Raw genomic sequence first — 72,089 nt, 5'->3', positions numbered from 1 at the left:
GGTGGTGGTGGTTACCGAGATGTTGTATGCCGGAATTGCCAGCAATTGGGTCACATGAGTCGGGACTGCATGGGACCTCTGATGATTTGTCACAATTGTGGAGGTCGTGGTCACCTGGCATATGAGTGCCCTTCAGGTCGATTTGTGGATCGTTATCCCAGGCGGTACTGATGGTCATGGATGACACTTTAAGGTTTACGTTTGTGTTTTTTCCTCTGTTTTCCCCGTTGGAGAGATGCGGTTATAATGCCATTATTTGCATTTCAGAGTTGTGACTGCTTGCTTTAGGAATAATTATTCAGTACCTGTAAGAGATTTCTTATTGTATGAATCGTGTTCCATGATGAGGGTGTTTACGGTTAATCCGGTACAAGTTTTTGTGGTTGTTGGCTGGAGATTGAATGATGCACTAGTTTTTGTACCCAAAAAACAATTATGTACTAGTTTTTAACTAAAATTAAAACCTCGTGTGAATGTCATTATTGTCTAAAATGTTACCGTTCATGTATTTGTATAATTCTTTTTAAAGAAAAAAAATAGGGTTTATAATTAAATTTGTCTCTGAAAGATGATTCATTCTATAAATTGGTTTTTATGATTTTTTTATTCATATTAGTTCTTGAAAGATAAAACGTAAGTTAAATTAGTCTTTTTGTTAGTTAGATGATAATATGCTACATTAACTGATTAACTGTTATGTGAAATGATAACGAGGTTAATGCAACGTGTTTTGACTTGCAATAAATTTATTTACATTTAAAATAGTCTCTGAAAATATACATGAAAGTTATTTATATCTTTAAAATTTTAAAATTTGATCAAATTAGTCTTTATATAAATTTGTCTTATTTTTTTAATGATATTAAATTTTAAATATTTTTTATACTATTAATCTTAATATTATTTTTTAAATCTTAATAAACAAAATTCTCTTTATATAAAATAATAAAAATAATTAAATTATTTTATTATTTGTATTTTAAAATTTTACATTTTTAAATTGTAGTTTTCTACTTTTCTGTAATAAATTTTTGTTATTTGAATGAGTTTATCAAATTATTATTGATTATATATTTAAAAATTTAATATTTTAAGTTTCGTTAAATAATATAGTGGTTATTTTAAAATTAAATTTTTTAGATTTTTAAAATTATAATTTTTGTTATTGTTTAATTTATATGGTATAACTCAATAATTAAAAAATTGATTTGTAGGATCATTCATTGAATTTTAATATTTTAATATAATTTTTTTAAAATAACTATTATATTTATTTAATAAGATCCAAAAGATTAAACACTTAAAATAATTACTATATTTATTTAATGAGAAACAAAAGATTAAGCCTTTTAGTATATAATTAATAATATTTAATAAATTATTTATATAAAAAAATTTTACTTAAAAAAATTAGAATTTAAAAATCAAAAATCTAAAAATACAAATGAGAAGATAACTTTGTAACAATTTGATTATTTTTATTATTTTGTTTGAAAAATATTTTATTTATTAAGGTGTGAAAAACATAAGATTAAAATGAGTAGGACTAAGAAAGATTAAAAATTTAATATTATAAAAATAAAAAAAATTTATATAGGACTAATTTGATTATTTTTTGAAACTTTGAGAATGAAAATGACTTAAGTGTGTATTTTCAAAGACTAATTTGGTTACAAATAAATTTATGATATGTCAAATGACACGTGGCATGCTAGATGTCACTGACACGTCAACCAATTATCTTATGACACGTGGCATTAACCCAACACATTATAATGTCGCGTGGTACTTAACGTGACACATCATCATCTAATTAACGGAAGAACTAATTTGACTTACATTTTATCTTTTTGGGACTAATATGACTAAAAATTATTTGAAGACCAATATGAAGAATGAGTGATCTTTCAAGGACAAATTTGACTATTAACTCAAAAAAATAAGTATTTTTTGAACATGTGAGTAAAAATTTTTAAAATGTTACGTTCATGTGATTATTATGTAGGGTAAAATACTATTTTAGTTCTCAATGTTTAGGCCGAATCCTAATTTAATCCCTAATATTTTAAACGTCATATTTCATTCCAAACAATTTTCAAATGTCTTATTTCAATCCTTAAAAAACTTAAGTGGGTTCAATGTTATCTCACCATTAAATTTGACAAACAATTCGCATATTAAAGATCCAATAGTATTCGATTTCAGTATGTAAGTAAAATCGATCCACCAACAATGACTAATGTAATAAGTTATTATTTTTTTTATTTTGAAGAAGTGATGATTGTTTGTTACGATTTGGAGTTTTGTACAAAAAGAAAATTGAGGAAAAGTATTACAAGAAGATTTTAGTTATATTTTTTTTTAACACATGGAAAAATATATGACTTAACTAGTAACATTAACGTTCATGTCACTTATTCCATTAACTATTAATATCAAATTTAATAGTAGGACCACATTAAACTTGTTTAAAATTTTTTGAAACAAAAATAAAACGTTTAAAATGTTGAAGACCAATTAGATTTTGATCCAAATATTAGAGACAAAAATAGTACTTTATCTTTATTATGTACTAATTAACATTTATTTTAGAACACGAGTAAAAATTTTTAAATATTTTTCTTTAATAAATTCATAACAAATACGTCCATAATTTAAATTTTGTATATTCTATAATTTTGTATAATTGACAATCTTAACCGTTAAATCCAAAAAGAATTAGTTTTTTTTTTTGGTAACATAAATAAGAATAGTGACAATTTTTTTTTAAATATTTGTATTATGTTTAGAGGTTACTCTTTCTTGTTTAATTTATAAGAGTAGCAATTATTTATTTATATATTCGTATTCATAATTTCTATGCAATATTTAGCTGGAAGCCAAAATCATTCAAGGAAACAAAAATGCTTATTATATTTAGCTACTCGACTTATTAATAATCTTTGTTTATACTTGGGCCTATTAAGTTAGTCCACATTCTCATTAGTAGTCAAGTTATATTTGAAATTATGCCACACAAATTCGACCCAATAGTAGTAAAATCAATCTATATGACCTTATCCATATAGGTAGACTGACTTAAATATGGGTCTTTATAACTCATGTTTGACCCCACTTAAAAAATAAGTTGGATGTTTCTCCCACTATTTTGTGATCATCATCTAGATGATAAGCATCCAAAACAAGAGGCTAACTTTTCACTTTGTAAGAGAATTCATCTATGATTATTTAAAGTCATTTTTAAATGACCAAGCCACATTTATAACTCTAACAAAATATTAATATTTAGGTATTTTTTTTAACCCAATCACACATAAAATTTGTTTAAATAGTTATTGATTTGGGCATCAGAATCTTTGCAGGTATCCTCTATCACCATCTAGATGTGAACGTCGGAACAATCACCATTCTGGTGAACAAGTCAAAATCTTCATCTTTAGACATTTGGACCTCACATTTATAACAACCAAACTTTCGACATGTCCAGACAACTACCAATCATCAAGCATTACCATTTAGTCGACCTATGAGACTCTAGACTTTGTATTGCATATATAGATATGAACCTGTTACACTATCGGAGTCATGTAAGTTAACTAAGTTAATGTTTTCGAAGTTGAATATAAAATAAGACAGATATCATACACAGGTTGCCTCAAAGGCTTAGTTTGTACATCAATAAAAAACATATAATTCATAACAGATACTCCAAACCAGATATATAATATAGAAGTTAGTATATAATAGACTTATATATATAGTTTGGTATATATAGTAGAACTTATATATAGTAGACTTATATACCCCAGAACTTGGCCACACAGGAGCCCTTAGTTTGGTACCTAAGATAACTTTGAGATAGTAAAATCCTACCCTTCAAAAAATACTAACAAAAGAAAGGCAAACAAAATTTAGTGTCTAAAGATGCTTTCATTCATAAGTGTCTTCAAACGAAAACTCAAGCTACTGTCATCATCTTAGGAACATTGCATACAACCTCCAACTCACCTCCTATAGCTCCACTCCTCGAGAAAGAATCGGAAGTCTCCTTTGCTGTTATTTGAGTCTCCCATGCAGGGTCCTCTTTAGGATCTTCTTCTTACTATGAACTGATCAAAGGTTCGTTGGCCATTGTCGGAACAAGTACCTCTCTCAGGAGGTCAAACTGTGCTGCCAACAGATCAATAGGATGGGGATCCGATTGAAACTCTGGTGGTGCATCAGGATGATGATCTAAATGAGGTCTTGCAGGATGGAACTCCTCCTGATAGTAATGTAGAGGGAAGGCATGATGAGTGCCTCCAAGATGCAGGGTAGAAAGTGAAAATGTCGTAGAGCAGTATTAGATTGAAGTTCAAACTATACAGGGGGTAAGAGAACGGATGATCACAAAAAATATACATCCAGGTATGAGGCTTTTCGTAGATGATGGTGCTCTCCAAAAATACTGGGTCCTCACAAGTGAATACAATCGGCATCTCAATGAACAGGACTCTGGAGTCAGCGATTATCATTGTTCCCTCCATCTATAGGAAAGTCTAGTCTTCACTCATTTATCATAGTCCAAGTCTTTCGACAACTATACCCTAGTTTATGTTAGTATATAAGAAGCATTAATACTAAGCAAGTATAGACAATTCACAAAGCACAAAAAATAGAGAACAAATATGTAACACAATCACAGAGAAAACGCATAGTGTGCAATCACAGAGAAAATGCTGCAACCAATTTGATGCATGTCTGTCCTAGGCGGGACATGAATTCATGCGTCGATTGACTACCCACAACCTGATGTTTTCTGGGACTAATCCCGGATATGACTTCTCAACTGTGTACACTTAACATATGTGTCTCATGGATAAAATCATGTAGATTTGGACATTCAGCGATCGTTACAAAATTTGATACCATAATATGTTTCTAGTTGAGAAATAGTTTTCAAACATAAGGTGGACATTCCCACATCATTGTACTGAGCAAGTGGAATTGTACCTCTATCTTGCTAGACATATACTCAGAATAGGGTGTACCATTCCAAAAACTTAAAGTTAACTCACCCTTTCTACCAAAATTATAGCTTTATAATTTATAGAGAATTATAACTTTACCTTGATCTTTTATCTTAATTACCAATTTGTCCCCAAATTTTTTCTTATAGGACTTTTATGTCCCTCTTTTCCTTAATTATCTTTTTGTCTTTACTACTTTATAATATGACCATTTTATCCTTTAACATTTAATTTTTACCATATTAACCTCATGCTCTTTCAAAGTGATAATTCTACCCTCTAGTATTTTCACTTTTGCTATTATAATCTTATATTTTACTAAATTTATCTCTAGGTGTCATAATTATTCAATTTTAACCTTATATTTTTTTCAAATGAATATTTTATCCCTTATATCTTCCAAGTTACTACTTTACCCTTAATCTTTACTTAAATGATCGTCTGACCCCTATACTTCCATGTTCACTTATCTTAACCTTATCTTTTTATCAAAATGACTATTTTTTTCCTTGGATCAAGATTCTCTAAAGTGAAAAATTGCTAAAGTGGTAAAATAAGGAGTTAATCATTCTTAAATTAAGATAGTGAGACACATTTCATGAAAGTTACAAAATCAATAGTGATTAGCCCCTAACTTTTATCATTTTACAAATTTTTTTCACTTTAGAAGATCCAAATTCTTGTCCCTTACATCTCTTAGGTTACTAATTTAACCCTATTCTTTTATCTAATGACTATTCTATCCTTTATTAGTTTAAATTACCATTTTACCTTTATTCTTTCATTCCTATCTTACTATATTATTATATTTGCAATTTTACCTCTATCTTTACTAAAATTATTATTATGCCCGTAATTTTGTCTTAATTATATTTTTGGTCCAAATCTATTATATAATTATATTTTAACCCTAAGTCTTCTATGTTTATTTTTTAAGTCTAATATTTTATTATTTACACTTTTATCCCACTGTTTACTCTAATTTACATATTAATCAATTTTGGTACACTACACATTTAATTCTTGAGTGTATGACTGATGCGTAGGCATCTTTAGTTAATTTTAGGTTTCTTTTTTAATTGTTTTCTCAAGTTTAAACCAAATTTCTTATGTTTTTCGTGAAGTTTTTATAACTAATAATATGTTTGGAATCGTTTTAGAATGATTGTATTTTTAGGATTTATTTTTAAATAATTAGGATAAAAAATTAAGAAAACACAAGTGCACTCCTAAGGGAAGAAATACAAAGCTGGTGCCAGGCTTCAAGAGGCCAAGTTTAGCGCCAGCATAGGGAAGCTCAACGGCAGGAACAGGCACACAACTCCAGAGCCTCCAAGACCGGCACATTGTCTCCCAAGCTCAACGCCCAATTGGGTGCCCAAACTTCATCATCTAATCCCGGTGCCTTCATGCCTTGGAAGGGTCAAAATGGGCTGGTGCCTAACTTTAAGAAGTAGCACCTAGCGCCACCCCCTCTTCCATACACTGGGCCCCCATCGCCCAAATTCGGAGCCTGACTTTAAGTGATTTTCCAACTCCTACGGATCCTGAATTTATTAAAGCTCAGCGCCAATCCATGAAGCCCAATGCCAAGTCCAATATCCACTCCCAGGGAGCTCTAAATTCAACTGAAAATTCAAGACTCAAATGATTAGTTAGCATTACCTTCTTCTAAAAAATAAGATTTTGTTATTAGAATTTATTTTTAGATTAGATTTGAATTATTATTTTGAATTTGAATAAGTTGTTATCTTATTGTTCAGAGATAAGAAGATAAAATTAGACTTTAGAATTCAAAAGTTAGGAAGCTAGGATATAAACAAGTGAACAAGGTTCATAGAGATGAGGATCGAGCAATCAAATTCGGGACCCTATAGCCATGCATCTCTCATCTCATTAGTTTAGGTTATTTTCTTCTCTAGCATGAGTAATTAAACCTCCTCTATTAAAATTTAGGAGCTCTGTTTGATTTTATGGATTAGTAATAAAAAGTATTTTCTTTATTTTGATTCATGCTTTTCTACTTTTTCAAGATTGAGTCTCGTTCTTTATCTTTAACGGTTAGAAGTATTGAAAAATATTCTAATTCTATCTTAGATTTTGTTATTACTTTGAAAATTTAATATCAAAATTAGCTTAATTTAATATCAAAATTAGCTTGAAACTCTTTCTCATAATCTTCAACTTGACTAGGAATAGTATTTTGAAAATCATGTGGCTTTAAATAAAAAACATGCTTAATCTCTTCTCTTAATTAGTTGACCAAGAAATTGATGATTAATTAAGTTAAGAAAAATTGAATTTTCAAGGAATTAGAATTTGGTTATTAATGATTCGCCGTGAAAAGATTTTTGCATGAGTCAAAGTAGGAAAACATAAGCATTACTTTTTCTAAAAGTTAAACATCTCCGAAGCCTTTAACATCTCATTCATTGACCACTTCCCCAAATTCATAAGTATTCCCTCACTCACAGAAAAACATCCTTCTTCACTGTTCTTTGCAATTTCAAGATTTTACTTCAAGATCCACAATCTTCTTGCTAAAGTTTGATTGAAATAATTAGAGATTCAATTAAATGTTGCTTGATTCAATCAATTATTCCTCGTGGGAGCGATATCCACTCACCGTGGTATTACTTGAAGCGATTTGATGTACTTGCCAATATACGAGCATATCAATTTTAGCTCATCAAGATTTTGGAGCTGTTGCTGTTGAATCACTAAATTAAATCTCGTTTTATTTTTATTTTATTCCACTTTTCATTATTCTATTTAATTCTTCTTTGCTTCTTTATTCTTCCTCTTTATTCCACGCAGTACGTTTGATTTTTGTTTTTGTTTTTCTGCATGCATGTATAAGAAGATTGTATTCTCTTTGTTCTTGAAATTGAGAAGATGCTTGCACAATTAAGGAAGAAGTCAAGGGCTAGGAGAGAAGAGGTGGAGAGAATGGCAGATGAGAACAATAATGTGAGAAGAACCCTTGGTGATTACACCACACCTACCACTGATAGCTGCAGAAGTAGTATAATGAGACCCACGGTTCAAGCAAATAACTTTAAACTAAAGCCATCACTAATCCAATTGGTACAGTGAGACCAATTTGGTGGTAGCCCTTAAGAGGATCCGAATATCCACATAGCCAATTTTTTGTAGTTATGTGACACAATGAAGAGTAACGGAGTTGGCTCTGAAGCCATCCAGCTAAGGCTATTTTTATCCTCTTCGAGAGATAGAATCACACAATGGCTCCAAGCACAACCTTTGGGCAACATCACCTCTTGGGAGGATTTAGTTAGCAAATTTCTAACTAAATATTTTTCACCCCAAAAGTTATCCCAGTTGAGGAATGACATCAATTCCTTTTCTCAAAAAGAGGGTGAATCGCTCTATAAATATTGGGAAAGGTACAAAGTGATGTTCAGAAAATGTCCACACCATGCCTTTTCCAAATGGCTTCAAATCCAGATTTTTTATGATGGCATCTCTCAAACCTCAAGAACGATAATCTACTCATCGGCTAGAGGGTCTTTACATAGAAAGACGCCTGAAGAAGCAGTGGAATTGATCAAAATAGTGGTGGCCAATAATTTCATGTATTCATCCGAAAGATCCACTAAAAATGGTGTGATGGCATTAGACACCATGGATGCAATTTTGGCTCGGAATAGAATCATGTACCAACAACTCTCCTCACTTACAAAATGATACAGAATTTATAAACAAAATCCACAAAACTACCGGTAAGTGCACCAAGTCGTATCAATTAATAAACTCACGGTGAGTGAGGTCGATCCCATGAGGATTAAATGATTAAGCAAGCAATAGTTGATTAATTAATCTAATTGGATGGTTATAATTGGGTGATAATCAAACAAAAAATGTAAATGACTTGAAATTAAATAAAAGCAATAAAGAACAAGAAAGTAAATGACATTAGTGTAAAGAACAAGAAAGTAAAGTGTCGGAAATTAAATTGCATGAATATAAAGAACGAAAGAGTAAATAGCAAGAATTAAGAATGAAAAGAATATTAGGATCAAGAGATATTGCATTATCAGGATCAATAGCTCTCATCTCATCTTCAATCATACAATTATTGATCTCTTGGCAAATCATAAGTGATTGAATTCCAATCTCTTGGTAATTCAATCTCTCTTGATCAGTTGCCAATCTCTTGATCTAATTGTTCATGAGAAGAGATGAAGAATGGTCTTTGATTTAGAACCACAGAATTTCATGAATCAAGTTTTGGGATGATTATATGTCACGTATCAATCCCAAATCCAATTTCATAACTATTGTGAGAAAGAACTTCAAGCATTAATTTTATGATCCTTTCTCAAGCTCACATAGAATTCAAGTTGGATTCAATTTCTTTCTCAAGATAATTGAATCCTTGGGATGAAGAACAAAGATTCTTTCTAAAGAAGCAATGAAAGAAGAATTGAAGATGAAGAATGAAAATAAATCAATCCATTAAATTACAATAGAGCTCTCTTTCCTAATAGAAAAGAGTTAGAAATTTATAACAAAATATTTACAAAAGTGGATGTTGAAGAAGGTGGAAGAAAGGAAGAGAATGAAGGTTCCCCAAGCTATAACTTTTAATTTCCTAATTTTGCCCACTTAGAAATTAATTTTTTCACTCGCAGTGTTGGATAGATTTAAGTTAGTACTGCCAATTAAATTACCAGTACGCGTTTTTACGCATATTTTCGCAGAAAATTAAATATTTTCACTCGAAAAGAATCACTGAATCTAATTATCATAGTTAAATTTTTGAATTTCTAAGTCTTGATTTTCAAATCCATCCAGGCACATTTTAACTATTTTAGGTTAATGATAAATTTTCCAATTTAATCCTTTTATAATTTTTCCGGGTCTTACAGCACGTAGTTTGGGTTAGAGACCATGATGAATGGCTAATCCGCTAAACCCACAACCTATGACGTCACTAGGGTACTCGGAGTACAGGGAAAGGATCCAGAATTTCTGGGTGTACTGGAAGAAACCTTTCTTCTACCCTGACCACGTAGGACCACGACCAATAGACTGATCCACCGGACTTCTACCCGTCTTCATGTCTAAAAAGAGTGAAACCAGCCGTAACACAGTGAATCATCATAATTCAGACAATTTCAAACAACTTCAGCAATAATATTCAGTAATTCAATTCAATAATCGAAACACTTTTCAAAGTTCAAACTCAATTCAATTAGTGTGCCTAAGATGATTTCAAAAGATTTATGAGTTAGAATAATGTCAATTTTTTTTACATTGAAAATTCATATAAAACCAATTCAATAATCAACAAAACCTCAGCATATTCATAATCAGCAAAATCAATGCATATTGAAATTCATAATCAAATTCATAAACCAATTCAATAGTTCAACCACTACCATATTCTAATCAGCATTATAAACTAATCAATAATAAAAATAAATAGCAATAACATCAATGAATCAACTATTTAAAATTAATATAGCATCTAAAATATTAGAATAACTGGAAAAAAAATTAAAATGGTTACCTGTTGTTGAAGAGGCAGAAATGCTTCTAGAAGGTGGATGACGCACGACAGTGTGCAAGCAACACAATCACGGAGGCACGAATGATGAAGGACGAGCAGTAACAACCACCCACAGAGATGGAAGAGAGGCGAATGGAGGTGCGGTGACACACGAGGAGGGAGAGAGGTGAAGCCAGCAGCGGTGGTAGTGGGTCTGTGGGGAGGCACGGCAGTTTCGAAGGTGAACAGTGAAGTGGCAAGGAGAGAAGAGGGAGAAGAAGAAGAATGGATGGGTGTCGGCAGTGGGTGGGTTGATGGTGATAGAAAGGGTGGTGTTGGGGATCGGAGAGGAAAACAGTGGTTGAGTGAGAGAGAGAGGATGAATCTCGAATGAGGGAGAAGAGGGTTCGCAATTTGAATTTACGACCTGTTACTGTCAAATTTTTTTGACGGTAAACCATTACGAGTCACCAAAATGCAGTGTTTCACTAATTGGTGTTATCGTCATATTTTTCCGACGGTAAATTCGACGGTAACGAACGCGCCAATTTAATTGTTTGTTCTACAAATATTATTGGCGGATTTATTATTGGAAACCAAAATCTATTGGTAATTACTTAACCTTATGAATTCAACATCATTACTGCCGGTAAATCTAACAGTAAATTCGCCACTACTCTGCGATGTTATATCCGACGTTAAATCCGATGGTACTCAGCATTTTTTTTGTAGTGTTTTAAGAAGAGAAGAAATATGAATCATATGGCATCCTCCTTGATCATATCTTAACCACATGTTTATTAACATAATTAACATGTGGTAAATTTGAGAGAAAGAAAGACAATTCAGTCATAAGGAAGGAGAGAGGTGTGAGAGTATTTTGATCATGTGGTTAAATACTTTGTGATCTAATGATGGTTACTTTAGGTTAATTGATCACATGGTGAATTAATATGTGGTGAATAATAATTTATGAAAGAGAATAAAGATAAAACTCGTGGCTAGGATTTATTCTTGAAGAATAATTACCAAAAAGTGGTAATTACCTGATCATTGATTTTTACTATAGCAGAGAAAATAGAGAAATATGCCCTTGGGGAATTTTTGGTATTTTACATTATTTTGATCCCAAAATATCTTTAAAATATTTTGGTGAAGCCAAATGATGAGCCACTATTTTATGGTTTATTTTGTACTAAATTGAGTGGAATTTATTCATTATTCTCACACTTCTTCATAGAATTCACATGTTTTATATTTTCCTTCCTAATTTTATGCTATGATTGAAAACATGCTTCTTTGGCCTTTAATTTGCTAATTTGAATCATCTCTTATTACCATTCAATGCCGTGATGTGTGTTAAGTGTTTTCAAGTTTTATAGGATAAGAATGGCTTAGAGGATGGAAAGGAAGCATGTAAAAGTGGAAGGAATACAAGAAATTGAAGTTTTGAGAAGCTGGCAGTGACGCGCACGCATGAGCGACTCGTACGCGTGACCAGTGCAGCAGACAAGCGACACGTACATGTGGATGACGCGTACGTGTGACCAAGAATTTGTTCAAGCGATGCGTACGCGTGACCAACGCATATGCGTGACAAAGCGTCACATGCTGCAATTACAGAAAATGCTGGGGGCAATTTCTGGGTTGCTTTTGGCTTAGTTTCAAGCCCGAAAATGAAAAATAGAGGCTGCAGAGTGGAGTTGGATGAGGGATCCATCATTCAAACTTTTATTGACACAATTTTAGGTTTTAGATATAGTTTTCTAGAGAGAGAAGCTTTCTCCTCTCTCTAGGTTTAAGGTTTCTTCTTTCAATTTCTCCTTAAGTTCAAGTTCAATTTTCCTTTAATTTAGTTTTGTTCTTACTTTTATTTGTTTAAGCACTTTAGTTCATCTTCTTCTCTTGTTAATTTCCCTTTTTTGCCTTTTTATGTTTACGAGCTCTTGTTACATTAGATTTCTTTTAATGCAATTTATGTTTTCCATACTTATTGTCACTATCTTTAATTGTTAGTCATTGATGCTTGCAATTGGTTGTTTAGATTTAATATTCCTTGTTAATATTCTATGTTCTTATTCTCTGCCTTCCAAGTGTTTAGATGAAATGCTTGGGTAGATTTTAATTTAGATTTTTATGCTCTTGACTTGGATTGATAATTTAAATACTCTTGAGTTATCAAAAGTCTTTTTGTTGATTGGTGATTGATGCGTGAACATCTTTCCTATCTTTTCCTAGTGAATTTGCATCTAATTTATTAAGTTTAATAAATAATCAATTATCTTTTAGCCAATATGGATGCTACTTTGAGTCTTTTGCAAATTTGTTTATTATAGAAAACATCCGGCTGGATTTGGTGGAGTTTCTGCAGCACAAGAATCAAAGGAGATGGCAGCGAGGAGCGACGCATACGCATGACTGACGTGTGCACGTGATTTGGAGCTTTCCATGGTGACGCGTACGCATGACTGACACGTACACGTGATTTGAAGATTTGCTCAGCGACGCGTACGCGTGACTGACGCGTGCGCGTGACACGCGAAGAAGAGCTAGCGACGCGTACGCGTGACTGACGCGTATGCGTGACATACGCCACGTGCAGAAAATGCAAAAAAAAATGGGGGTGATTTCTAGGTTGTTTTGACTCAGTTTTCAGTCTAGAAAACACAGATTAGAAGCTGCAGAATGGACAAAACGAGTGGTCCCCACCCATCAACTGAAGACTTGTTAATTAATTCTAATTTAAATTCAAATATCATTTTTAGGAAAAGATATTATTTTATTTTTAGAAGATAGATTTTAAATTTATTAGGATTATATATAAAAGGATATGCAACATTGAAATTTTCATTGAATTCCAGACTACCAAATACATTTTATCAGAATCCTTATTTTCTTCTCTGAACCATGAGCAACTAATCCTCCATTGTTAAGGTTAGGAGCTCTGTCTATTTGTATGGATTGATTTTATTACTTTTTCTATTTTAATTCATGTATGAATTTATAATTTAAGAATTATTTTCGCTCTTTATCTTATGAATTTGGGTGGAACGGAAGTATGACCCTCTTTCTATTTGAGTTCTTGTAAAACTTGAAAAAGCTGTTTACTTGAACAACAGTTTGAAAACATATTCTCCTAAATTTTAATTATCTGGATTTAATGGGATACGTGACATATAATCCTTTTATTTTTGGGTAATTAGAATTTTTGTGGCATATAAATTGGAATTAATTGACCAAGGAATTGGCAGTTAATGAATTTTAGAGGAGACTAGAAAGGTCTAAGGAATTAGGGTCTAGTCACATATAGTTTGCCATAAATTAAATCCTACATGATTAAAATAGTTAGTAAGAAAATTTAATCCGGAAGAATAGATAACTCTGAAATCTTAACTATTTTCTCCAATATTTTATTCCCAACTTATTCACATGCTGTCTTCAAACTCTTAATTTACTGTTTGATGCTCTTTGAACATCCAACACTCTTTTCTGCTTGCCTAACTAAGTAAGTCATTTAACTATTGTTGCTTGATCTATCAATCCTCGTGGGATCGACCATCACTCACCTGAGGTATTACTTGATACGACCCGGTGCACTTGTTGGTTAGTTTATGGGTTATAAATTACCACACCAAGTTTTTGGTGCCGTTGCCGGCGATTGATAGTGATTAACAAATATTAGTTGTTTGATTGCTTAGATTAGGCGTTTTATTTTTTATTTTATTAAAATCCAAGTTTTTTATATTTTCGGAAAAAATATTTTAATAGCACTAATATTTTTTAGTAATTTCTGAAATTAAGTTTGGTCTTTCCTAGTTCAGGTTACCTCACTGGGAATTCTCTATACTCTGACGTAGAGAGTTCCATTCTTTTCTTGTCTTTTGTTTGTTTATACGTAGGAACAGAGACAAAGAACATCTCTGAGACTTTGATTCCGAACCTGAAAGGACTTTCAGGCGACGTTTACAACAGGCAAGACTTTACAAGGCTGCAGAACCCACTATGGATTCTAATAATGCTAATAATGCCAATGTGGCGAATCCGAATGGGGATGAGCAACAAAGGAGAGTGCTTGGCTCTTATTCTGCTCCTACTGCAGATCTTTATGGAAAAAGCATTGTGGTGCCTCCTATAGCCGCAAACAACTTTGAGTTGAAGCCACAACTGGTCACCCTGGTGCAACAAAACTGCCAGTATCATGGTCTTCCCCACAAAGACCCAAATCAGTTTATCTCTAATTTTCTGCAGATTTGTGATACTGTAAAGACAAATGGAGTGAACCAAGAGGTATACAAACTCATGCTCTTCCCGTTTGCTCTAAGGGATGGAGTAAATCTATGGCTAGATTCCCAACCTAAGGAGAGTTTGGATACTTGGAACAAGGTTGTTACTGAGTTTCTTACTAAATTTTTTCCACCAAAGAAGCTGACTAAGCTTAGGGTGGAGGTTCAGACCTTCAAACAAAAGGATGGTGAAACTCTGTATGAATCTTGGGAGAGATACAAGCTACTGACTAGGCAATGCCCTCCGGACATGTTCTCCAAATGGACTCAACTAGATATCTTTTATGAAGGTTTGGGTGAAATGTCCAAGATGTGCTTAGACAATTCTGCAGGAGGTTCATTTCACAAGAAGAAGACACCAGAGGAGACTATTGAGCTTATTGAATTAGTTGTTAGCAACCAATATTTATACTCCTCTAATAGAAATCCTGTGAACTCTGAGGCTCCTCAGAAGAAGGGGTCATGGAAGTAGAACATCTTAATACTATTCTTGCTCAGAATAAGCTTATGTCTCAGTAAATAAGTCTACTTACTCAACACATGAGTGGTATGTAAGTCTCAGCTATCAACACCCAAAATCCACCTCAAGAGGTCTCCTATGACATGGCAGGAAATTTAGTGCAAAATGATAATTATGATTATGCTCAATCCTCTTATGAACAGGTCAATTACATGGGGAGTGGTTCTAGAAATCCCAATAATGACCTCTATTCTCAGACATACAATCAAGGATGGAGAAATCACCCAAATTTTGGGTGGAGAGACCAACCTCAGAGACCTTAGAATTTCAACAATAATTCTTAGGATGGCTTCCAATAGAACAATAACAATAACCGCCAATTTCAGTCTCAACAGCAACAACCACCTCAGCAGGCTAACTCTAAATCCCAAGAAGATTCTAATTGGGAGATGATGAGGAGTTTTATGTAGGAAACCAGAGCCTTCATTAGAAACTTGGAAGTGCAAATGGGCCAGCTGAGCAAGCAAATACCTGAGAGGTCTGCAAGTACATTACCAGGTGATACAGTGGTGAACCTAAGAGAAGATTGCAAGGTTATTCAGTTGAGAAGTGGTAAAGTAGCTGGCCCTGAGACCAAGGCCAATGAAGAACTAGTTGAAAATAAAGCTCTAGAGGAGAAGAAGGAAGAAGTAGAGCGCGCCCCTCCTAAGCGTGTAGACAACCCATTCCCTGATTCTGTTGACACTTATCCTACCTTGCCAAAGGCTCCTGAATACAAGCCAAAAATGCCATATCCTCAGAGGATTTAGAAGGCTTCCAAAGAAAAGCAGTTTTCTAAATTTTTAGATGTCTTCAAAAAGCTACAGACCAACATTCCTTTTGCAGAGGCTCTTGAGCAAATGCCTCTCTATGCTAAATTTATGAAAGAATTGTTGACCCACAAGAGGAATTGAAAGGAACAAGAAATAGTGGTGTTAACTAAAGAATGCAGTGCCATTATTCAACACAACCTTCCTGAGAAGATGCCAGATCCAGGGAACTTTATAATTCCTTGCACCATTGGAGATGTCACCATTTAGAGAGCTTTATGTGATCTTGGAGCTAGCATCAATCTAATGCCACTTTCAGTGATGAAAAAGCTTCAAATTAAGGAGGTAAAACCCACTCGTATTTCTCTTCAACTTGCTGATCTTTCTGTTAAATTACATGTGGGTGTTGTTGAGGATTTACTTGCAAAAGTATGACCATTTAATTTTCCTGTTGATTTTGTTATATTAGATATAGAAGAGGAGGTAAAATCTTCTATTATACTTGGTAGACCCTTTTTAGCTACAAGTAGAGCTCTGATTGATGTGCAAAAGGGTGAATTAACCCTAAGGGTCAATTAAGAACAGGCAGTCCTAAATGTTTTTGAGGCTCTCAAACACCCTAATGATTTTGAAGGGTACATGAAAATAGATGTTATTAAACCACTTGTTCAAGAGGTACTGAAAGCTGAGGTACTTGATGACATTCTGGATCCTATTTCTGAGTATGAATTAGTGGAAGTTAATGATTCACCACACCATAAAGCTGTGGTTCACACGCCTAAAGTAGAGGAGGAACCCCCTAAGCTTGAGCTGAAACCTTTACCTCCTTCTCTGAAATATGTGTTCTTGGGTGAAAATGATTCATATCCGGTGATTATTAGCTCTTCCCTAAAGCCTAAAGAGGAAGAGGCGCTTGTTTCAGTGCTCAAGAGCCATAGAACAGCTCTTGGGTGGACCATTAGTGACTTAAAGAGGATTAGTCCAACCAAGTGTATGCACAAGATCCTTCTTGAAGATGATGCTAAACCAGTTGCGCAACCACAAAGGAGACTCAATCCAACCATGAAAGAGGTGGTCCAAAAAGAGGTAATGAAATTATGAGAAGCAGGTATTATTTACCCTATTTCTGACAGTCCTTGGGTAAGTCCTGTGCAGGTAGTTCCCAAGAAAGGAGGGATGACAATGATCCAGAATGAAAAGAATGAGCTTATTCCTACAAGAACAATCATAGGATGGAGAATGTGTATAGACTACAAGAGGCTCAACACTACTACAAGGAAGGATCATTTCCCCCTGCCTTTCATTGATCAAATGCTTGAGAGGTTAGCTAGTAATGCTTTTTATTATTTTCTAGATGGATATTATGGATATAATCAAATTGTAGTGGACCTTCAAGATCAAGAGAAGACAGCATTCACATGCCCCTTTGGAGTATTTGCCTACTGAAGAATGCCTTTTGGACTTTGCAATGCTCCAGCAACTTTTCAGAGGTGTATGCTTTCAATTTTTTCTGATATGGTTGAAAAGTTTATTGAGGTATTTATGGATGACTTTTCTATTTTTAGTAATTCTTTTGAATCCTGCCTTAAGCATTTATCTCTTATCTTGAAACGGTGTCAAGAATCAAACCTTGTTTTAAATTGGGAAAATGTCATTTTATGGTTACAGAAGGTGTTGTTCTTAGACACTGGATTTCAAGTAAGGGAATTGAGGTTGATAGAGCAAAAGTGGAGGTAATCGAAAAATTACCACCACCAACTAATGTTAAGGTAGTCAGGAGTTTCTTGGGTCATGCAGGATTTTATAGAAGATTTATAAAGGATTTTTCTAAAATTGTTAAACCTCTAAGCAACCTGTTGGTTGTTGATGTTCCTTTTGTCTTTGATTCTGATTGTTTGCATGCTTTTGAAACTCTGAAAGCAAACCTTACCTCTGCTCTCATTATAGCTCCCTCTGACTGGGATCTACTATTTGAATTAATGTGTGATGCTAGTGACTTTGCTATAGGAGCTGTTTTAGGATAGAGGCATGGTAAGCTTGTACATGTTATTTACTATGCCAGTCGTGTGTTAAATGATGCCCAAAAGAATTATGCAACTATAGAAAAGGAATTATTAACTGTTGTGTATGCTGTTGATAAGTTTAGGTCCTATTTACTTGGTTCTAAGGTTATTATTTATACTGATCATGCTTCTTTGAAGTACCTTCTAACCAAATAGGATTCTAAACCAAGATTAATCAGATGGGTGTTGCTCCTTCAGGAGTTTGATATTGAGATAAAAGACAGAAAAAGGGTCAAAAAATCAAGTAGCTGACCATCTCTCCAGAATTGAGCCTGAAGCAGGAGTACAACCACCCACAGCTATGAATGAGACATTTCCGAACGAGCAGTTGTTTCTCATTCAGCAGGCTCCATGGTTTGCAGACATTGCAAATTATAAAGCCATGAATTTCATTCCAAAGGAGTACAGCAGGAAACAAGTAAAGAAGCTATTGACGGATGCAAATTACTACATTTGGGAGGAACCATATCTTTTTAAGAGGTGTTCAGATGGTATCATCCAGAGATGTATTCCAGATGAAGAAACACAGCAGATTCTCTAGCACTGTCATGGTTCAGATTGTGGAGGCCACTTTGGTGGTGAAAGGACAGCTACAAAGGTCCTTCAGAACGGATTCTACTGGGCGACTCTCTTCAGAGATGCAAGAGCATTTGTGAAGCACTGTGACAGATGTGAAAAGTCACAAATCTCCCAGCCAACCATGAAATGCCACAGCAGGGGATTCTTGAGGTTGAGATATTTGATGTGTGGGGTATTGACTTCATGAGACCTTTCCCACCCTCACATTCAAACAGCTATATTCTAGTGGTAGTCGACTATGTGTCCAAGTGGGTGGAAGCTGTAACTCTACCCACCAATGATGCTAAAGTGGTAATGAGCTTTCTTCAGAGATATATCTTTAGCCGGTTTGGTGTCCCAAGGACACTCATTAGTGATGGAAGAAGCCACTTCTGCAACAGACAGCTAGACTCTCTTCTGCAGAGATATGGAGTCTGTCATAAAGTGGCAACCCCTTATCACCCTCAGACAAGTGGACAGGTTGAAGTTTCCAACAAGGAACTTAAGAGAATTCTAGAGAAGATCGTCAGTGTTTCAAGAAAGGACTGGTCTAGGAAGCTTGATGATGCTCTCTGGGCATACCGGACAGTGTACAAGACTCGCATTGGCATGTCCCCTTATCAGCTGGTCTATGGCAAAGCCTGTCACTTGCCAGTTGAGCTAGAGCATAAAGCTTACTAGGCAATCAGGTATCTGAATCTTGATTCAGAAGCTGCAGAAATTAAGCGAATGCTCCAGTTAAATGAGCTTGATGAATTCAGATATTCAGCTTATGAGAATGCCAAGCTCTATAAGGAGAGAACCAAGCTACTACATGACAAGAAGATTGCCATTAGAGTCTTTGAGCCGGGACAAAGAGTGCTTTTGTATAATTCAAGGCTCAAATTCTTTCCTGGAAAGCTGAAATCCCGGTGGTCAGGACCGTTTGTGGTTACCAGAGCTTCACCATATGTCATGTGAAAATACAGGAAGAGCATTCTGACAGAAAATTTACAGTGAATGGCCAGAGGTTGAAGCACTATCTTGGAGGCGAGATTGACCGCCAGAGGTCCACTCATCTGCTGAACTAGCAGAACTGACCGTCAAGCTTGTGACGTTAAAGAAGTGCTTGTCAGGAGGTAACCCGATAATTTCGTATCCTTAGTTATTTTTTGTAGTAGTACTTTTCTTACTTATTTGATCTTTATTGAGTTCTTACTAATTTTATGATCATGCAGCTATTTTAGAACAGGAACATAAAAAAAGGAGCACATGATGCGCAAGCGTCGCTGACGCGTACGCATCATATGCATGTGCGTGAAAAATAAAATTTTACAGAGAGTTGAGCGGGAGTAGCGCTAGAAGCATGCTGGAAGCACAAGCCGCATCACGCGTACACGTAACCCACGCGTGCACGTCGTTTGCACTTTTCGCCTTCCACGCATGCGCGTCAGTGACGCGTACGCGTGACCTTGAAATTTGACGTAAATATGTATTTGGGTAAAGAGTTGTGCTGGTTTGGGGTTGGAAGTGTGCTAGACGCACAAAATTGACCACACGTACGCGTTCCTGACGCGGGCGCATCATTTTCACAAATGTTCATCCACGTGTGCGCGTCCATGACGCACACATGTCGTATGAAAATATTGGTGCCCAAGCCACGCGAACAGAGAGTTGTGCGTGCGCGCGGCTGCCTTCGCGCGAATCGCACTAAACCCAGGGCACGCGGACACGTGCTTGACGCTGACGCGTCATTAAGAAAATTTGCGACCCACGCGTACGCGTGCCGTACGCATACGCGTCGCTGCGCCATACAACTACACTAGTTCACCGCCCATTTTTACTTTTCTTTCTCTCTCTCCCAATCCCTAATTCTCTCTTGTTCTTTTATCCTTTTATTCTTCTTCCATCTTATTATTTGTTTTTGTTTTCAGTTCTTCTTTGCTTGAGGACAAGCAACCCTTTAAGTTTGGTGTTGACGCTTCACTTAGAGTTTTGCTGTCTAATTTTTTTGCACTAAAAAAGGCGAATCTAAGGTGTTGACGCTTCACGGAGGAGCACAACCTGAAGAATAAAACGACCACTAGGATAACTAAGGTGGTTGAGTTCCTTTCATTCTATATTCCTCCCCTCTTTTTCTATGCTATGTTTCAATTTTCTATTATTTTGCTTTGTTTGTTGCATGATCCTTTATTAGTTAGAATTCTAGGTCTAGTTTAGTTTTCCCTTAATTGCTTTATTTCTGAAAAGATGTCTCATGTATTACTCACTGAGCTTGAATCCAAATAAAAAAAATACAGGAGTGATATATTGCATGAGAAAGTGGGTCTATATTAAAGAATAGTCTTATTTACTTAAATGTAGTGGTATTTTCTGTGATTCTAAATGCATGACATGAACAGTGCATATTTAAATTTGAATCAAAGAATGTTGATGTACAAGGAACAGAAATTTAGAGAATTATTATGATTTCTCTGAAATTAATGAAAGTTTAATCCTTGAAGCAAAAGAAACAGCAAAAGAAAAATAAAAGCAAGGTCCAAGGCTCTGAGCATCAATGACTAGGGAGGTCAGACATGATAAAAAGCTCAAAGAGTTATTTTCCTAATCACATGCTTGTGGTGTTTCTGTGTCAAGTAATCCTTGAGACAAAATATTTAGAGTCGAGATCAATTGCAGAGTACGCCAAAGGCTTTGAGCACCACTGTCTGGAAGTAACTGAAAAAAAATTAAATAATAATGAAAATATTTAGAACTTAAAGAAAGTTCCCCAGTTAAGTGCTTATGGTGTTTCTGTGTCAAGAAATCCTTGAGACAAAACATTTAAAGTCACGGCTAGGCTTAAGGTGCAAAGCACCAAAGAAAAATTGCTGTGTTCAAGGATTAAATTGAGCTACAAAAGATCAGAGAATTCATAATATTATCCGGATTCTAATTCCAGATGACAGTAACATCCTTCTTATTTAAAGGAGAGTGAGATGCCAAAACTATTCAGGGTTGCAGTTGTAAACCCTACTATAAGAAGAGACATGGGCTTCATCGAACTCTCATTCTCATGCAAATTCACATCCAAATCCTAATTTTGGTTGCTTGAGGACAAGCAACAATTCAAGTTTGGTGTTGTGATGCGTGAGCATCTTTCCTATTTTTTCCTAGTGAATTTGCATCTAATTTGTTGAGTTTAATAAAGAATTAATTATCTTTTAGCCAATATGGATGCTACTTTGAGTCTTTTGAAAATTTGTTTATTATAGGTAACATCCGGCTGGATTTGGTGGAGTTTCTGCAGCACAAGAATCAAAGGAGATGGCAGTGAGGAGCGACGCGTACGCGTGACTGACGCGTGCGTGTGATTTGGAGCTTTCCATGGCGACGCGTGCGCGTGACTGACGCATACGCGTAATTTGAAGATTTGCTCAGCGATGCGTACACGTGACTGACGCGTGTGCGTGACACGCGAAGAAGAGCTAGCGACGCGTACGCGTGACTGACGCGTACATGTGACATACGCCACGTGTAGAAAACGCAAAAAAATGCTGGGGGCGATTTCTGGGATGTTTTGACTCAGTTTTCAGCCCAAAAACACATATTAGAAGCTGCAGAATGGACAAAACGAGTGGTCCCCGCCCATCAACTGAAGACTTGTTAATTAATTCTAATTTAAATTCAAATATCATTTTTAGGAAAAGATATTATTTTAGTTTTAGAAGATAGATTTTAAATGTATTAGGATTAGATATGAAAGGATATGCAACATTGAACTTTTCATTGAATTCCAGACTACCAAAATACATTTTATCATAATCCTTATTTTCTTCTCTGAACCATGAGCAACTAATCCTCCATTGTTAAGGTTAGGAGCTCTGTCTATTTGTATGGATTGATTTTATTACTTTTTCTATTTTAATTCATGTATGGATTTATAATTTAAGAATTCTTTTCGCTCTTTATCTTATGAATTTGGGTGGAACAGAAGTATGACCCTCTTTCTATTTGAGTTCTTGTAAAACTTGGAAAAGCTGTTTACTTGAACAATAGCTTGAAAACATATTCTCCTAAATTTTAGTTATCTGGATTTAACGGGATACATGACATATAATCCTTTTATTTTTTGGTAATTAGAGTTTTTGTGGCATATAAACTGGAATTTGATCATGCAGCTTCTAATTGGAATTAATTGACCAAGGAATTGGCAGTTAATGAAATTTAGAGGAGACTAGAAAGGTCTAAGGAATTAGGGTCTAGTCACATATAGTTTGCCATAAATTAAATCCTACATGATTAAAATAGTTAGTAAGAAAAGTTAATCCGGAAGAATAGATAACTTTGAAACCTTAACTATTTTCTCCAATATTTTATTCCCGACTTATTCACCTGCTGTCTTCAAACTCTTAATTTACTGTTTAATGCTCTTTGAACATCCAACACTCTTTTCTGCTTGCCTAACTAAGTAAGTCATTTAACCATTGTTGCTTGATCCATCAATCCTCGTGGGATCGACCCTCACTCACCTGAGGTATTACTTGGTACGACCCGGTGCACTTGCCGGTTAGTTTGTGGGTTATAAATTACCACACCAGTGATTGAAGATCGCCGGTTAACATGAACTTCACCAAAGCTAGTCTCTCACTATGAGTTTATTAGGACTTGTGAACTCAAGTTAATTGTGTGCACTTAACCTTCCTCCATTGGTTAGAGGTTAACTAAGTGAAGGCAATTCACATTTACCATCACAATTGATGATGATAATAAGGATAGGACTTCTAAATATCAATCCTTGCTAAGAGCTTTCTTAATTATTAGTTTATTTTTCTCGCAATCTATAGTTTCTTGTTTCTTATTTCAAAAATCCAAAAATATACTTTCCCAAAACCAATAATAAACATACTTCCCTGCAATTCCTTGAGAGACGCCCCGAGATTTAAATACTTCGTTTAATTTTTTTGGGTCTGCTTAAGTGACAAACAATCTAAACGTTGACTGAGGTTTAATTGTCGGTTTAGAACTATACTTGCAACGTGATATTTTTGTGAAAATCTTTACCGACATTTTTTCTCTGTCAAGTTTTTGGCGCCGTTGCTGGGGAATTGCAAATGTGTGCCTTATTATTGGTGATTGTGAATATTGTGAATACGTTTGCCTTTTCGTTTCTTTGTTAGTTGTTTCTAGTTTTAGGAGTTTATTTTCATTATTTCTTATTAGTTTTTGTTTTTATTTTCTTTTGTTACCATGAATTCTCACCCCTTTGGCTATGAGTTTGGTTACAATTATGTTGTATTAGCCACAGAATCATTTTAAGGAAGCAATGGATCGACTTTAAGCAACCATCCATCAAATGGAGCGAGAGGAAGGCCGAAAAGCACAAGAAGCTCTCATGGCTAACAAATCTCAACTTGAGAACAAGGGACTGGAGTGTGTTGTGCAACAAGTGGAAAAGATAGAGAGTGTTGAACCGCCACATTCTTATCATAATGAACCACTCCCTTATCATGAACCCTTCCTCCCAAGCAATGAACCCTCATATCCACTCCACTCTCCAATGGATGACACCCTTGGTGTTCTTCTTAAAGAGCAAAGAGAGATGCAAAGGACGACACTAGATTTCATAGCTACCTTGACCGAGGTAGTAGATAATTTAGCTTCACTGCACTTCAACAGTCAAAGTACCCCCATGGCCACATGTGGAGAATCAAATGAGGGGCGTAGCATGAAGGAGAAGTTAGAAATTCCGGTGGACAATGAGGAATGTGGCTTTGTATTGGAGCAATTGGAGGAAACCGTAATTGTGGAAGAAGAAGAAGTGGTTAAAGACTTAGGAGATGCTGAACCTCCATGGGAATCTAGAGTTGTAGAGTATTCCTCCAAGAAGCTTGAAATTAATGTTGAGGAGGCTAGTGCACAACCTCCAAAGCATGTTCCCTATGAAGAATTGGATAGAATAGATCAAGAAGCAAGTTCCCTTGGTGATGATGATCATGAATCAAGCCATCCTAGTAATGAATTTGCATCCACAAGTGAACCCCTTGAGTTTGAAGAACCTTCTCCCGATGAAATTGAAAGCAACTTTGAGGTAGATTTCTCTCAACTTCATATTTATGATTTGAGTGACGGAGAAAAGTTGGATGAACTCGGTGAGGAAGGGCTTGAAATTGAAGAATCTCTTCAAATGGGGGTCTTGTGAAAAGGTTGGACGGGAGTTGAATATGCTTTGTCAAGATCGTTGGAGACTTCTCTACCTAGGTTGCCATCTAGTCCTTCATTTGAGTGGGTAAAACTTATCTCTATTAGCTTTATTGTCCCACTTGAGTATGGTATGCTTAAAACGGATGGCCAACATAGGAGGCTTTATGGAATGAAACGTAAGAGAAGGATATTTAGTGGTTGGAGTTGCAAATCAAGACTCATCAATGTTGAGATTTCACAAGCTAGATGCAAGGGTTGGACTAGTGATCAATTGGTTGGATCTAAGAGAAGAGTTTGGTACTTCATTGAGAAGTCGGACTGCTTGCCACCCGGTTGGAACAATGATTATCCACTTAAAGACGGGTGTAGAAACAAGATTTGGGATCCCGGCATACAAGAGGATCAACTTTGGAAGCTCAAAACTTGTGAAGAACTTCATCAAAGCTTAGTGATTCACTTGGAAATGTTGGAGCTTATTTGAAGTCCAAGCATTGGTAAAAGTTTCAAGATGAGTTCACGCACAAGCCACCATGACAAGGAGCTCACCAAATGTCCAACTTAAGGACTTTAACTAAAAGTGTTAGGTGGGAGACACCCCGCCATGGTAAATTCTTCCTATTGTCCCTTTTTGTTTATATTGGTAATAAGTTGCATTTCTATTTTTAGTTAGATTTATTTAGTTTAGGTTGTGGTTTTACTTGTTTAATAATGGTTGGCAGTACTTTGATATTTAAAAAAAAAAAGAGGAAGCTCGCGTGGGCGTGGCCGACGCCCATGCGTCATATTGAATGTTGCTCTTTGGTACATTTTCTCGAGAGTTGTGCTGGAACCGCGCTGGTGGGGTGCCAGGTGCACAAGCCAACCCATGCGTCCGCCTCGCTGACGCATATGTGTCATTTTTGTTTCTGGCCTTTCACTCGTGGGTGTGACCGACGCGCACGCGTCGTACCTAAATGCTGCCCTAATACTAATTACAGAGAGTTGTGTGACAAGTGTGCCAAAATTGTGCATTTCGCACAATTTTTCTCCACGCGTACGCGTGATTCACGCCTACGCGTCAAATTCCTTTTTCTCACTTCACGCCTACGCATGATAGACGTGTACGCATCGCTTCCATTTTCACTGCTTTCACGCGCAAGTGTGATCCACGCGTACGCGTGAATTTAAATTCATTAACCCCCTGACACAATAACCCTAACCCATTCATGTACCCTTTCTCTTCTTCCCTCTAACGTCTCTTTCTCTTCTCCTCTTCGCCATCCTGAACCCCCATTGCCACCATTATCAACCTCCATCAACCACCACCGCCCACATCCTTCCAGCGACACCGAACCGACGCCGGCCACCACCTCTCTCTTCCCTTTTCTCTTCTCTTCTTTCTTCTTTTGCATGTCTCCCTTCTCAGCCGTTCCACCTTCTCCGCCTCCATCAGCTCCGCCGCGGTCCTAGTGCCGCCAGCAATCTCCACCCTCTACCATAACCACTCGGCCTCCTTCCTTCTTCTCTATTTCACTTTTCACCACCGTCTCTATACCAGAACGGGAATCTGGTGCTTCCTCTGCTCCCTGAGTTTAGCACCTCAGGCCGTCACCACCTCCATCAGTAGCCACCGTCTCTGGGTCGGTACTGCTCTTCTCTCCCTTTCAGTTTCTATTTTTGCTTCCGACATCCTTCCAGGTTTCTCCTATTTTTCCTTTCTGCATTCTATTTCTATTATGTTATAAGAGTATAGTTAGCTTTGCTTAATTTTTGTTTAATTAATTTAGTTAGAAATGCATGTTAGTTGCTTAGGTTGTTAGAGAATCTGGACTGGATAGTTGATTTAAGCTTGTCTTGATTACTGGTGCTATTTGGAAATGGATGATTTTTTTTGTAATTGGTTTGTTTGTTGCCGGATGACTTGCCCCTGTGTTGATTTGGTTTGTTGATGCTGTTGCATAGTTATTTTTGCTGTTTTCCTCTTGCTAATGATTATTATTTGATATGAGCAATTCATGGATTGTTTGCAGTGATGACGATATTGCTTAATGTCTGATTCTAAGTTGTTATTGTTGCTGTGTTCTTGTTTACTTTTGAACTTGATTGTTGGATTCAGTTATGTGAATTTATCTGAATTCATCTTGCTTACTTGTGGAATGGCTGTTGTATTCAAAAGAAAGAATGCTGCCCGAATTCATTGCTTTTGTTCATTGTTGCTGATTTTTCTGAATTGTTTTGAATTCATATGAGCTGCATATTGCTGCTATGCTGCTCTAGCTTAATGTTGTCTGAATCATATGGATTCACTATTCGTTTTATCTGTTTGAATTGCTCTAAATTCATATGAGTTGTTGTTTTGCTGCTGTTTTAATCCGGGAACGTTCAATTTACTACCGAAATGCTGTCGAATTTTTCTGAAATATTTATGCTATTAATTTCCAATTGTGAACTGAATTTGGCACATTTTGACTTTAGTCCTACTTGATTATTGGCAAATTCAATTCATGAATTGATTGGTTGGCATTTCCGCTCTTCTTTAGTTCTCTTTATTCAAATTACATCATTGGAAACAACAAGGAACTAGTTGACGGATTTATGTGTCAATTAGAACCTTGTTGACCAATGAATTTTGAACCTCTTCTATGTTTATTTTTTCAAGTTAGGTTGCAAATTTTCCTTCTTCATGGTCCTGTTTCAATTTTAACTTCTCCTTGACCATTGAAGTTGTTTCATAAACTTTCAATTTGGCCTAGTCTTGTTCCTTTTTGTTTGAGGTTCTTTCAAGTTGTGCTTATTGGTGCCTTTTTAGTTTTGTAGCCGTCTTATATAAATTTTTTGTTTCAATTCACTTTTGGTGACATAAGTACATATTTAATTCCTCCACACCAATTTTTGCACTTGAGTGACGAAATCTAATGATGATGACTTGTATTTATCTTTTACACCTTTGTGCCTTACATATTTTATGATCAATGACTTGCATTGTCTTTATGAATGTGAGCATACTTGTTTTTATACATTTTGTACTTCTTTTGGTTAAGAACTACATTACCATGCCACTAATTTTAACCCACTTCTCTAACTTTTGACTTAATTAACTTTCTAACTCTTCTTTTTAGTTTTCACCATTTTCAAACTAACTCTTTTAATTTCGCTCGAGGCATGATACTTGTTGTTTCTTTACAAACAAGCATTCTGAATTTCATTGCATGGATTCTTGGATTGTGATTTCTGATTGATTTTTTAGAATCCTACCTTTCTTTCATTCCAAGGATTTATCTCTTTTTGACTCACTTCATATTTTAGCTTTATCTCCTCTGTTGCGTATCTTCTATTTGTTTTGCTTACATATTGTTTGCCTTTCTGTTTCTTTGCTTTGATTGGATAATTTGTACCCTGATAATTCTATTTTTTAGCATGTTTGATAGGAAAGGGAAAGGCAAGGCTAAGGCCAGCTCCAGTAAAAGGAAGAGAGGACAGTCATCCGTTGTTCTATCAGATGAATTTTGGTGTGAAAAGAAATTTTCTGATAAAGAAAAAGCCGATCAACTTGTACCTGTTTCCGACTCAGTCAGATTTGCCAATCTTTACTGTGAACTCAAGTTTTTAGTATTTATGGAAAAACAGAAACTCTACTTTACAAAGGAAGCTCCGCATACCAACCGATTTGAGGAAGTATACTGAACATCAAATTGAACAGAGAGGTTGGGTATTTCTCGATAGAGATCTGGCGAATGTGAACACATCATGGGTCCGTGAGTTCTATTCCAACTATTATCGGATGACCCTTGATGCAGTTCATCCTAGGGGCAAACAGATCTTGGTCACAGAGGAGGCAATACAGGATATCCTCCACTTTCGGCCTAAAATAGATGATACAGATGGTTTTCAAAAGGCTGAGGAAGCTATTCAATTTATGAGTTTCGATTGGGATGCCGTCCGGTATACTATAGCCATTGTTCCAGATCTTCCGTGGGCTTTGGAAAAGTCGAAGGAAACTCCACGGGGTATCAAGGTTGATTATCTCAATGATGAGGCTAGGCTGTGGCAACAGATACTGAACAATTACGTTATGACTCACTCACGAGTCAGAGGTGCCAGCAGCTATGATCATCCTTATTTGGTGTGTCATGGAAGAGAATGACCTATACCTTCCAAGACTCATTAGGAAGTATATGTCTAGAGTACATGTTAGAGGCACTTTGGCATTTCCGTACTTGATCACTCATATGGCTATTCGAGCTGAAGTACCCTGGGAGCCCCAAGATGAGAGACCACCAATTGCGGACCGCAAGAAGGTTATTCTGCACGGCAAGTGGTTTGGACCTCTAGGCCACAGACTACCTACTACTACTCCCACTGAGGCGACCACATCCTCAGCAGCACCTTTAGCACTGCCTACTGCAGCAACACCCTCATCCACTTCTCATCCAGTTTATCACCTTGTGCAGCACCTTTTCGAGTGCATTATTCACATGGAGCGCCGCAATACGTGACGATATGAGTAGTTGGAGCATTGCAACAAGCGATGCTATGTACATCTGAAGCTGATTATGACTTTTGGCGTACTGACATCCCCTCTGAGTCTGACACACCCTCGGAGCACTCTGAGGAGGAGAAGGAGGACCAGCAGGAGGTTGCACAGCATGAGGAGACTCAGCCTGAGCAGCTGACAGAGTCACGGATACCTGCAGCTGAAAGTGGACCAATGGGCGATGACCCTTCTCACCCGACTTGATTTGAGGAGCATCGGGGACGATGTTGTCATTTAAGTGTGGGGAGGTCACCGTCATCGACAGAGTTATATTTTGGTGAACCATTCCAGACACTTTTGCTTTTATTTTTGTTTTATTTTCAATACTTGCACATTTTTACTTTATTGCACTTTCAGCTTTTGTATATATTAGTTATTTTGGATACTTTTGAGTTTCTCGCATTTTGCACTTTGGCTTGTATATACTCTAGATTTTTAATTGGATTTGCATCTTTTAGTTTAGTAATATATATATATATATATATATATATATATATATATATATATATATATATATCGTTTAGTAGTTGTGATTTGGAAAAAATGTGGATTATTGAGCATAGTTTGCCCTTTTGTATATGAGAATTTGGTTTGATCGAAAATAAGGAGTGAACTAAAAATGTTTGGCTTTTTATAATCACAACATTTCATTTAGTATATATATATATAATATAATAAATATTGGTCAATTTGATGAAATTTTTAAGAAATGTTTCTTTTTTCTTAAAAAGTGTATTAAGATTCACATTGATTTGAGTTGAAATTTTTTTTCAAACTTGCATGATGTATATATATAGTTTGGAATATAGTTTTTGAGCTAAAAACATACAATCTGTGAGTTTTTTAGCCTAATTATATGGTTACATTATTTAACCATGATTTTGATTCTTGTGTGTTTTCTTTTCTATGATTGCAATCTTTGGTTTGTTTCATTCTATATGTCCATTATTTAGCGTATATTCATGCATTTATGTGATTGAGACCATCATTTGATTATAGCTCACTTATCCCAAATAGCCTACTATTTCATTTACCTTTGTTTGCTACTTTGAGCCTTTTAACCCCCTTTTGTTCTTTATATTCTCACATCACTAGGCTTAAGCGGAAAAACAATTAATTGTCCTATTTGAATGTTTGGTTAGTTTAAGATAGTGAGTGTGTGTCAACTAAGTGTGAGGAAATGTGAGAACTTTGGTTGATGAGAATGTATTTTGTTTTTATTGACAAATAGTGAGAATTTGGGTGCTTATTCGTGTGAAATTATAAAAACCATATGCATTGATGTATTATGCTTTCATATATATAGAAAAAAATAAACAAAAAAAGGAAGAAATAAATGAACAGGGGATAAAATTACCCCAATGTTAAGTTCAATAAAAAGATCAATGCATATGTAATGAAATTGGAATTGATACATGAGTGTAAATATATTTGTAAAAGTGAGATTTTGGGTGGCTAGACTTGATTTTAGAATTGTATAGAGAGTGTGCATGTGTTAGGTGAGAACTCAAGTTAGTCAAAGATTCAAATGATAGCTCACTTGGTCATACATGTATCCTCACCCTTACCTTAGCCCCATTACAACCTTAAAAATCCCTCATGATATTTGCATTTGTACACCAAACATTTGTTGATTGGTTAGATGAAGAACAAAGTTTTAGAAAGCATGATTAGAGGAGATTTGAGTAGTTTAACCATAAACACTTGAGCGATTAGAGTGCATATACACATCCGGTGAGGGTTCAATTGCTCAATTCCATATGTCCATATTTGATCATTGCTTATCTTGCAATTTTGTGAACTCTTTTGCATAACTCAATTCAACTGTGAATGTGTTTTGATATGATTGATTTAGCCCTTGATTGTCAATATATGATTTCTTGGAAATTTGACTCACTTTGACCACAAATATGCTTATATATATAGTAGTTAGAATAGGTAGATACATGTAGGTAGTTTGCATTTAGATAGGTTGCATTGCATAAGTCCTACCATTTTCCCTTCACTCTTTTGCTTCTCTTGAACTTAGCATGAGGACATGCTAATGTTTAAGTGTGGGGAGATTCGATGAGCCACTATTTTATGGTTTATTTTGTACTGAATTGAGTTTTATTCATTATTCTCACTTCTTCGTAGAATTCGCATGTTTTACATTTTCCTTCCTAATTTTGTGCTATGATTGAAAACATGCTTCTTTGGCCTTTAATTTGCTAATTTAATCCTCTCTTATTATCATTTGATGCAGTGATATGTGTGTTAAGTTTTTTCAGTTTTTATAGGGCTGGAATGGCTTAGAGGATGGAAAGGAAGCATGCAAAAGTGGAAGGAACACAAGAAATTAAAGTTTTGAGAAGCTGGCAGCGACACGCACGCATGGGCGATGAGTACGCGTGACCAGTGCAGGAGGCAAGCAACGCGTACGCGTAGATGACGCGTATGCGTGACCAGGAATTTGTTCAAGTGACACGTATGCGTGGCCGACGTGTGCGCGTGATAGAGCGTCACGTGCTTCAATTACAAAAAATGCTGGGGCAATTTCTAGGCTGCTTTTGGCCCAGTTTCAAGCCTTAAAATGAAGAATAGAGGCTGCAGAGTGGAGCTGGATGAGGGATCCATCATTCAAACTTTCATTCACACAATTTTAGGTTTTAGATTTAGTTTTCTAGAGAGAGGCTCTCTCTTCTCTCTAGGTTTAGGGTTTCTTCTTTGAATTTCTCCTTAGGTTCAGGTTCAATCTTCCTTTAATTTAGTTTTGTTCGTACTTTTATTTGTTTAAGCACCTTAGTTCATCTTCTTCTCTTGTTAATTTTACTTTTTTGCCATTTTTATGTTTACGAGCTCTTGTTACGTTAGATTTCTTTTAATGCAATTTATGTTTTCCATGCTTATTGTCACTCTCTTTAATTGTTAGTCATTAATACTTGCAATTGGTTGTTTAGATTTAATATTCCTTGTTAATTTTCTATCTTCTTATTCTATGCCTTCCAAGTGTTTGATAAAATATTTGAGTGGATTTTAATTTAGATTTTTATGCTCTTGACTTGGATTGAAAATTTAGAGACTCTAGAGTTATCAAAAGTCTTTTGTTGATTGGTGATTGAAGATTGCCGATTAGCTTGAACTTCACCAAAGCTAGTCTCTCATTATGAGTTGACTAGGACTTGTGAACTCAAGTTAATTGTGTGCACTTAACCTTCCTCCATTGGTTAGAGGTTAACTAAGTGAAGGCAATTCACATTTACCATCACAATTGATGATGATAATAAGGATAGAACTTTTAAATATCAATCCTTGCTAAGAGCTTTCTTAATTATTAGTTTATTTTTCTCGCAATCTATATTTTCTTGTTCCTTATTTCAAAAATCCAAAAATATACTTTCCCATAACCAATAATAAATATACTTCCCTGCAATTCCTTGAGAGATGACCCGAGGTTTAAATACTTCGGTTAATTTATTGGGCTTGCTTAAGTGACAAACAATCTAAACGTTGACTGAGGTTTAATTGTCGATTTAGAACTATAGTTGCAATGTGATATTTTTGTGAAAATCTTTACCGTCATTTTTTCTCCATCACCAAACTGTCCAAAAAGTTCTAGTAAAGTTTTTTTACCGGTTGAATTTGGACTTGGTGGATAAAAGTCATCATTAAGGACTATTTTGTCCTATATGAGAAACAATATTTTAAAAAAAAATTTCTTATACGGGTCCACCTCGTTAATCTAAGGAGAACCATATTTGTTAGATTTCGCAAATTTCTTTCACAGAATTTCCGAAAAGTTATTCTATAGAAAGTTGGGTTCTTACACCTTGGACAGAGACACGACCTCATAATTGATCGCATCCTTTGACCTCTTGAAAAGAGCACGACTCTCCTACAATATATCAAGAAAAACTTCATCGGAGAGCGAAAGGACCTCGAGTACTTGAGAATCTACCCATTCCGGCCCGTCAGGAATCTTAGTCGAAAGCACATGAATACCCCTCCTCGCCATTTTCTCGAATAACCTACAAAATGGAAAAAGGGGTTTACTCAAATATACAAATACAATGAGGAGTTTATCATCTACAATTACGATCTATAACTTAATCGAAAAGAATCCATGAACATAAATCATCTCAGAGAAAGATGAAATAGATTCTTAGAGAGGGTAATCACCAGCATTAGTATCAACAGACATCAGAGATGATGACGATCCTAAAATAATGGCATCCTCGCCACTACATTATCTAAAATACTATATTTTTGTATATTTTTTGCAAAACGAATAGTGTTTTCTCATGAAGGCATAAACTACAAACAAAAATAGCGAAGCACCTTCCAAAGTTTTGAAAAAATGAAACTAAAACTAACCTGGAATATAGAAGCGAAAAGGACGTTTGTAGAGGAGTGATGAAGTCCCAGAGGAATAAAAAGTTGCAGTTGCAAAGCAGAGGTCGCAGATAAAGAAAGAATTAGAAAATGTCAAATAAGAAGAAGTAACGAGAGGGCTATTTATAAGCCACCTATAATAGGGGCATAATGGTAAAATTATCCCACCTTTTAAATTATTTTAAATGCTGGCATGGTACCTGATGGAAATTGAAAAGATGCAAGAAACAATGAAGCGACACGCGTCCTTTCAAAATAATGTCGACTCTTGACCCGACTACTACCACAACCATACGACTTCTTTGATGACCAGTGATGAGCGGATAATTTATACGCTTTTTGCCATTATTTTTAGGTAGTTTTTAGTAGGATCTAGCTACTTTTAGGGGTGTTTTATTAGTTTTTAAGCACAATTCACATTTCTGGACTTTACTATGAGTTTGTGTGTTTTTCTGTGATTTCAGGTATTTTCTGGCTGAAATTGAAGGACCTGAGCAAAAATCTGATTCAGGCAGAAAAAGGATTGTTGATGCTGTTGGATTCTGACCTCCCTGCACTCGAAATGGATTTTCTGGAGCAACAGAACTCCAAATGGTGCGCTCTCAATTGCTTTGGAAAGTAGACATCTAGGGCTTCCAGCAATATGTAATAGTTCATACTTTATTCGAGTTTAGGTGATGCAAACTGGCGTTCAACGCCAGTTCCATGCTGCATTCTGGCGTAAAACGCCAGAAACACGTCACAAACTAGAGTTAAACGCCAAAAACACGTTACAACTTGGCGTTTCACCCCAAGAGAAGCCTCTGCACGTGTAAAGCTCAAGCTTAGCCCAAGCACACACCAAAGTGGGTCCCGGAAGTGGATTTCTGCACTTAGACTTATTTCTATAAACCCTAGTAACTAGTTTAGTATAAATAGAACTTTTTATTATTGTATTCGAAGTCTTTTGATGGATCTTTAATCAGTGTATGTGATTTTAGACCTTCATGGGGGCTGGCCATTCGGCCATGCCTGGACCATCACTTATGTATTTTCAACGGTGGAGTTTTTACACACCATAGATTAAGGTGTGGAGCTCTGCTGTACCTCGAGTATTAATGCAATTACTATTGTTCTTCTATTTAATTCAAGCTTATTCTTGTTCTAAGATATCACTCGTACTTCAACCTGATGGATGTGATGATCCGTGACACTCATCATCATCCATCCTTATGAACGCGTGCCTGACAACCACTTCCGTTCTACAAGCGAGAGCTAGAGTGTGTATCTCTTGGTTCCTGGTCAACGACACATGGTTGCCTCGCCTGACAACCGAGCCTCCCATTCCGTGAGATCAGAGTCTTCGTGGTATAAGCTAGAATTATTGGCGGCCATTCCTAAGATCTGGAAAGTCTAAACCTTGTCTGTGGTATTCCGAGTAGGATCTGAGATGGGATGACTGTGACGAGCTTCAAACTCGCGAGTGTTGGGCGTAGTGACAGACGAAAAAGGATCAATGGATCCTATTCCGATATGATCGAGAACCGATAGATGATTAGCCGTGCGGTGACATCGCATTTGGACCATTTTCACTGAGAGGACGGGAGGTAGCCATTGACGCCGGTGAAACCCGAACATACAGCTTGCCATGGAAAGGAGTAAGAATGATTGGATGAAAGCAGCAGGAAAGAAGAGATTCAGAAGGAACACAGTATCTTCATGTGCTTATCTGAAATTCCCACCAATGAATTACATAAGTATCTCTATCTTTATTTTATGCTTTATTTATTTTTATATTCGAAAACCATTATAACCATTTGAATCCGCTTAACTGAGATTTACAAGATGACCATAGCTTGCTTCATACCGACAATCTCTGTGGGATCGACCCTTACTCACGTAAGGTTTATTACTTGGACGACCCAGTGCACTTGCTGGTTAGTTGTGCGAAGTTGTGACAAAGTGTGATTCACGTTTGAGAGCTCCAAGTCTTTGGTGCCATTGTTGATGATCACAATTTCGTGCACCAAGTTTATGGCGCCGTTGCCGGAGATTGTTCGAGTTTGGACAACTGACGTTTCATCTTGTTGCTCAGATTAGCTAATTTTCTTCTTATTTTGTTTTCCAAAAAGTTTTCAAAATTTTTTCAAAAATTTTTTCTTTGTTTTCGTTTTTCAAAAAAATAATTTTCGAAACAAATACAAAAAAATTATAAAATCATAAAAACCAAAAATATTTTTGTGTTTTTTGTTTGAGTTTAGTGTCAATTTTTAAGTTTGGTGTCGATTGCATGTTTTTAAATTTGTGCATTTTTCGAAAAATTCATGCATGGTATTCTTCATGATCTTCAAGTTTTTCTCGGTAAGTCTTCTTGTTTGATCTTCATATTTTCTTGTTTTGTGTCTTTTGTTGTTTTTCATATACATTTTTGAATTCATAGTGTCTAAACATGAAAATTTTCTAAGTTTGGTGTCTTGCATGTTTTTCTTTTCTTGAAAATTTTTCAAAAATAAGTCTTGATGTTCATCTTGATCTTCAAAGTGTTCTTGGTGTTCATCTTGACATTCATAGTGTTCTTGCATGCATCATTGGTTTTGATCCAAAATTTTCATGTTTTGGGTCATATTTGTGTTTTTCTTTCTCCTCATTAAAAATTCAAAAAATAAAAAAATATATTTTTCTTATTTTACTCATAATTTTCGAAATCTTTGGGTTGACTTAGTCAAAAATTTTAAAAATAAGTTGTTTCTTGTTAGTCAAGTCAAGATTTTAATTTTAAAAATCCTATCTTTTCAAAATCTTTTTCAAAAACCAAATCTTTTTCATTTTTCTTATTATTTTTTGAAAATTTTAAAAAGTAATTTCAAAATCTTTTTCTTAATTTCATTTCAAAATTTCGAAAACTTTATTAACAATTAATGTGATTGATTCAAAAATTTGAAGTTTGTTACTTTCTTGTTAAGAAAGGTTCAATCTTTAAATTCTATAATCATATCTTTTAGTTTCTTGTTAGTCAAGTAATCAATTTTAATTTTAAAAATCAAATCTTTCTAAAATTCTTTTTTTTCAAATCTTTTTCAAAATAAATTTCAAAATCTTATTTTTTTTCAATCATATCTTTTCAAACATATCTTTTTCAAATCATATCTTTTTCAAAATCAATTTCAAAGTATTTTCTAACTTCTTACCTTTTCAAAATTGATTTTCAAATCTTTTTCAATTAACTAATTAACTTTTTGCTTGTTTTTCTTATCTTTTTCAAAACCACCTAACTACTTTTCTCTCCCTAATTTTTGAAAATCACCTCCCTTTTTCAAAAAAATTCTTTTTAATTAACTAATTGTTTCAAATTGTAATTTTAATTTTATTTCTTCTCTTAATTTTCGAAAATCACTAACTTTTTTTTTCAAAAATAATTTCGAAATTCTCCCCCTCTCATCTCTTTCTATTTATTTATTTAATTACTAACACTTCTCTTCATCTAAAAATTCGAACTCTCTCTTCTCTTCTATGTTCAAATTTTTCTCCTCCTTCTTTTATTCTTTTCTTCTTCTACTCACATAAAGGAATCTCTATACTGTGATATAGAGGATTCCTCTTCTTTTCTGTTCTCTTCTTTTTCATATGAGTAGGAGCAAGGATAAGGACATTCTTGTTGAAGCAGATCCTGAACCTGAAAGGACTCTGAAGAAGAAGCTAAGAGAAGCTAAAGCACAACAATCCAGAGAAAACCTTACAGAGAATCTCGAAAAAGAAGGAGACATGGCCGAATCCAACAATAATGCAAGGAGGATGCTTGGTGATTATACTACACCTACTTCTAATTTATATGGAAGAAGCATCGCAATCCCTGCCATTGGAGCAAACAATTTTGAGCTGAAGGCTCAACTAGTTGCTCTAATGCAACAGAACTGCAAGTTTCATGGACTTCCATCAGAAGATCCCTATCAGTTTTTAACTGAGTTCTTGTAGATCTGTGATATTGTTAAGACTAATGGAGTAAATCCTGAAGTCTACAGGCTCATGCTTTTCCCTTTTGCTATAAGAGACAGAGCTAGAACATAGTTGGACTCACAACCTAAAGATAGTCTGGACTCTTGGGATAAGCTGGTCACGGCCTTCTTGGCTAAGTTCTTTCCTCCTCAAAAGATGAGCAAGCTTAGAGTGGATGTTCAAACCTTCAAGCAAAAAGATGGTGAATCCCTCTATGAAGCTTGGGAAAGATACAAGCAGTTGACCAAAAAGTGTCCTTCTGACATGCTTTCAGAGTGGACCATTTTGGATATATTCTATGATGGTCTATCTAAGTTCTCTAAGATGTCACTGGACCATTCTGCAGGTGGATCCATTCACCTAAAGAAAACACCTGCAGAAGCTCAAGAACTCATTGACATGGTTGCAAATAACCAATTCATGTACACCTCTGAGAGGAATCCTGTGAGTAATGGGACGCCTTAGAAGAGGGGAGTTCTTGAAATTGATGCTCTGAATGCCATATTGGCTCAGAACAAAATGTTGACTCAGCAAGTCAATATGATTTCTCAAAGTCTGAAGGGATGGCAAAATGCATCCAATAGTACTAAAGAGACATCTTCTGAAGAAGAAGCTTATGATCCTGAGAACCCTGCAATGGCAGAGGTGAATTACATGGGTGAACCCTATGGAAACACCTATAATTCCTCATGGGAAAATCATCCAAATTTCTCATGGAAGGATCAACAAAAGCCTCAACAAGGCTTTAATAATGGTGGAAGAAACAGATTTAGCAATAGCAAATCTTTTCCATCATCTTCTCAGCAACAGACAGAGAATTCTGAGCAGAGCCCCTCTACCTTAGCAAACATAGTCTTTGATCTATCTAAGGCCACTTTAAGTTTCATAAATGAAACAAGGTCCTCCATTAGAAATTTGGAGGCACAAGTGGGTCAGCTGAGTAAGAAAATCACTGAAACTCCTCCTAGTACTCTCCCAAGCAATACAGAAGACAATCCAAAAAGAGAGTGCAAGGTCATTGATATAATCAAAATGGCCGAATCCAAAGAGGAAGGGGAGGACGTGAATCTCAATGAAGAAGACCTCATGGGACGTCCTCTAAACAGAAAGGAGTTCCGTATTGAGGACCTAAAGGAATCTGAGGCTCATATAGAAACCATAAAGATTCCATTAAACTTCTTTATGCCATTCATGAGCTCTGAGAACTATTCTTCCTTTGAAGAGGATGAAGATGTAACTGAAGAGCAAGTTGCTCAATATCTAGGGGTCATCATGAAGCTGAATGCCAAGTTGTTTGGTAATGAGACTTGGGAAGATGAACCTCCTTGCTCATTAGTGAACTAAATACATGGGTTCAGCAAACTTTACCTAAAAAAAAAAAACAAAATCCTGGTAAATTTTTAATACCCTGTACTATAGACACCATGACCTTTGAGAAGGCTCTGTGTGACCTGGGGTCAGGTATAAATCTTATGCCACTCTTGTAATGGAGAAACTGGGGGATCTTTGAGGTACAAACTGCAATAATATCATTAGAGATGGCAGACAAGTCAATAAAATAAGCTTAGGATTGGTAGAGGACGTGTTGGTAAAGGTTGAAGGCCTTTACATCCCTGCTGATTTCATAATCTTAGACACTGGAAAGGATGAGAATGAATCCATCATTCTTGGAAGACCCTTCCTAGCCACAGCAAAAGCTGTGATTGATGTTGATAGAGATGAACTAGTCTTTCAATTGAATGGGGACTACCTCATGTTTAAAGCTCAAGGTTATCCTTCTGTAAACATGGAAAAGAGGCACGATAAGCTTCTCTCAATACAGAGTCAAACAAAGTCCCCACAATCAAACTCTAAGTTTAGTGTTGCGAAGCCACAACCAAACTCTAAATTTGGTGTTGAACCCCCACATTCAAACTCTAAGTTTGGTATTGGGAGGTCCCAACAATGCTCTGAATATCTGTGAAGCTCTATGAGAGCTCACTGTCAAGCTATTGACATTAAAGAAGCGCTTATTGGGAGGCAACCCAATTTTTATTTATCTATATTTCTATTGTTCTTTTATGTTTTTTTAGATTTATGATCATGTGGAGTCACAAAACAATTACAAAAATTAAAACAAGAATAAAAAATAGCAGAAGAAAAAGCACCCTGGAGTAAGAGCTGTCTGGTGTTTAAACGCCAGAAACAAGCATCTGTCTGGCGTTTAACGCCAAAAACAAGCACCAAGCTGGTGTTTATGCCAGAAAGAAGCATCAGGCTGGCGTTAAACGCCAGTAACAAGCTACATTTGGGCATTTAACGCCAGAAACAAGCATTAGTCTGGCGTTAAATGCCAGGATTACATACAGAGGGCATTTTACACGCCTAAAGGGTGCATGGATGAGAAATCCTTGACACCTCAAGATCTGTGGACCCCACAGGATCTCCACCTACCTTCTCCCTCTCTCTCACACCTTTTCATAATACTCTTCCCCAAACATCATTCACCAATCACCTCAATCACTCTTTCCATCACCTCTTCACCACTCACATCCATCCACGCTTCCCCATAAACCCCACCTACCTTCAAATTCAAAATTTCTTTCCTACCCAAACCCACCATGCATGACCGAACCATAAACCCCTCTCCCTCTACTATATAAACCCCTCCATCTTTCTTCATTTTCACACATCACTACCCTCTCTTCTCCCTCTTGGCCAAAACCCACACCTCTCTCCCTCTCCTCCATATCTTCTTTTTCTTCTTCTATTATTTCTTTTTTTGCTCGAAGGCGAGCAACATTCTAAGTTTGGTGTGGTAAAAGCATAGCTTTTTTGTTTTTCCATAACCATTTATGGCACCTAAGGCCGGAGAAACCTCTAGAAAGAGGAAAGTGAAGACAAAAGCTTCCACCTCCGAGTCATGGGAGATGGAGAGATTTATCTCAAAAGTCCATCAAGACCACTTCTATGAAGTTGTGGCCAAGAAGAAGGTGATCCCGAGGTCCCTTTCATGCTCAAGAAAAATGAGTATCCAAAGATCTGACATGAAATCCAAAGAAGAGGTTGGGAAATTTTAACCAACCCCATTCAACAAGTCAGAATCTTAATGGTTCAAGAGTTCTATGCAAACGCATGGATCACTAGAAACCATGATCAAAGCATGAACCCAAACCCAAAGAATTGGCTTACAATGGTTCGGGGGAAATGCTTAGATTTCAGTCTGGAGAACATAAGGTTGGCGTTCAACTTGCCTATGATGCAAGAAGACGCACGCCCCTACACTAGAAGGGTCAACTTTGATCAAAGGTTGGACCAAGTCCTCATGGACATATGTGTGGAAGGAACTCAATGGAAGAGAGACTCAAAAGGCAAGCCGATTCAATTGAGAAGACTGGAGCTTAAACCTGTGGCTAGAGGATGATTGGAGTTTAACCAACGCTCCATCTTCCCTACTAGCAACCGATCTGAAGTGACTATGGATCGGGCCATCATGATCCATAGCATCATGATTGGAGAGGAAGTAGAAGTTCATGAAGTCATCCCTCTAGAACTCTACAAAGTAGCCGAAAAGCCCTCCACTTTGGCAAGGCTAGCTTTTCCTCATCTCATTTGTCATCTATGCAACTTAGTTGGAGTTGTCATAGAAGGAGACATCCTCATTGAAGAGGACAAACCCATCACTAAGAAGATGATGGAGCAAACAAGAGAGTCCATTCATGGATCTCAAGAGACGCATGAGGAAGCTCATCATCAAGAAATCCCTGAGATGCCTCAAGGGATGCATTTTCCTCCAAACAACTATTGGGAACAACTCAACACTTCTCTAGAAGGATTGAGTCATGACATGAACCAATTAAGGGTGGAACACCAAGAGCACTTCATCATTCTCAATGAGATTAGAGAAGATCAAAGAGCTATGAGGGAGGAGCAACAAAGGCAAGGAAGAGACATAGAGGAGCTCAAGAACACCATTGGTCCTTCAAGAAGAAGGCGCCATCATCACTAAGGTGGACTCATTCCTTAACTTCCTTGTTCTTATCTCTCTGTTTTTTCGGTTTTTGAGCTTCAAGTTTGTCTATGTTTGTGTCTTTATTACATGATCATTAGTGTCTAGTGTCTATGTCTTAAGGCTATGAATAATTCCATGAATCCTTCACCTTTCTTGAATGAAAAACGTTTTTAATACAAAAGAACAAGAAGTACATGAGTTTCGAATTCATCCTTGAAATTAGTTTAATTATATTGATGTGGTGAAAATACTTTTTGTTTTCTGAATGAATACTTGAACAGTGCATATTTTTTATCTTGTTGTTTATGAATGTTAAAATTGTTGGCTCTTGAGAGAATGATGAAAAAGAAAAATGTTATTGATGATCTGAAAAATAAAAAAATTGATTCTTGAAGCAAAAAAAAGTAGTGAAGAACAAAGCTTGCGAAAAAAAGCAAGCAGAAAAAGCCAATAGCCCTTAAAACCAAAAGGCAAGGGTAAAAAGGATCCAAGACTTTGAGCATCAATGGATAGGAGGGCCCAAGGAAATAAAATCTAGGCCTAAGCGGCTAAATCAAGCTGTCCCTAACCATGTGCTTGTGGCATACAGGTCCAAGTGAAAAGCTTGAGACTGAGTGGTTAAAGTCGTGATCCAAAGCAAAAAGAGTGTGCTTAAGAGCTCTGGACACCTCTAACTGGGGACTTTAGCAAAGCTGAGTCACAATCTGAAAAGGTTCACCCAGTCATGTGTCTGTGACATTTATGTATCTGGTGGTAATACTGGAAAACAAAGTGCTTAGGGCCACGGCCAAGACTCATAAAAGTAGATGTGTTCAAAAATCAACATACTTAACTAGGAGAATTAATAACACTATCTGAACTCTGAGTTCCTATAGATGCCAATCATTCTAAACTTCAAAGGATAAAGTGAGATGCCAAAACTGTTCAAAAGCAAAAAGCTACAAGTCCCGCTTATCTAATTAGAACTAATATTCATTGATATTTTGAGATTTATAGTATATTCTCTTCTTTTTATCCTATTTGGTTTTCAGTTGCTTGAGGACAAGCAACAATTTAAGTTTAGTGTTGTGATGAGCGGATAATTTATATGCTTTTTGGCATTGTTTCTAGGTAGTTTTTAGTAGGATCTAGCTACTTTTAGGGGTGTTTTTATTAGTTTTTATGCAAAATTCACATTTCTGGACTTTACTATGAGTTTGTGTATTTTTCTGTGATTTTAGGTATTTTCTGGCTGAAATTGAGGGACCTGAGAAAAAATCTGATTCAGGCTGAAAAAGGACTACTGATGTTGTTGGATTCTGACCTCCCTGCACTCGAAATAGATTTTCTGGAGCTATAGAACTCCAAATGGCGCGCTCTCAATTGATTTGGAAAGTAGACATCCAGGGATTTCCAGTAATATATAATATTCCATACTTTATTCGAGTTTAGGCGACGCAAACTGGCGTTCAATACCAGTTCCATGCTGCATTCTGGAGTAAAACGCCAGAAACACGTCACAAACCAGAGTTAAACGCCAAAAACACATTACAACTTGGTGTTTAACCCCAAGAGAAGCCTCTACACGTGTAAAGCTCAAGCTCAGCCCAAGCACACACTAAAGTGGGCCCCGGAAGTGGATTTCTGCACTTAGACTTATTTCTGTAAACCCTAGTAACTAGTTTAGTATAAATAGAACTTTTTACTATTGTATTCGAAGTCTTTTGATGGATCTTTAATCAGTGTATGCGATTTTAGACCTTCATAGGGGCTGGCCATTCGGCCATACCTAGACCATCACTTATGTATTTTCATCGGTGGAGTTTCTACACACCATAGATTAAGGTGTGGAGCTCTGCTGTACCTCGAGTATTAATACAATTAATATTGTTCTTCTATTCAATTCAAGCTTATTCTTGTTCTAAGATATCACTCGTACTTCAACCTGATGGATGTGATGATCCGTGATACTCATCATCATCCGTCCTTATGAACGCGTGCTTGATAACCACTTCCGTTCTACAAGCGAGAGCTAGAGTGTGTATCTCTTGGATTCCTGGTCCACGATGCATGGTTGCCTCGCCTGACAACCGAGCCTCCCATTCCATGAGATCAGAGTCTTTGTGGTATAAGATAGAATTATTGGCGGCCATTCCTAAGATCTGGAAAGTCTAAACCTTGTCTATGGTATTCCGAGTAGGATCTGAGATGGGATGACTGTGACAAGCTTCAAACTTGTGAGTGTTGGGCGTAGTGACAGACGTAAAAGGATCAATAGATCCTATTCCAACATGATCGAGAATCGACAGATGATTAGCCGTGCGGTGACATTGCATTTGGACCATTTTCACTGAGAGGACGGGAGGTAGCCATTGACGCCGGTGAAACCCGAACATACAGCTTGCCATGGAAAGGAGTAAGAATGATTGGATGAAAGCAGTAGGAAAGCAGAGATTCAGAAAGAACACAGTATCTTCATACGCTTATCTGAAATTCCCACCAATGAATTACATAAGTATCTCTATCTTTATTTTATGCTTTATTTATCTTTATATTCGAAAACTATTATAACCATTTGAATCCGCCTAACTGAGATTTACAAGATGACCATAGCTTGCTTCATACCGACAATCTCTGTAGGATCGACCCTTACTCACGTAAGGTTTATTACTTGGACGACCCAGTGCACTTGCTGGTTAGTTGTGTGAAGTTGTGATAAAGTGTGATTCACGTTTGAGAGTTCCAAGTCTTTGGTGCCATTGTTGATGATCACAATTTCGTGCACCAACCTGCTAGGAGTAGCAACCAAGCAACTACTTACCTAAGCCCCGACCTGAGAATTAGAACACAAATAGGGGTACTTTTCATATTTGGGCTTATTTAGTATAAGCCCAGCCCACATTCCCATTGGTAGTCAAGCTACATTCGAAATTGTGCCACAGAAGTCAGTCTGATACTTGTGAAATCAATCTATGTGGCCTTATCCACATAGGTCAGACTGACTTGGATATGGGTTCTTATAACCCATGGCTGACCCAACTTGGAGAGCAGGTTAGATGCTCCCACCCACTACTTTGATTTTCACCACCCAGATGATAACCATACTAAACATGGGGGTAACTTCTTGCTCTGTAAATGATTAACCACCCATGATCATTTGAAGTTATTCCCAAGGAATAATCAGGTTACATATACAACTTTATAAATACCATAATACTTAGGTATTTTTTCCAACCCAATCATACATAAAACGTACTTAAACCTTTGTTGACTTAGGCATTGGAGTCCCTTGCAGGTATCTACCATCACCGTCTCAGCGAATAAATCAAAATCTTCAACCTTAGGCGTTTGAACCTAACATCTAAGTCCAAATCCAATTCGGTTTCAGATGATACCTCAGAACAATCTCATACCTTAACTTCACAAATTGCCTATTAATGTGAAGTTCATTGATGTGGAATTTTTCAAAATCACAACTCGGCAAGTGCACCGAATCATATCAGGTAATATAACGGTGAGTGGGTTATCATTTCTATAAGGATTAATGGACTAAGCAATAATGATTAATTGACTAGTTCTAATTAGACAAATCAAAACAGAAGAATGAAGGAATTAAATGTGAAAATAAAGGTAAATAAAATAGCAAACTGTGAGTAAAAACAATAGTGAGAATGTTAAGGTTTCAGAGATGTTCATTCTCAAGGAAAATAATCTTTGTGTTTATTTATTTGAGACATGCAGAGATCAATCATGACAAATTATATGTAATTAAATTTCAATTCCTTAACAACCTAATTTCTCCCTAATTAACTAATCACCATATCCTTGGTCAACCAATTAAGAAAAGAGGTTAAGCACAAATCTGATTTAGTTTCAAATAATATTCAAGGATAGTTCTTAGGCTGAATTATATGTCACTTATCCAAACTAGTCCTAAACAATTGAAACTTACAAGAAAGAATGATTTTCAAAAGTTTTCTAATCCAAATTTTATGTCACATATTCAAACTAGAGCAATTGAAAATCATAAATTGTCGCACACTCTTTGAAATACTATTCCTAATTAAATCAAAGATAATTCCAATATTAAGTTTTCCCAAAACAATATTAGAATCCAAAACAGAGTTAGAATGTTTTTCAACAATTCTAAATCTTTAGGATGAAGAACAAAAACTCAATCATAAAATAGATCAAAGCATGAACCTCAAGTAAAGTAAAACACTTAGATTAATAATCCATAAAAAGATGAACATAGCTCCTAACCTTAATAGAGAAGATTAGTTGCTCATGGTGGAATGAAAATAGAATTCTAAAGTGTGGTGTAAACGGTGGTGTATTATTTTTTGACTAAATGTCCTATCCCTTGTCCACGGACAACTTTTTAAAACCTAAACAATGATATAGAATTTAATTCAAACTAAATCTAAATAGAATCAAATCAAATCCTAACCAAATATTTTATAAACTAGTGATCTTCTTTGTAATTGAAATTCAAAACTTGATATGTTGCTTTATTGAAATCATGGGCTTGAGACTTGGCTTTGGATATAGTTTGTGGCCTTGTTATGCACTTTCTAGAGGTTGTTGTTGAGTGAAGAGGATGTGGATCAAGTAAGGGACATCCTACATCTTCTAAGACTTAGAGGTTGAGAGTTGCTGGGCAGTGGCCCAGTGTGCCACGCTAGGCACACGCCCTCAATGTGCTTGAAAGTGGGTGTGAGGCATGTCCTACGTGCTCGAGAAGAAGAGGAGCTTGGCGTGGGAGCTGGCGTGACTCACATGCGACGTGAGGCTTAAGAAGGGGAAGGTGGCGTGGGGCACGTCCCATGTGCTCAAGGACGTAGAGGTTGGGGCGACTGGAGCTTAGCCCAATGTGGGAAGTGGTTCTTCAACGTGGGACGTAGAACTTCATACATGGAAGTGGCATAAGCAACGTCCCACGTTGGTGAAGGATGAAGGCTTGGGCTGAGAGGAAGTGTGCATGGGTGTAGGGGAAGTGGCACACCATGCTTGGACGGAATTTGGGGTATTGCATGGTGTGTAGGAGTGTATTTGGGGGTGTTTTGGACGTGTTTTGAGTGTGGGAGGAATGGATGGGCATGTGGAGACGTCCCACATCTTCGTGGAGCACTTCCAGGGGGTGTTTTGGTGCATGGAGGGTGTGTAGAGGGCGTGGGTCATGTCCTACGCGGGGCTTTTTCATGCTAAATTTTTTAGCTCAAAGATGAGAGTCGTTTGCAGCCCAAAATGAATGTCAACTATAGATATTATATATCGTTGGAAAGCTCTGAATGTTAGCTTTCTAATACCACTGGAATCGCTTCATTTGGACTTCTATAACTCAATTTAAGCTCACTCAAGTATGAAGAGGTCAGGGTAACAGCTTCCACGAATTCTCTTTGCAATTTTCTTTAATTCTTGGTTCAATGGGAGGTTGCTTCCTTTTGCATGGCACTTTCCTTGGTTCTCCCAAGGACTTCTTTGGTTGTCCTTCTCCTCTTTCATTCTTGCCTAAAATCTTTCAGCAATTTCTTAAATATATCAAAACACAAAGCAACTACAAGAAACATTGATTAAAGTACAAAAATCTCAATTAAAACAAGGAAAACATTAACTTTATTCAAAGAAATAATAAAAACATAATTAAAGATGCTCATACATTATCCATTTTTCTAAAATAGTATAATTTTTACTCGGTAATTGGATTTACTGATTGCATTTTTTCTATTTTTTAATTATTATTTTCAGTATCATTTGTCAAATTCTTTGTAAGTTAAATAAATTTTAGCTCTTAGTTTATTATCTTTTATACTAATGACTCAAATTTAGAATTTAGAAGTTAAGATTTAGGGTTTAGAATTCAGAATTTTGGATTTAGAGTTTATAATTTAGAATTTAAATTTTATAATTTAAAATTTAGAGTTTAATATTTAGGTTTTAGAATTTAAGAAGTGCTATATTCTTTATTTTCTCTCGAGCGTATTAGTATTTGTCTATTTCTTGTATTAATAAAAAGTGTTAGATTAAAATTTTACAAATATATAAAAAGAATATTTTAAAAATAAATATATAATAAAAAATATTAGATATAAAAGATAGGTATTTTTATTTGGATATAAGGTTCTTTGATTTTTATCTGAGTTAAAAATTAATTACTTTTTGTATTATCAAGGGAGTTTTAGAAACATAGTCATTTTGCAGGATCTGATTCTAAAATTTAGGGATAAACATATATTTATAAATGTTTGCTAGTAAAATGAATTACAAATATTTTATACACTCATGCGAACTAGCAAAATATACAAAACATATTTATAACTCATTTTGCTTGCAAGACGTATGAATATATTTCTCTGCGAAATTCTTTAATAATAGGGAAAAATATAAATCATTAAAAAAATATATAAATAAAAAATAATATAAAAAAGATAAAATAAAACAATTCCTAAAATAGGGATGAAGTATTTTTGTGGAGGTTAAAACGATTTAAAGTAGGTTTGATTTATATTTTATTTTCTGTTTTTATTTTTAATATTTTTATTTTTTAAATTTTGTGAAAGAAATAAAAAATAGTAAAAATAATAATATTTTTATTTTTTACTTTCTATTTTTTTTATAAAAGTCTAAAAATAAGAATAAAAATGAAAAGGTAATTTTTTTGGGGGTTGGGCCTTTATTTCTTCTTCTTTTATTAATAATTTTCAGTTATTTCGATATATTTAAGGGGCGGCCCAACTAATGCAGAGCTTAATTGAATTAAGAGATTGGGCCTTGGGCTTTGGATTCCGAAGGAAATAACGGACAGTGGGGGGATGCTTGGGGGAAGAAGCACGCAGCCGAACGAATCCCCTCTTCTATCTCCGCACCCTTCCGTTCCTTTCTCTTGTTTTTTTCTCTCTGCCAACTCCTGTTATGGTATGGCCCATAACTTATGAATCCACTGAGCGAGTGTGTCACGCACAGCAGAATTTACGACGATAAGCAATTTCAAGTTTACAATTCCTAATTTCTAATTCCTATTCCCCTGCTTTCTAGGGATTTGATTTCAATCCCTAATTCGGTTATTCCAATCTCTCCGTCCCTTTACCATGGATGCTGAAGACGAGGAAGCTCAACACCTACAACACTCTTATCCACTCCCATACCTCTCTACCACTTCACCACAATGCCACAGCACTGGAGTGGAGCCGGTTGATGCGGCCACCACCGCCGATAATAGAGAAACTCTTGTTGGAGAAGCGGAACAGGCGGCGGTTGCAGCCAATTCGGGCGAAGCGGTTGAAGAGGCGGTGGAGGAGACAGAGATTGGGGATTCGGGAAACGCAGGAGAAGGAGAAATGCAAGTGGTGGAAGATAAGGTTGTTGGCCCTGAGGTTGTAGTTAAGGGTGATGATGTGGAGAATGGAGAGGGCCAACAAGAAGAGGATGAGATTATGGTGGAGGCAACCGGCGTGGCGAAGATGGAAAAGGAGGAAGCTCCGTTGGTAGATGAGCACGAAATCAGGGATGGTGAGGATAACGTGGTGGAGCAGACGGAGGTACCAAATGAAGCTGCTTCCGTGGTAGAAAGAGAACAAGGGCAAGAAAAAGAAGATGCAGAAAAAGAACAGGAGGAGGAGGAGGAGGAGGAGGAGGAGGCGGGTGGGGAGCAAGAAGCTGATGCTGCTAGCGGTATGGCAAATGAAGCTGCTTTATTGGAAGAAGACGAGCAAGTACTAGGACAGCAGCACGAGAATGCAGGCGCCGATGTTGTTGTTGGTGGTGTAGCTAATGAATTCATCGAAGTGCACGAAGAAGGACAACAACAACAACAACAAGAGGAACAAGAGGATGCTGATGTTGGTGGTGGCTTGTTAAATGAAGCTGCTTTCATGGAAGAGCAAGAAGAAGCAGAGAAACAAGGAGAAGATGAAGAAGAAGAACAAGCTGCTGCCAGTGATGATATAGCAAATGAAGCTGCTTTGACAGTAGATCAGGAAGAAGAACAAGCCGATACTGGTGGTGATATGACAAATGAAGCTGCTTTCACGGATGAACATGAAGAAGAAGAAGAAGAAGAAGAGGAAGAAGATGGCGGTGGCAGTGTTGGGCGCATGGGAGAAGAGACAGAGCCCACTCAAGGGACAGAAGAAACGGAGGAGCAGAGTAGAAGTGTGAGTGGTGGGAAGAGGAAGCGCGGAAGTGGGAAAAATTCAAAGTCCACAGGGAGAGCCCCATCAAGGAAAAAGATGGAAGAGGATGTTTGTTTCATTTGCTTCGACGGGGGTGAGCTTGTTCTTTGTGACCGCAGGTGACAATCACATTATGTGTCCTCATGACTTTTCTATTTGTAATGGAAATGCTTTGTAAATTCATTGCTTTTATCTTTTCTATTTTTTTTTTTAAATTCTGGTGTGTTGCTTAGGGGGTGCCCAAAGGCTTACCATCCTTCTTGCGTTAATCGTGATGAGGCCTTCTTCCGATCCAAGGGTAAATGGAATTGTGGTATGTTTTCTTATTCTATACCTACTTCCAACTCTATATTAAGCATCATCTGTTTGTTTCTTGTTCTTTTGTCAGGTGGTTCAGTTCTTGCTTTTAATTTTCAATTCCTGTGCAATAGCCTCATGAGTCTGTGAACTGCTTAAATTTTGTGATGAAAATAAAAATATTAGTGTTTGAATGCATAATGAGATTGGGTTAATGTTTGAACTTGGAATACTAAGTAGGGACATTAGGTTAATGCATTTAGGTAGAATTATTATTTGAATGTTCTAATTGTGCTTCAATATATTATTTTATACAAATTTCTCTTAAGAGGTCTGTAGATCAATACATGGGATAGATGATGGTATTTGAGGATAGTGATTGAAGCTAAGGACATGCATATGGTACTTTAGAAACTGAGGTTCTGTTTCAGTTTATAATCGGAGGAAGATTTAAATTTTGTTTCTTGGCCTTCCTACCTTTGAGAAGATTGCCCAGATCCCAGTTTATAGAAGTTTTGGCTCAACTTCATTAACCAATTCTATCTGTACCTTGTTTATGGCCGTACTCATGTACCCTTAGGTTGCGTTTGGTTTGCATTTTCATTTTCAGTATTTTCTGTTTTCTGGATTTTGTGAAGGAAAAATTGAAAACAATATTGTTTTCACTATTTTCACTTTTTCCTTTACAAATTCTAGAAAACAGAAAAATATGAAAACAGAAAATGAAAATGTAAACCAAATGCACCCGCACCCTTAGTTTTTGAATTATTTTCCATGGTCTGCGTTGTTTTTTTCAGTGGAATTACTGTTAGATTCACTCACATATCATAGACAAATATTGATTGTTGGTTAATAGGTGATAGGTGATTGATATTTAGGATATAAGGACTTACTGTTATCATTGTCAATTTTTCAATCTGTTTAGGCTCGTACCCATGTAGCCATAGTTTTTGGATTGTGTTTCAAACTCTGCATTGTTGTTGTCGGGCGAATTACATTTAATTTCACTGGCATATCATAGACAAAGTGACAAACAATGATTGTTGGATAATAGGTGACAGGTGATTGATATTTAGGATATAAGGAGTTACTGTTATTATTCTCAATTTTTAAGAGGGGGAGTGCTGCTGCATTTATGCTACACTCTTAATATTATGATGTAAGTTAGCACGTTCCAAATTAAGATCATATCTATAATACATTTCCCGGTTTGTAGACTTCATTTTCTGTATATCTGTGGAAAACCTCAATGCACTTTTAAATAGTCCTTGATGCATTTTAATCAATGTGGTGTGCTTCTTATTTTGATGCTCTCCTTTTAAAACTTTTACTTCCTGTTACCTCTCTTCTTTGCACGTGCCTTGTTTAGTGTAAATAGTTATCTTTATGCTTGTGTCTTGAAAGCAAATAAATTAATTCACTTGAATATTAAGATATCTAATCTGATGTGAAAAAACTCAATCATATTTACCTTGGTTTGTTATCTTTTGATTCTAAAATCAGTATTATATCTGACGTTCCGTATGTGCAATCTTCATGCTACCAGGATGGCATATTTGCAGCAACTGTGAGAAGAATGCTTACTACATGTGTTATACATGTACGTTCTCTTTGTGCAAGGGATGCATCAAAGATGCTGTTATCTTATGTGTTAGGGGAAACAAGGGCTTTTGCGAGACATGCATGAGAACTGTAATGTTGATTGAACAGAACAATCATGAAAACATGGTATATCATCCTTCTGCACTGTAGTAGTGGTTCAATTAGTTTCAAGGTGTTTGTGACAGATTAGCTTTTGATTTTTGCTTCTTTTATTGATTTTTTTTTCTCGGACTACATTTTGGGATATTTTGGAGCACCTATAGAGTTGTGCATTGATTTTCAGAGGATTGAATTTGTTACAAACATGTATTATCGATACCGAAATCATACTATTCTGGTTGTGGAATTGCAGAACCATGATATAGTATATAAGGATTGCTTTGCTGAAAACTTTGAGGTGCTTGAAATAAAAAAAGTTTTAGAGAACTAGTACTCAACCAAAGTTCTATATTAGACTGGTACCCCTGGGTTATTATAGTATATCTTGTTCGAAGTATTGAATCATGCACATAATCTGGGAGATCAATCTCTATTGGTAATCATGCACATAATCTGGGAGGACACTTCTCTGTAACAGAGAATATCAGTGCGATTGCGTGTGACATAGTATTCTGCAGGGAGGATGGATTGATGTAAATAACTACACCATATGTGCAATAAATCTATGAATTGCCTGCCTGTTATTTGATAGGTCTTTTTGGGTTATTTTTGGTCATTTTGCTTCTGCTTCTTTGGAAGCATTCTAGGGTTTAGACCTCTACATCATTGACCCTACGCTCAAAGCACATTTCTTCTCTATTCATCCAAACTAGACCTGTTATGCACTGTTTTTTCCCCAAGCAAACCCAGTGGATTACTAGCAAGTCAGTGATTCTGGCTTACCATCCCCTTCTTCATCCTCTCCTGCATATTTGGGTTGAGTTTTATTCTTCATCATCCACTTCCTTTTTAATCCCCCCTTTTTTGGTTTCTCTATGTCTTGTTGTGAAGTGTTACAATCTTCTAACTCCAGTTCCAGTTCCACTCTAACTATATTTTGTTCTCATACTCTCATTCCTTTTTTGTTCCTTATGCTGCTTGGATTTTGCTATATTGGTAATAGTTCTTAATTGCACTCTATCACAGTTCATTTGTGGCACCGTGTTGTGAGGTGGCCTAGGCATGCAATAGTGCTGGTATCACCCATGTGCTTCAGCATTACGGCTGTGCATCATGGTGGGTCACAGGTCCTTCAAAGCTGTTGTGGCCACAACTTGGTGGGATGAAGTCAAAAACAGTCAGCCCACCCAACTTCAAGTGGAACCCCTTTTTTATTTTCATTTTTTGAAATTAAATTCTCTGTTTTCCCTCACTTAAACTGCAAGAGTTTCTATTTGCCATCATCTAATCTGTTGAATTCATATTTTGCCCTTATTTAAGCAACATAAGGTGATGGTAGAACTACTTGTCAGCTTGAAGAATCAATTTTGAGGGGAGTGTAATTGTGCTCCTAAAGAATTCTTACATTTCTTTCCCCTTCTGCTGTATAGTCGACTACTTGAACGCGTTTCATTTCCATAGTATTTCAACATTCGAATAAGCTGCATCATGTTATTTACATATCAAACTATCCGTCATCAATTATCACTATGAATCCGGTTAGAAACAGACGTACCTTGTGACTAAAGTTCATATATGGAAAGATTTTAATTTGTAAGTAGCATTGTTTTGAGGAACCTACTTTGACTACAAATAGCTATTTTTCTTGCTTGCAGGGACAAGTGGATTTTGATGACAGAAGCAGCTGGGAGTATCTCTTTAAGGACTATTACTTAGATCTAAAAGAAAAGCTATCCCTGACATTCGATGAACTCACACAAGCTAAAAATCCTTGGAAGGGATCTGATAGGCTTCCTTCTAAAGAGGAATCAGCAGATGAACTTTTCGATGCCAATAATGATAGAGGATCTGATTCAGATAGCTCATATGAGAATGTAGATTTGAGTCGTTCCAAAAGAAGAAAGGGCAAGAAGCGGACAAAGTCCCGTTCCAGGGAAGGGACTTCATATGCTTCTGTGGATGGAGCATCTGCAGATGAAACCTCTGAGTGGGCTTCAAAAGAACTTTTGGAGTTTGTCATGCACATGAGAAATGGAGACAGATCCATTTTGTCACAGTTTGATGTGCAGGCTCTTCTGTTAGAGTATATTAAAAGAAATAAACTTAGAGATCCTCGTAGAAAAAGTCAAATCATTTGTGATACAAGGCTTCAAAATTTGTTTGGTAAACCAAGAGTGGGACATTTTGAAATGTTAAAGCTTCTTGAATCCCATTTCCTTCTAAAAGAAGATTCTCAAACTGATGATATGCAGGGAAGTGTTCTTGATACTGAAATTAGTCATTTGGAAGGTGATGGCAACTCTGATTCATATGTGAAAGCTGGCAAAGATAAGAGACGTAAAACTCGCAAAAAAGGTGATGAAAGAGGACTTCAAACTAATGTGGATGATTATGCTGCTATTGATAATCATAATGTTAATTTAATATATCTCCGACGTAATTTGGTGGAAGAGCTACTTGAAGATACAGAAAAGTTTCATGATAGAGTTGTTGGCGCTTTTGTGAGAATAAGGATTTCGGGTAGTGGCCAGAAGCAAGACTTGTACAGGCTGGTTCAGGTTGTAGGTAAATATTTGGAGAAAACATTACCTTTCTTGCGGATAATATTTGCATTATAAAATAACATTTGCAGTTCTCGTTTTAATTATTGTCATGGCCAGGGACTTGCAAAGCATCAGAACCATATAAAGTTGGTAAAAGGATGACAGATTTCTTGCTAGAAATCTTAAATTTAAACAAGACAGAGATTGTATCCATTGATATTATCTCAAATCAGGAGTTCACAGAGGTAATTCAACATGTTTATTTTTTGGGTGTTTGTTTTTCTTTTCCTTATTTTTTGGGTGTTTGTTTTTCCTTTCCTTTTTTTTCTCATTCTTGTTATGATTCACCCTTTTGGGGAGAGTGGTGGTCTAAAACAACGATTATCATGCCAGGTTTCTCATGTTAGTTACTTTTGAAACCTGGCATGATAATCGTTGTTTTAGACCACCATTCTCTAGAACCTCCTAATTGTATGAATGGTGGTTTTGTGTTTGGTAATCAGCTATACTTCTTGCTGGTTGGTTCACTTGCTCAACAATAGAATTCCTAGGCAACTTTGCAGCCATATATTTAGTTGTATGGTGTTGAGAACAAATTGTTTGTGTATTGCTTTTGATGATTTGTCCAACTTATTTTTTAGATTAATGTATTTCATTCTTTAAGATATTGACTAGTTTTCTGTTAGGATGAATGCAAGCGACTCCGCCAAAGCATAAAATGCGGGCTCATAAATCGTCTGACACTGGTATATCTTATTATATTTTATTTTATAGTTTATGCTCAGTAGATTTATTTTATAGTTTATGCTCAATAGAATACTTTTGGGAATCAGATGTTACGGTGATTACTGAGGATAGAAATTTGTGCTTTGCAGGGTGACATTCAGGAAAAAGCTTTGGCACTTCAGGCAGTTAGAGTGAATGATGTGAGTTTAGGGGAAAAATTCTGATATTTGTCATGCCCTAGTAATGGTGTTCTGAAAAACTTTGTTCAACTTCAACATAGACACTTTAAGCTAGGACTTTGAATCTTCTCTTTTGATGCTGAAGAATTGGACATTAGACCTGAACCCTATTCTTTTTAGAACTGCTAACTTAATTTTTCTTAGTTTATTCACTGAATTGTCATTTCAGTTTATTTACTGATTTTGTACTGTTTCGATTTATATTACTTGTTCTCTGTGAAACTTGAGATATGTTTTCTGTTATTTTTTGTCTAATGTATTATTGTTCTATGCCAGTGGTTAGAAACAGAGATAGTGCGGTTAAGTCATCTCCGTGACAGAGCCAGTGAGAAGGGACGCAGAAAAGAATATCCTTTTCTCATCATAATAGATTACATACAATACATGTAGCAAGATTAGTTGCTTATTAGCTAATTGCTTTTTGTTTGCCCATGTACCACGTCTTGTTGCATAGCATTGTTAATTTAAGCGAGAATGTGATCTTATACCGAGTATTGAGGTCAATTTCTAATAAACCACTCCTACAAATTACTTCTCTTTTCTTTAAAAAAAATTTTAAAAAACAAAGCAGTGTTGATTAGTCAACTCTATATGAAGTTTACATACAATTCAAGCTTGTGATAATATTCAGATAAAAAAATGGATAGGGAAGTTTTTTTCAGCTATATAAATGATATTTGACGGTTGCTGTACATATCAAATGATTCCTATTGTCTCTTTCTTGTCTAACACCAGTAGGATTTGTTTTAATAGGGAATAGCACATTGCTCTTTTGGCAAGGAGAAGGAGTTTGTTCTTAATCTGGGATGGGTGGAATCTTTTACTCTTTAGTAGCTCTTGCTAGGTTGAGAGAGATAACTGTGACGATTCTTTTTTGGTTCCTAGATAATGTTTTGCTTGCTTCTACTTGTCTGTAATATTTGGAAGTGATCAAGAACACCAAGTACTATTTTGTTGATCCTCAACTTCCTTTCACGCTCAGAGAGTGTGTTGAGAAGTTGCAACTTCTGAAGACTCCCGAAGAACGACAACGCAGATTGGAGGAAATTCCAGAAATTCATGTGGATCCTAAAATGGATCCAAGTCATGAATCTGAAGAAGATGAAGATGAAATGGATGAAAAACGACAAGGTGGTAATACTGCAAACTGCTGAACACATTTATTGTGTTTCTTCCTTTCCTAGTAGTTATTAACTCTGCAAAATTATATTTCTGTTCCTGCAGAAAACTACATGAGACCTAGAGGACCTGCTGCATTTGGAAGGAGGGGGAGAGAGATTATTTCTCCTAGGAGTGGTCCTATTTCGAGTGATTCCTGGAGTGCGACACGGAATTATTCTAATGTGAATCGTGAACTTAGTAGAAATCTGTCGAACAAGGGGTTTTCAAGCAAAGGCGATGATGTTTCTATTGCTAATGAAGTACTAAATGATGCTCAATTACCCCAGGGAAGGGATTGGGGTTCACAATCTAGTGGCCTGGAGAGGCAGAAGCTATCTTCAAGCTTTGAAAGTGGTACTAAAAGTAACCAGCTGTTATCAACACCTGATCATTTTTCTGCTGCTTTATCAGAAACTTCTGCAGTGTTGTCTTCTGTGGGAGCTGCTCTGCCAGCTATGAAAATAAATGAAAGTGAAAAAATGTGGCATTATCAGGATCCGTCTGGAAAAGTTCAGGGACCATTTTCTATGGTGCAGCTACGCAAATGGAGTAACACAGGGTACTTTCCTGCTGATTTGAGGATTTGGAAAGCCAGTGACAAGCAAGATCAGTCGATGCTCTTAACCGATGCCTTAGCAGGAAAATTTCCTACTGAACCATCAATGCTGGATAAAACTCCTGCTAAGGCTCAATCTGTGATTGATCCACATTACTCATCTTCATACTCTGGCAAGTCTCATTTGGCGGTACAAGCTATGGAAGGTCAAGCTGGAGGAAGACCATCATTTGATCATAATAGTGGATCACATAATCCTCTTGGTTCTCCTGGACAAAATGCTGGAGGAAGTTGGAGATCTAAAGATACCATGAATTCTTTAGCAAGTCGACCTTCATTGGCAGTTGAAGTTCCCAAGAATCTGGCAAATGGTTGGGGTTCTGATGCTGGACTCGGAAATGAAGCAACAAATCTTCCTTCACCTACACCCCAGACTGCTTCAGGTGGGACCAAGATGCAGGCTTTTGAAAATAAATGGTCTCCAACTCCAACCCCTGTCCTATTGGCTGGCTCTCTCTTAGGAAATTCACTCCCTGTTGGGCCTGAAAGTCGTTCAAGTTCACAACCTGGAATGATATCAGCTTCTAAATCAGATAATAATCAAGTACATGTTCATGCAGCATTACCTGCGATTGCTTCAGGTGTTGACATTCAGACAGCAGGTGTACACTTGCAAAGTCAGAGTGTCAGTAACCATACCTCCCGTGCCGAAGGCCATCAAGGGTGGGGCTCCGGTACGGCTCCAAAGCCTGAAGTACAGACGTGGGGAGGTGCTCAACCTCAAAGGATAGAACCAAATAATCCAGTTACTATGCCTGCACAGCCAGCTTCCCATGGTCACTGGGTTGATACTACATCCGTCCAGAACTCTGCCTCATATAGCAATGGAAATCCTAATGGGGCCTTCTCTACACCGAGCTTTCCAGGCATGACTACACCTACACCTACACCTACACCTACACCTACACCTGAACCATGGAGACCGCCAAGTTCAAATAGTCAGTCAAACATAGCAGCAGCAGCACCATCCAATGTACCTTATGCTGGTTGGGGTATGCCAGGAAATCAGAATATTAACTGGAGTGGACCTCTACCTGCAAATGTGAACGTAAACTGGATGCCTGGACAGGGGCCAGGACCCAGTAATGCAACTCCAGTATGGGGTGCTCCTAGCCAGGGACCACCTGCGGCAAATGCTGTTGGCTGGGTTGCACCTGGTCAAGGACGTCCGCATGTAAATGCAAATGCAGGTTGGGTTGCACCTGGTCAAGGGCCAACGGTGGGAAGTACTAATCCTGGTTGGGGTTCTTCATCTGGAAATCCAGGCACGTGGGGTGGCGAGCAAAGTCGCAATGGGGAGAGATTCCACAGCCAGGGCGATCGTGGAACACATGGTGGAGATTCTGGTTATGGAGGTAAATCCTGGAACAGGCAATCATCATTTAATGGCAGCGGAAGAGGAGGTTCTTCCAGGCCTTCTGTTGGGGGACAAAGAGGAGTATGTAAGTTCCACGAGAGTGGACATTGCAAGAAGGGGGCTTCCTGTGATTTTATGCACACTTAAAAAGTTGTAGGTTAATTAGCTTCAGAGAAACATGTCTTATTGTACAGTATTTTCCCATTTCATGGCTTAACGTTGTACAAGGGTGCCTTCATGTATGTAGCACTTGTGCATTGTAGCCCCTCGTTTATCTCTGTTTTGTTGCCCTTTTCTTTTCGATTTTTTTGAGGCCTTGTATTATTGAGTTTCTTGGAGTTGGTTGATTCGAGAGTAGTTACAGAAGTCGACACGCCCTCTAGATCAGTAATAATGATGAGGGACAGTTAACAGTTAAGGGGACTTTACATTTTTTTTATTTTTTTTAGCTATGAAAACGATAGAGTATTTCGGATTTGGGAGTTCTCATTAAGAGAAGGCTATTGGTAGTCTCTAAAATTAATTATAAATTATATACTATTGCATATTTTTTTAAAATTTTAACGGTAAAATAATAAAGTAAGAGATTAATTGTCATTAAATTTATAATTCCTATAAAATGTATATCTTATCATCTTAATTTAAGAGTAATTAATTCTTTGTTTTCTTATTTTTCTATTTTTTATTTTATTTTAGAAGATCTTAATTTGTATTTTCTAATATTCGAAAGATACCTTTGTTTTTATTTTTGTTTAGTTTTTTTTAATCTATTTTTCTTCTTTACTCTTATACTTTGATCGTTAAAACTTACATTATTAAATTGTTCTTGAAAAGCTTCTTCAATATGAATTTTTTATTATGAACTTAATATTTGCTTAGGTGAAAAAAAATTAGAAACTTGCATCTTTCAAACAATTATATGATGCCATAGAAGGAAGAAAACTCTCTAATTCAATATTTTTCTCGATCATGACATTAATGGTAAATCTCCCAAACATATAAATCTGCCATCTTGATGCGTTTTGCATTTTTTTTTATGGAACCTAAAGCTTACTTGTCTGTTTATACTCTAACTCACAACACAACCAGGTCCCTTAAGGATAAAGGCCCAATAAGGGTGGTCTCTTCCACTCACTTGAACTCTTAAGAAGTCGGATGAGACAAGGGAAGTTCAGCCATACTTATTTAAATAAGTAACTGTACCTAAAAGATAGATCTTAACAAACTCTCAAGATAAAGGGAACGGTTAGCTACCAATAAAGGTGGAACTACTCAAAAAAAAGTGGTTACCTGTTCTACTATAAATACACTAACACCCCTCATATATATTCAAGTCCCAATCTACTAAAAACCTGTTTAAACCCTTTGCTGACTTAGGCACCGGAGTCTCTTGTAGGTACCACCCCTACCTTCTCAGGGGGAACTCAGATGGCGGCACCTCGGTTGCTGCTTCAGAAAAAGTCTGGATCTCACGTCCAGGCCCAAATCACCATTTCAGGTAACCCCTGGAACATTGGTGCCGTTGTCGGAGACCTAGAGCTCAACCCTTGATAAATGGCGGACAATCAATATGAAGACGGTCACACGGCGTCTGAGTCGGAACCGGAGCACCACCAAGATGACTTAACGCTAGCATTACCTCCACCTCAAGAAAGAATTAATATCCCCCACGAGGAAGGAACGTCGGGAAACCCTCAACCACGGTAGATCCATTCAGAGGTCCACCCGCCTGAAGAGAAGAACCTCCCCATCCAACGGAAATACTGGGATTAGTTCATGGCCACCATGGGCGACTTGAACTGGAAGCTGAACGACAACGAGAAGCAGAACGGGAATTGCGAAGGGAGGTACGACGCGAAAAGAGCTCGGGAAAAGCTCTTAAGGTTGGAGGCCGACCTCCAGAGACGGAGCAATCGGGCAGATCGGGAGGAAAGTCCTCTGGGAGGTGAAGATTTGTTTGTTGAAGAGATCATGCAAGCTAGGTTTCCCAAAGACTTCAAAACTCCTGACATGGATCTCTGTGACGGAACAACCGATCCAAGGCACCACCTTAGTAATTTCAAGAGTCAGATGTACCTAGCCGATGCTTCTGATGTGACTCATTGTAAAGCTTTTCCGACAGCTTTGACCAAAGCCACGATGGAGTAGTTTGATAACTTACCTCCCAGGTCGGTAACTTGCTTTGATGACCTAACTAGGAAGTTCCTTACGAGATTTTCGATTCAGAAAGATAAAGTGAAGCACGCTCCAATCTTGCTAGGGGTTAAGCAAGAAGTCAGAGAGACCCTCCGAGACTACATGGAGAGATAACAAAGCTTGCTTAGAAATACAAAACTTGCCTACTGAAGCAGTAATAATAGGATTAGTTAACAGCCTTAAAGAAGAGCCGTTCTCTCAATCCATATCCAAGCGACACCCGACCTTCTTGTACGAAGTACTAGAGCGGGCAGAAAAGTATATCAACACGAAAGAAAATTCTCGACTTAGAGAGCTTCTCCCAAGGCCAAATCTGTCCTACCCGACTTAGGAAAAGGATAAAGACGCTAAGAAAAAGGAAGAGTATAACCTAGAAAAATCTTAAAGATATCATAATTACACCCCACTCTGAGTCTCTCATGGATGTTTACAGGGAGATATGCCACACTGAGAAACTTCATCTTCCTTGCCCAATCAAACATATAAAGGCAGAAAGTCAGACAAAATACTGCGGGTATTACAAGCTTTATAGACATTCTACCAATGATTGCTATGATTTAAAGAATGTCATAGAAAAATTGGCCAATGAAGGTCAGCTAGATAGATACTTGGCTGAGAGGTTGGACGACCAAAGAAAAAGGAAAAGATATGAATATGGAGGTTGTCCAGAATGCCCCCGCAAACTCCTAAACGACACATACACATGATTATCGGAGGATTTGCTGGAGGTGGAATATCAAAATTCTCACGGAAAAGGCATCTTAAAGAGGTGTACCAAGTTGGGAAAGATAACAGAACTCCTGATTTACCAACCATCTCGTTCACCAAAGAAAATGCTCAAGGAATAACACCTGGCCATGACGACCCAGTGGTAATGCCAATGCAAATCTCCATAGAACTCTGGTGGATCAAGGAATTTTGGCAGACATATTGCTTAAGCGCACCTTTGACAAGTTCGGGCTAGAAGAAAAGGATCTAAAGGCGTACCCAGACAACCTCTTTGGGCTGGGGGACACGCCATCCAACTTTTTGGATTTATCTCCTTATACACCACCTTTGGAAAGGGCACAAAGTCGAGGACATTAAGCATTGACTATATTGTGGTTGATGCCACGTCGGCATACAATGCCCTAATAGGTCAGACTACTTTAAACCGACTAGTAATAGTTGTCTCTACACTTCACTTGTGTATGATGTTTCCCACTGCAGAAGGAATCGCCAACATAAAGGGAGATCAGAAGTTGGCACGAAAGTGTTACAATGAAAGCCTTAATCTAAAAGGCAACCACGGCGGAAAAAAAGTCAACACTATCGATCTCGGTGGTATTCAAACTTGAGAAAAACTACGCCACCAACCTGGAGGAAAGGTAGAAAAAGTGCAAATTGGAGATCATGCCGAAAAGACAACAAGTATAGGGGCTAACCTAGAAGAAGGACTGAAAGCACAACTCGTTAACTTACTACGAAGAAACTCCGACCTCTTCACCTGGAAAACCTCCGACATGCCTGTTATAGATTCTGACGTGATGTCTCATAAGCTCGCCGATTACCCGGGTTCCAGACCTATTCAGTAAAAGTGTCATAAACTCGGACTCGGAAGGACTCAGGTCCTGGAGAAATAGGTACAAGCGTTATTGGAAGCCGGGTTTATAAGAGAGGTAAAGTATCCATTGTGGCTGGCTAATATGGTTCTGGTAAAGAAACAAAATGGAAAGTGGAGGATGTGTGTCGACTATACTGACCTCAATAAGGCTTGTACCAAAGATTCATACCCCTTCCCGAGCATCGATGCTCCGGTTGACTCAGCCTCATGTTATCGGTACTTGTCGTTCATGGACGCATACTCTAGATACAATCAAATCCCAATGTATAAGTCGGACCAAGAAAAGACCGCTTTCATCCCTCCTAAGGCTAACTACTATTATGTAGTAATGCCTTTTTGTAACACCCTACCACGCAGAACTTTATACTTAAGTCGTAAAACAGAGGTGGTAAGGTATTACGACCTCTAAAAATAATATATATATATATATATATATATATATATATATATATATATATATATATATATATATATATATATATATAGTTGAAGAATTTGTAACTAGGAGCCTTGAAGGAAAGTTAAAGCAAAATTGCACAAAGAAAAGCACAAAACACTCGAAAATGTAAAGCCAGAAAAGCAGAAAGGATAAACCATAAATATAAGGAGTAGCGTACCAGGAATACAGAATATCAAGCTCCAGCCTCGACCTACAAAGCCAAGGCCGGCCGCAGTATAATTACATACATACATATAATCATATCCCAAAAGACATAAAATAAGCCCCTAGTACTCCAAAAAACCTCTAGGAGGATTAAACATAAAGTGCAAGTGGAGAAGAGTTTATATACATATATATACATAGTAATATGAAAAAATATAACATCCCCACTTCGCTTGCCATAGGAACCTCTAGATGCTCACCGGGGTGCATATCGACCTGCATATGGAAACAATAACATATGTATGGAATGAGAACTGGAGGTTCTCAGCATGGTAAAGGTGCTAAATTATATAATATATAAAGTCCTGAGAAAGCCAGAGGCAATCCTAGAACTCCGACACTCATATTTAAAACTTAAGGAATAAGCTACACCAGAAATTAGGTAAACTATCTAAGGTTCTCAAGTTCCAAATCTAATCCTAACTCAACACTTCACTTTTACCTCCTCTAATCCTCCGAAACACCAGTACACCTCCACCATACGAGGGGTCTTTTAGTTGCAAAGACACACAAGACAGACAAAGAAAACACAGATAGAATGCAGTTACAGCAAGTAGAACATACAACAATTAGACATAGTTAATAAAATAGGCAAATCCAAATAATGCAAACTCAAACAAAACAGACAAATGCATATGATATATGCTTGTCCTATGGCAGATGATATAATCTATTGGTTATATAGCCAACCCGAGATGTCCTGGTAGCTAACCCTGGACAGAAACACCCCATCGTGGAGCAAGTGGGACTGAGCCACAACCCCCTTGCTATTACCCGCTTAACCTAGAGCAAATGGAATAAACCACTACTGCTGCTACTACCCAAGCGGGTATTTAAAGACTCAACCTGGAGCAAGTGGAATAATCTACTACTTCTGCTACTACCCAGGCGTCACAATCACTGTCGCCACTGCCTCCTCTGCATGCGACGCGAAAAAGTATATACGTACGCGTAATGGGCTAGGATACATGTCCACACGTACGCGTGACATGGGTTACTTGCATACACGAAACTCCCATGCGCATCTGTGCGCTTCTGTTAGGCGCCCATGCATACACGTATATAAGGGGTGCGTACACGTAATGGCCCGTTCGCACGCCCATGCGTACGCGTGGTCCACACGTACGCGTGACTCCCTTGTTTTTAGCAAAGGTATTTTGTGTTTTAAAACTCAATTTTGAACCTCCAAACCTCTGTTTTCACCCTTTTTAGCCCTAGAACATAATGGTAGGCCTAGTAATAACTTGGAGCTAGGTAATAGAGGTAACTTAGGGAGGAAGTAAAGGTTAAAAGTGATGAGTATATGAGGAGAATGTGTATGCATGAAGGATATATAATGCCATGGCTATGATGAAGAATTATGTAATGAATATTAATGATTATGAATACTTATGTGGCTTATGCATTAAATGTTATCTGAGATACGAGTTTCCCTGGGTAGAATACCGTGGCTTGCCACCACGTGTATCAGGCTGAGACTCGATGCTCTGTTGACCCTACGTCGTAAGGGTGACTGGGCACGTATAAATTCCCGGAATGGATATCCCCCATTGAGTAAGCTATATATTAATGTATGGATGTATGAATTATGAATGAAATGAGAAAAAGCTATGCATAGACTCATGGGGATGCGCGAAGAGGGACAGTTCAAGGGTTTCGGACTTGTCGGGTTGGCTTGATAACCGACAAATGAGCTTCATCAGTCATAGGATAGACATACATCATGTGCATTCTGTTTGTTTTGTCTGCTATGCATTACTTGAGAATGCCTAACTAAATATATATTATGCTAATCGTTATATTTACTACTTGCACTACTTGCCTTCTACTTGTACTTGAAATTGTCTGTTTATCTGTCTTTGCTAAATCATTGGTGATGGAGGAGCGGAGAAAAGGTGGACAGGTTTAGTGTTAAAGTTACGTTTAAGTTGAGTTTAGAATTTCCTAGACACCTACCCCTTTTATGGTTTCTGTTTAGTAACTTAAGCTTTATAATCTGAGTGTTGGCGTTCAAGGATTGCCTCTGGCATTCCCAGGACCTTATCTATTATGTGCATGGCACCTTTACCATGCTGAGAACCTCTAGTTCTCATCCCATACTGTGTTGTTATTTTTCAGATGCAGGTTAAGAGGCACCTCGCTAGGCGTCTGGACTTCTGAAGTGGAGTGGTTCCTGGGTTCTTTTGTTGTTTAGTTTATATATATATGTACTTAGCTTTCTCTCCGAGTAACTTGTTTATTTTATTCCTCTTAGAGGTTTAAGGAGAGTTAATGTTTTATCTTTGTATTTTGGGTTGATGAAAAATGTATATATGTATGTAAATACTCTCCGGCCAGCCTTGGCCTCGCAGGCTGAGTTAGGAGCTAGTTATTCTGTATCCTTGAATCTCCAATCTCTCTTTCTGTTTATTTATATTTATAAGCTTTAAGTTTCTCAACACGCAAGTAATCTCGTTTCCTGAGCATTGCACTTTTATTTTTCGCGATTTTTGTTTCACCTATTTTTTTTAAGGCTCCTAGTTATTATATTCTTTCTACTACTATATATATATATTTTAGAGGCCATAATACCACACCATCTCTATTTTACGACTTAAGCGTAAAGCTCAGTGTGGTAGGGTGTTACATTATGGTATCAGAGCAGTTCGTTCCTATAGAGCCTGAGGGACTAACTGACTATGCTTCTGTGCATTCTATGTGTATGTGTCTATGTGCTATTAGGATATCTAATTGATATATGTGGCATATATTTTCATGAGTATGCATTTGGAACTTGAAGTACTAGACTTGCGATATTGTGACTGATCAACTTGATATCACTTGTTTGGTGTGTATAGGAACCAGATGTTGACTCCCAGACGCAGTCAAGGGGGAGGCAGAGGTAGAATAGGAAATGTTAATCCTGGCTCGACAGGGAATGACCCAATAGACTTCATGGTTGGCTTAGAAAACATGGCCGCGGCTATGCAGGCGACAGCTGAGGCATTGGGTAATCAAATAAATAATGGTAACCACGGGAACAATAACGGTGAAGAGGATCCAATGATACTTTCCTCTTTCCTGAAGGTTCATCCTCCGACCTTCAGGGGAACCTCAAATCCCACTGATGCGGACAACTGGATTCAGGCTATAGAGCGAGCACTACAGGCTTAACAGGTTCCTGAAGAGCAGTGGGTTGAGTTTGGAACTTATCAGCTACAAGGTAAGGCCCAGCACTGGTGGCAGGGAACACGATGAATACTGCAGCCAGATGGTGTCGTGATTTTTTGGGAATTGTTCCGGACAGAGTTCTACAAGAAATACTTTCCCAGTTCAGTCAGGAATGCTAAAGAACTTGAACTGCTTTAGCTGAAACAAGGCCATATGACTGTTACTGAGTATACTAGTAGGTTTGAGGAATTGTGCCGCTTTTCTCGAATCTGTCAAGGTGCGCCTGAAGATTTTGATGAGTGAAAATGTATTAAGTATGAGGGAGGCCTTCGGAGCGATATTTTGAGCTTCGTTGCACCTATGAAGATCAGGGTATTTTCTAAACTCTTGAATAAGAGTAGGGTGGTTGAGGAGTGTGTGAGAAAGGTACAGTAGAGAAGGGAAGCATGAGGATGCCTTTCCAGAGGACTCCAGGGAGGAATTTTGCACCAAGGGAAAGAAACTTCAAGCATGGCAGCTTTGTCCCTCAAAACAATCAGGGGCAGGGCGACTTCAGAAGACCGAATGCTAATTCTAATCAAGGAAGGAGATATGGAAGCAGCCACAGCAGAACTTGAGTTGTCAGAGATGCGGAAAGTATCATCCGGAAGTTCTATGCAAATTTGGTACAAGGGTATGCTATTTTTGTAGACAGCCTGGGCATCTGGCCGGGAATTGTCCATAAAAGAAGAAATATAAGACCGGAAGGGTACAACAGACAGGGAGAGTTTATACCACTTCTGCCGCAGGTGCTGAGAGATCAGAGACACTGATTAGAGGTAATTGTGAAATAGCCGGTAAAGTTTTGGGTGCATTGTTTGATTCTGGAGCAACACATTCATTCATTGCGTTTGAAAAAGCTAATGAGTTAGGATTGAAAATAATGGTCTTGAGTTATGATTTAAAAGTGTATAAACCCATGAGGCTATAGTGACTAGGTTAGGATGCCCCCAAATTCTGTTTCGAGTACAACGACGTGAATTCATGCATGATCTAATTTATCTGCCGATGACTGATTTTGATCTCATTTTGGGACTGGATTGGTTGTCTAAGAATTATGTCTTACTTGATTGTTCTGCGAAATCAGTATGCTTTATGCCGAAGGATACGGAAGGGCCAGTTGTCGCGAATAGCTATTATTTGAACTTTATGATAATAAATTGTTCTGGGAGTGAATGCCAGAGTATTATGCTATAATATTTGATATATAATTTATTGAGAATTAATTTATTATTTAAAACTTTTTCATAAAATTTGTAGTATGCGAAAATAGTATTTTTTATTATTTAAAAAATTGCCCATAGTTTTTAATTATGTAATTAACTTAGTTAATAATTTTTATTATTGCTTTTCTACTAAAAAAATCAATTTATACTATTTAAATATTTGTTTAATACTAATATAATTAGAAAAGTATTGATATATTATACTTATTGTCTTATATAATAGCTTAAGTTGTTTATTTGGTATGCAAAATAATATTAGAAACATCTTAATACATCTATCGAAAAGGAGAAAAATTATACAATATATTATATGTTATAAAGATTAGATGATTTATACATAAATTAACTATATGGTTATTACAAAAATATTAAAATGATCATTTATCATATATAATAATTTTAGATATATGTAATGTCATGTATGTAGTAATATGATTTATTTAAATTATGTGAATGATTATTGTTATTGTTATTTTTACTTTTCCTGTTATATTAATAAATAATATTTTAAACTAAAAGGGAAAAGAATAATTAAATTTATTTTAACTTGAATTAAAAAATTACTTGTAAGTATATCCAAATTTTTATATATATTAAATGGTTATAATATTTGATAGTATGGTATTTGTTATAATTAAGATTTAAGCAGATAAGATTATCCTAAGCCCAATATGAAAGTCTCAAATCTGACCAGGATTCATTATCTTAGGGTTCAACCTGAAGAAAGTTCCGCACTCTTAAATTGGCTCAAGTTAGATTACCTTGCCAGTTATAGGCAAGGTAGTGGGTACTTGTGTGAGTGTGACATGTACTCCTTTCATATTTTTCATTCCTATTTAAAAAATGCCTTTTGTCTTTTTTCCATCTTCATCTCGAGTTCTCTTTAAGGGAATGTCTTAGGTGGGAAAAGTATTTTCTAGTGTTTGAAGCATCAAGAAAAAGATTTTTGATGGAGGGTCCTGATTGCTCCAAACAAAAAGTTATTAGTATTGTTAGGTTTGACCCATGATTTAATGTATTTGCGAACTAATATAACAGATGGTTTGATCAGATCGGCAGTTTTATGTTCTTGTTGTTTTTTGGGATGTTTGGTTTAGTGGGCTGAGTAGCTATTGGACTTTAAAAAACTTTAATAATCTAAAAATAGTTTAGTTGTGTTAGTCGAAATAATTATTTTCGAAAGATTAAGCTGATTCGAAATACTGATGAAGGGTCAAGAAGGAAGTAGAGGTTGAAAAGACGCACGTGCAAGCATGAAGCAGAAGTTATTTGACACGGACTCGATTTAGACACCTTGACAAATCGAACAATTCTTTGAATGGAGAATCGAGCAGTTACATGAATTGGGAAGTCGAAGGTTTTTTCTGAGTCAGGAATCTATTGGTAACGCTCATGAGCAAAAGAGCGGGAACAGTTACCTAGGAATTCCCATACAGGGAAGCATCGTGTAATTAATGGTTTGGTTATGGAAGTGGGATATAAATATTAGTAAGATTTAGGAAATAAGGGTTGGAACTTCTTTTCAGAAATACACTCAAGCACACTCATATCCCAGCAAATTCCTGAGTCTGCATTTGAGTTCGATTTCTGTAGGATTTCTTCCATTGTCTTTACCTTTCATTTACAATTCTTGCAAAACTTTATCTTTCAAGCAAATTTATCTTTCAAGCATTGTTTAATTTTCATGTTTAGTTTACATTTCAGTACCTTTAATTTTCATGTCTAAAGTCCTTTGATCCAATCAAAGGCATTTTTATCGCTTTCTTTAAATTTCAATGCAAACCTTTTCGATTTCAGTCAATTTTACTTTTCGAATCCTTTATTTTACACTTCTTTTACCCTTTTGCACTTTTGAACTTATTTCCTGTCTTAATACTCATCTAATTCGAGAACCTTTGATGTAATTATAGAAAATTGGTACCTACAAAAAAGGAGTTGGTTTCGCTCCCAGATCATTAGAATCGAACCACCATCGATTTGCTAAAAATTGACAAAATAAATTGGCACGCCCGTTGATTGTAAGTGAAAGTACGGTAGTTACTAGCGTACAAACTGGAAATGTTGGGCGTAATATTCGCCCACGTGGTAACTTACCACCAGTCCAACCTCCAATAACAACTGGTTGGCCTCTTTATGGCCTTCCTCCTGGTTACACTTGGTGGTTTTGTTCCTCCCGTTCATTTTGGGAGTGTAGGTGGAGTAAATAATTCTCAAAACCCACAACAGCATTCCGAATTTTTTCGTGATTATAATGTGGGCTCTACATGGAATGCCTCTAATTTCATGGCGGTATTTCGACAAAATGTAGAGGAAAGTCATCATGATTTGTCAACCTATTGACTCAACAAATAACCACAATTCTAAATTCTATGATGACTGATCATGAATCAAAATTCAAACGTCTTGCAAGACAAGTTGAATGAATCGCTCAAATAATTGATTATGATGAAGGTTAAAGGCATGATGCCAGGGGAATAATGAGGGATTCAAAAATATATTTTTTTTGGTGACTATTCAAAAATATATTTCAAAATAAAAATAATATTTTAAACAAAAAGAATCCTCAAATAATTTTTCGTGGTCAAAATACAGATGATGTTTTAGCCAGATTACGTGCTAATCATGGTGGTGAACGTTATCAAGTCACAAGAATTGTGAAAGAAGTGCTCCATCGAGTTGGTTTGAACGTTAGTTTTATGAATTGAACACATTTTGTGTTTGCTTTCCCTCAAGTCGTTCAAATGGCTGAAGTGTTAAGAAGGTGAAAAATCCAAAGATAATCACAAATTTTGCAAGGAAAGTCGGAGAATCAACTACTGAACATGTTGCTCAATATTTGATCGAGATTCGGACAAAGAATGAAAGTAAAAAAATAAAAAAATTCAACAAATAAAAATTATTTCAAAGAGTACGTACTCAATACTAAATAAAATAAAAAACTCAATAAAAAAATATTATACTGACTACAGTCGCAAAGGACAATGTGTCGCCGGCTACAACTTATATCATCTGAAGACCTGGTACCACCGCCTAAAGACTGACACCACCATATTTGGTTCAAAGCAGAATTGTCCAACTTTATAAAATTAGGAATATAATAGTTCTCTTTATCCATTCATAGTTGGCCGAGTGAGTTTTTTAGGGTTTAATTTAGGACAACTTTATTTTATGTTAATTTTTTATTTTTTAGAAATTATTTCAGAGAGTACGACTATTTTTTTTTATTAAGATATGAGATTTAAATTCGCAACTTCTTATATGAGTATGAAAAGATTATATCATTTAAACTATAACTTATTTTAGAGTACGTACTCAATATTAAATAAAATAAAACACTCAATAAAAGAGTATCATAGTAACGCAAAGAAGGATATACCGAGCACTACCACAACTTATATCATCTGGAGACCTAGCACCACCGCCTGAGATAGTCGGCGAGATCTTTAGAATTTAAGATTTGGTTCAAAGCAGAATTGTCCAACTTCATTAGGAATAGAATAGTTCTCTAGTTGATATCATATATGCCTAAGAAAGTTACATTGTGCTCCACGGGAATACTTTGAACCTTTATACACATTGAATAGATTATGTATCCTTTGCTTACTGACTGCCTTCCATGGGAATACTTTGACCTTATATTTAGTATTAACTAATATAATGCATTTGTATATTTGATCGATGCAGGGTTTAATTTTAACTTTTTTTTTTTAGTTTTACTGTGTAATTTGGATTAAATTGGATTAGATTTATAATTTTGTAAAATAAAAAAATTAAATATATATAACAAATTTTAACATCAAATTTTAAATAACTAATTATAGAGTCTCAACAATATATTAAATAAAATTATAAATTAATTAAAATAAATAAATAAATTACATTTTAAACATAAAATATTCATTAAATAATAATATATGAATAATATAAAAATATATAATAAATTGAATATATTATAAATATAATTATAAATATAATAATAAAATAATAATATTATAGCACATTATACGATTTGTGTTGAATTAAATCGATTATAAAAAATAAATTTAAAATTAGATTCGATCCAGTCTGTTTATAAGAAATAGATCCAATCAAATCTAAATTAGTATGCTTTTAATCGATTTCAATTTTAATTAGATTGAATGAACATTTTAATTTAAACCCATTTGAATTTAAACACTCATAGAGTATAAGGCATGAGTTATGTTGGTCAAAGAATGGTCAACAATCAAGGTCACATCTTTGGCGGTTTTGGAATATGGCCGCTGCTACAGCTAACGTGGCCATGCATACATCCTTGTTAGTTGCCACAGACTCTTCTATTTATTCATTTTACGAAAAAATATCCAAGTGAATATCAACAACTTTATTCTCTTTTATTTATATTTATGTTATTTGTGGCGGTTAAATAATACATTAAGATTTGCATATCATAAAAATACTTGCCGAAGACCGAAGGGTAGAATTCTACATTCTTTGATGGTAACAGCATTTATACCAGGCGTAAATAACCTGAATAATATAACATCAATAACTTGTGTGGTTATTTCACTACAAGCGATTTACCATCTATCAGAAGTTTACAATTTGGTCCATATTTAATTTACTTGGTCTGATATATTATAAAATAGATATAAACTAAATTTTTTATAAAAATTTTAATATATTAATAGATCAGACTTAAATTCATTAATTAATTTTATTAATTTGTTCAAACA

At 36.4% G+C, this 72,089-nt stretch overlaps 2 protein-coding genes and 1 non-coding gene across 4 annotated transcripts in view; 2 read left to right on the top strand and 1 right to left on the bottom strand.

The window, feature by feature from the left end:
- Positions 1-492, top strand: part of LOC112703105 (uncharacterized) — a 3,953-nt gene extending 3,461 nt beyond the window's left edge. For both annotated transcript variants that reach the window (XM_025754424.2, XM_025754425.3), the window contains exon 4: positions 1-492. This exon is cut by the window's left edge and continues 376 nt beyond it. In XM_025754424.2, the coding sequence (XP_025610209.1) occupies positions 1-171 (171 nt within the window). In that variant the 3' untranslated portion in view covers positions 172-492.
- A 37,385-nt stretch (positions 493-37,877) lies between these two features.
- LOC112704404 (small nucleolar RNA R71) lies at positions 37,878-37,985 on the bottom strand. The gene has a single exon (XR_003155030.1). It is a non-coding gene; the product is annotated as a small nucleolar RNA R71 (small nucleolar RNA).
- A 10,455-nt stretch (positions 37,986-48,440) lies between these two features.
- LOC112703104 (zinc finger CCCH domain-containing protein 19) lies at positions 48,441-58,973 on the top strand. The gene is made up of 10 exons (XM_025754423.3): positions 48,441-49,975; positions 50,090-50,169; positions 51,700-51,881; positions 53,510-54,419; positions 54,515-54,642; positions 55,084-55,143; positions 55,273-55,323; positions 55,639-55,709; positions 56,339-56,493; positions 56,587-58,973. Exons 1-10 carry the CDS (start codon positions 48,774-48,776, stop codon positions 58,641-58,643), a joined length of 4,896 nt encoding a protein of 1,631 aa, XP_025610208.1. The 5' UTR covers positions 48,441-48,773; the 3' UTR covers positions 58,644-58,973.
- Positions 58,974-72,089: the final 13,116 nt, after the last annotated feature.

Source organism: Arachis hypogaea, chromosome 7, assembly GCF_003086295.3.
Source record: "Arachis hypogaea cultivar Tifrunner chromosome 7, arahy.Tifrunner.gnm2.J5K5, whole genome shotgun sequence".
Lineage (NCBI taxonomy): Eukaryota > Viridiplantae > Streptophyta > Magnoliopsida > Fabales > Fabaceae > Arachis > Arachis hypogaea.
The sequence above is the reverse complement of the archived record's forward strand: the minus strand, read 5'-3'. Positions and strand labels throughout refer to the sequence as shown.

Coding starts and splice junctions, on each gene's coding strand:
- LOC112703104 (XM_025754423.3), top strand. CDS start 48,774: ATGGATGCTGAAGACGAGGAAGCTCAACACCTACAACACTCTTATCCA. Junction 54,643..55,083: donor CAAATCAGGAGTTCACAGAG/GTAATTCAACAT, acceptor GTTTTCTGTTAG/GATGAATGCAAGCGACTCCG. Junction 55,144..55,272: donor TCATAAATCGTCTGACACTG/GTATATCTTATT, acceptor TGTGCTTTGCAG/GGTGACATTCAGGAAAAAGC.